The sequence below is a fragment of the Camellia sinensis genome, chromosome 1 (assembly GCF_055761805.1).
Source record: "Camellia sinensis isolate YWXY chromosome 1, ASM5576180v1, whole genome shotgun sequence".
Taxonomy (NCBI): Eukaryota; Viridiplantae; Streptophyta; class Magnoliopsida; order Ericales; family Theaceae; genus Camellia; species Camellia sinensis.
Genome location: NC_138961.1, coordinates 177,176,140 through 177,248,228, shown reverse-complemented (window position 1 = coordinate 177,248,228; position 72,089 = coordinate 177,176,140). Strand labels below are relative to the sequence as shown.

Sequence of the window (72,089 nt, the reverse complement as noted above, 5' to 3'; positions counted from 1 at the left end):
AGTATGATGCGCCGAGCCCGGTGCATGCAAGACAGATGAATGAATGTAAACATGCGAGCAAAGTATGCTAATTGAAATATGCCCTAATCTAACCATCGTAAGCTGATAAATAAAAGGGAGAAAGATGTGGGGTTGGAAGACATACATCACACACACGCACACTTATTACAACATTGTCCCCCTCGAGGGGTCCGAATAAATAATACAGTCCGAATAAATAACAATTACAACTAATTATTACACAACATTAACTAAATAACAAACTAGCTAAGTAAGCATGTAAACTACATGAATGTGACTACCTCGACTTTGTTTTGGGTGACGATGGATGCATGCATGCTCGAGTCGCCTCGTCGGGAAATTCCATCGCGATGTCTCGTCTCGCCTTTGTTTGCAACTGATTTTAGAAATTTGCACAAGGCTCCAAGAGGCTGAAACTCCACCCTGGGAAGGCTGCCGACCAGATATTGGCTTGGGAGACACCTGCCGACCACCCTTTGTGGTGGGAACCAAAAAAGGTGGTCGGCCTGCTATAAAACCTGGTCGGCCGACCACTTTTTGCCCTTGGATTCTGGTTTTTCTGCAACAAAGGCAAGAGAGAGAGAAGGCAATGTATTTTCAACATATGTGTGCAAGATCACTCTCCTCGTCCTTGCACAAGCTCAAGAAAATGTAATCCTCGATCCTCGTGCCACCAATCACGCATCTCGATGCATGATGGCCGAGGAGTCGAATTGCACGACTCGATATGAAATGAATGCACATATAAGCAAGTAAAGCCAACAACTCTATCATGGACAGTCAAGAGTGTCGGCGACCGAGAATCGAGGCACATTTCGTCACTTGGAGTACGAAACGTCCCTTGTTTCTCGTGTTTGGACTAAACCCTACTCCAAACACAATGCAACAAATAAGGATGGCATGACATGCACAAATGCAACTAGCATGCAATCCTAATGCAATGCGACCTAATCATGCAAACATGCAAGGATGAGATGCAAACATGCTACTAGCATACACAATGCTATGAACCATATGGCATACACAATGCGACTAACAACCAAGCATACGCAATGCAAGGAAATGAGATGGCATACACAATGCACGATGGACTTATACCAAAATGGAGGGGCCTCAACCGCGCCCAAATCAGTGGCCATATGATGGAAATGAGACAACCGAAATACATGCACGGATGCAAAGGACCGATCCTAAGGGACAACATGCAACTCTAACTAAGCATGGCAAAGGATGAAGTATGGCATGCAAACACACATTACATAGCTCTGAAATGGCATGGAAGATGATCCCGAAACATGCGAATATGTCACACAATGTATGCTAGATGGCCCGGGTACCGAAACTAGTGAAGCGGGTTACACTAGAGGTACACAAAGCAATGCACCAATGGAAAAACCAATCCCAAACAAACCCTAGGCAGGTCTAAAACAGTGGGAAAATGGTCTAAAATGATGGCTCGGAATGCAAAGAAATGGAGCTCATTCAATGGTCCGAAAACAAGGCATTCATGGACAACTCTCAAGCACACTTAAGGAGTAGAAAACATGGCAATATGGCATTCATACAAGCTCTAAAATATGATGTATAATGGACCCAAAACATGAACACACCCCAGTATATACATGGAATGAGCCTCAAAACTCAAAGTTAAGCACGGGTATTGAACTACAAGCATGCAAAACAAACATCATTCATTCATGAGACCCAAAAACAGAGTTAGAGCAGTCCAAAATACGCACAATATCAGTTTAAGACATGGCCAAAAAGCGCTAACATGATGGGTCAACAAAGCATGCGAAGTAAGCTAGTAAACCATGATTTACACTACACGTATATGAAGCACATGAGGGCTCACCAAACCAACCAAAAAAAGAAGTATGCCATGCCAAAATATGCCCAAATAACCGCTGAAACTCAGTCAACACATGCAAGAATGAAGTGCTCCTTTGAAAGACCATGCAAGAGGTTATTCTACACATGTATGATGGACACACAAAATGGCAAAACCACCTTTGGAAAGAGGTTATGAGGGTCCTAAAACCCACCAAAAAGGCCCTGAAATTAGTCTAGGAAGCATGCAAGTGAAAACCCCTTTGAAAGTCCTTGAATAGGATTGTTCTACACATGCATAATAGACATTCAAAATGGCCAAAAGGGCTCTGGACAGAGCTTATGCAGACCTTAAAACTCACCAAATAGGGCCTGAAACATGACTTCAAAACATGCAAATAAGGGGCCCTTTGGAAGGCCAACAAAGCTAGTAAAGAGAATAAAGGGTGAGAGGGTCACCCCTCTATGATTTTGAAGTTCAAAGACACATGTTAGCCACTAAAAATCCACTAGATTTCAGTGGCTAAAAGGCCAAACCAAGGCCAATGCAAATGCTCAAATGCATAGCTCAAAACATGAGGAAATGAAGCATGGAAGGGGGTAGATGACCCCCAACAGAAAAATGACCTTAAGAAAACATGTTTATAAGCTCAAAATTTTTTTTTTCAGTTTATGTCGAAACCCAAAAATGCTTGCAAATAGGGCTAAGATATGAAGCAAAATAATGCAAAAAAGGAGGAAATAGAGGCTTACCCTTGTAGAGCCGACCCTCAGCAACTTCTGGACCAAGGTAATGAGCCTTCAACCTCTGAAAATCAATTCCAAGGTGCTTGGATGGATGGTGGAGGTGTTGTGCTAGGAGGTGTAGTGTAATGGGTGCAAGAATAATGGGCTTTGGAGCTTGAAGAAGAGAGCTATAGAGAGAAGTGGATGTATGCTCCAGCCAAAAGTGTTCAACCTTTGCAAATGGAGAGGAGAGCCTCTCTTATAGAAGACAAATGGCCAAGGCTTCTTGGAGAAGCCTCAAGTAAAGGGTGCAAGCTTCTAAAAGAAACTAAACCAAAAGGGTCAAGCTTCTTGAGAAAGCTAGACCAAAAGGGTCAAGCTTCCTCAAGAAGCTTGACAAAAGGTCAAGCTTCCCTTAGAAGCTAAGCAAAAGGGGCTAAATCTTCCTTAAGAAGACAAACAAAAGGGTCAAATCTCGGAGGATGGGGCAAATGCCTTCTAGTTGGCACAGCTGTAATATACTCAAAAAGACCAAAAAGCAGAAGGATGGCCGACCAGCCAAGGTGGTCGGCCGACCACTTGCCCTGGTCGGCCAACCAGGGTTCAAAAAGGTCAAGAAGAAAAGCTGGTCGGCCTACCCAGAAAGGTGGCCTCCCAGGTGAATGCAACACAGTGGTATGGTGGGAGACTAGAAATTATAGCTCAAAAGTGAGAGAAACCAAGGGGTCAAAAGGGTCAAGCACCAAAGGTGGTTGGCCATACCAAATAGGTGGCGTCCCAGGTGAATGCAACACAATGGTGGTATGGGAGACCAGAAATTATGACCCAAAAGTGAGGGAGACCAGTTTCCTGACAAGAAAACTGGCTGGAGGAGAGAGAAAAATGGTCTCCAAGGAGAAAGCTGGTTTCCAAGGGGAAAAGGTGGTCTCCCACCCTTGTACCACCTTCCTAACAATGAAAATAGGGTCCATGCCAAAATTGAACCCTAACCGATGCAAAACGAGGGTTCGGGGGTCAAAACGCACAACCGAGGGCCCTGAAAACTGACTGTTAAGTGCCAGAAGTGGCGCGCGACCCCGAAGGTGGTCTCCCGGGCCACAGTCTCCCTCTAAGGAGAGGAAACAAGGTGTGTGCCAAAAATCGGAGCAAATGGAGGTAGTTAAGCGGTCCCGAACCGAGGTAGACGGTCGACGGCTTCGAAAACTGAAAACTGGTCTCCAAATGGGAAAAATGGCCTACAACCACGAAACGTAACCTACGACCACTGAGAGATGGTTTACGAGACATCTCCCTCCCTTCAGGAAGAGAAGACAGAGAAAACAGGACCTAGTTCGCAAATCGAGGCAAAGCACGAAAGGGTTCCGAAGCCCGGAGGCAAGGCTCTTAGCTGAGACTTTGCAACCTCAGAACGAGTACAATATGCAACATCACCGAGCGCTCAGTTGGTGATGTCTGAGTCTTAAGGTCGGTCAAAAATGGGGTGTCTACACATCCTCGCTTACATCATGATCATCATTGTAATTAATTTGTTCAATATTATTTATTATAATTAGTCTCATGAATTATTAATGTTGTAATTATTATTATTGTTCCTTTGTAATTATTGTAGTTAATTAGTTTAAATAGCGAGTTTATTTATCGTGGTTACTCTTGTTGTAATAGCATAGTTAGTTAGTTAATTAACCTCGCTTAATTTATTCATTCGGTTTTGTAATAATTAGTTTAATTCGGATTTTTGGACTTTGATTCGCACTTTCTTGCACGAGGGCAATGTTGTAATAAGTTGTATGTCTCCTAACCCCACGTCTTTCTCCCTGTTATTTACTTGCTTATGATGGTTAGTTTAGAAACATCACGTTTATTTAGCATACTTCATGTTTCGCATCCATTTGTCTTGTATACATGTAAGGCTCGGCTCATCATACTAACCCAATATCGATGATCAAAACTCATTACTTGAATACGTGCTCTCTCACATGTCTTGAATGCAATCATATGCCATGCTCATAGCCGAGCCTATAAAATGCATAATGTGTGCATTGCATTAGTCCTATTGCATAAGTTAGGAACATGCATATATATATATATATATATATATTTTAACTATTTCACTTGTTTTTGCTCGGAGCACTAGGTGAGCTTTTATCGCTTTAGCATGTTACATCGAATGTTTGTGTTGCCATGACAAAGCATGAATACCAAGAGGCTAATTACTTGAATGATATAATTGTTTGAATACCTATGGATGAAGGCTAGTTGCTTGAATTAGGATGGCTTGATTAATGTCCATTTTAGCCCACTTTTTCAAGTAGCAAATCCACAAAACAATTTCGAAACAAAACATGAAATCGAGTGTTCCAAATCTTGCAAACTAGTCTATACCTTGTGTGCACATCACATAGTAAAAATAGATAATAAACCAGAACAAGAGCATATAATGTAAGTAAAAAACATATCATGATTAATAGAGGCTGATCTTTGATCGGGCGAGTGGGGTGCTCAATTCATGACCCTCCCCTCTCGTATCTAAGTTCCTAAGCTGAGACACTTTAGTGATGACGGACTAATGACCTTTGGCACGAGTCTCGGATTTCTTAAATTTCTCAAAAATATTTAGGTGGCGACTCTGTAATTTGGCAAAGCAGTCTATTTTTGGCATTTGGTTCAAACATTGATTTTCCAAAAAGAATTGTTAGATTTGGACTCTTTTTGTGTTTTCACTATTTCACATTGCACTTATGAAATCAGATTCAGAACCACAAGTGGAGTCCGAACTGTAGGACTATTCACCTTCCGAAAGAAACACGGAAAGTCGGGCTACAGGTGCCAAATTGTAAGTGTTGATTTTCGACCTCACAACTAAACAGGAAACTTAGCTGAAGAGCACGCAACAGAATAGATTAAACCAAGCTCCTGCCAACAAGAAAACAAGAATACCACGGTGACTCATCCATCTGAGGGCACTTTGACAATCAAGTCAGTCAATCTTATCTATCAGAGATATCAAACAAGTACTTAATGCACAAGTAAAAGCATACCTTAGACACACATTGGTACCTTACTTTTATAATAATCAGTGTTCAACTTCCCCTAAAAGTCTTACTTCATGGGTCTATCCTTTAGAAGGATAACATCTATCACAACTCATACTATTTAGATTAAGATAAACATCTTCAAGAGTCACATCTTTATCCAAATAGGTAGGTTAATGTCATCTAGGACTCTTATCTTCTATCCGAATATCTCGGATTCAAATATGATCACATCATATCTCGATGACTTGGTCCATCCACGTGGCACCTAGGCTAACAACCTCAGTCACATGGACAACCCCAAAAATATTTCCCCACATTAAACATTAGACCCCAAAAAATAAAACTAAACATTAGACTTACCCATGCAGACTTTTACAGTCCAAGTTTATGGGCAAGGTCGGAGTACACACCTTTGTCCAAAATTCTAAATAATCTGTTTATGGATTGGGATGGGTTGGTCACTCAAACGAGTTGGGACAGGTCATGGAATGGATTGGTTAGATTGGGTAATACGGGTTTTTTGTTTACTGGCCATTTGGGAATACCTGGTCAAGACAATGTTAGAAAGTGGCCAAATATAAAAGGAAAAAATGTAATTTACCCCAATTTAAAATTGGCAAATACTAACAAGTGCCCCTATACATTATTTAATGTTAGAAACTATATATAAAGTTACTTGAAAATATGTAAAACTATTAAAAAGGGTATTAATTTCAATAAAAGTATATCAAATTTAATAAAAAGTATTTTATACTCTTCAAATTTTTTGTCTTTTATTTATGCACTAGGATAAGACTTTTAAAATTTTTTAGGAGAATTATATTATGCACACCCTATACCATACATACATTTAGTTACGTTATTTTTTTAAAATTTAATTATGATATTATTTTGAGATATTTAATTATGTCTCATTTGTGTGTTTGGTTATAATTTTTTTTTAATAATTATAACTCATTATACTATTTTTTTTATTCTCTAATTATACTCCACCTATGGGGCCTCTCTCTAACTTTGAGAGCTTCTCTCTCTATACTTTTCTCTCCTTAGGGTTTAGGCGTGAGCAGTGACTGGAGTGGAGGAAGGGGTTTTCTAGCAGCCTTCGGCCTCCCCTCTTCTCTCCTACCCCTTTCTCTCTTTCTTTTTCATGCTTTTTACACAATAACTTGGAAGCTTTGGGCTTTGCATCCTCTCCCTCCTTTGTGAGGTGTTTATCTCCCATTGCTTCTACTTCGGTATGGCCTTCACGAATCCGCCGCCTCTATTCTCCACCGATTCACTCTGGCGTCGCATCCATATTCTGCATCTCTTGTTTCGGCCATCATCACCACCTATTCGCCTTCTCTTTCCACCGGATCTACTGCTCTTCTCCTAGATTTGCCGCCATCATCCTGCTCCACCGTTTTACACCGGCGGATCCGTCGCCGCCACTGCCTGGAGTTATGGGTTTTTAGGGTTTGTGTTTTGTGTTTTGTTTTTTGTTTTGGTGCGTTCTTAGCTTACCCACACAGTATAGATATAATTTATGTATTTATCTTAGACTTATTCTAATGTCAAGCTTTTATGATCGATCTCTACTTTGCAGTATGAATGTTATGTCTAAACTTATCTATAGCTTATCTTTAGTGCTTTATTTGGGAATTTTCCTTTGTTTTACACAAGATTTTTTCTTAATTTGATGCAAACTTGTTGATGATTTCCTTGTAAGTGCCGAGTGTTCGCAGTTTGGTTACGGCCAGAAAACCTCTAATCCATCATCTGTCTACCGAATTGGCGGATTAGAAAAAATCAATCAGTATCCATTCACCGAATTGAGTAGATTGGCGGATGGATGTGAATTAGTTTGGCGGTTTGAACATAATACAACAACTTATAAACATTTTTTCGGGATAATAATCCAACTCAACATAACTAAAAGATTATTAAGTATATTGTCAAATACCAATAATAACTACACATAAGAATATCATGCATTATCAAAATTATTTCATTACTTTTTTTATTCAAAAATTATTTAATTTGATTTTTTAAAAAATGAAAAATTATGCCTTATATTTTTCACACAAAAATATCAAATATTAGCATTTGTCATTTGATAAAAGAATTTTCAAATTGAAAACAAAACAGAATATTTAAACTTTTTTTAATTGAAAATATAAACAGAATATCTAAAAAAATTAAAAATACAAAATCTTACAAATTATTAGGGTTACTCGCGGTTTAGCGGTTTAGTTGTTAGTTGTGGCCAAAGGAATTTCAAATTCGTCATTCGTTCAAAACTAGGCAGATTGAAAAAAATCAATCTGTAATCGTCCGCTCATTATCACGTATACAATAAATTAATTCAATTCGGTCAATTTGAACGAATCAAAATATCCGCTTGTTAACCTTATATTTAACAATCTTTACTTTAATGAAAATTTCTATTGAAAAAAAAATAAAATTATTACACACCACCACCTGAATGAGGCATTTGTTTTGGCCAACAAACGGCTACGCATTTACTCAGCTTCTTTGGAATCACCGTCAATTCAATTCAATACACAAAAGCAATCAAATACAACTACTAGCTCACCCATGCATCCACCACAACAAACATCTCTCTCTCTATATATATAATATAATGTAATATAAGAATAATAATCAGTAATTTCATTATTCTCTATCATTCTATTATTCTCGATCATGGAGTCGTCATACAACAAACAGGTGGTCCTCATCACAGGCTGTACCACTGGCGGCATAGGCCACGCGCTCGCACGAGCCTTCGCCGCCGAGAAATGCGTGGTGGTGGCGACGAGTCGGTCTCGGTCGTCCATGGCGGACCTGGAAGAGGACTCAAGGTTCTTCCTTCAAGAGCTCGACGTGTTGTCCGATGAGAGCGTCCAAAACGTTCTCTCCAATGTTCTTCACGAGTTTGGACGCATCGATGTCCTCGTCAACAATGCTGGGGTCCAATTCGTAGGACCTCTTGCTGAGATCCCTCTTTCTGCAATTCAAGCTACTTTCAATACCAATGTTTATGGTAAGCTTTGTGTTCTTCTTGCTGCTTTATTGGATTGGATTGGATTGGATTGCCCTCTAAGTGTTTGTTGTTTTGCTTTACCCAAAATTATGCTTGTTTTGTTAGCTTGATTGCGTCTCTTTGTTTTTCCTGCTACTGCGACTAGTGCTGAAGATTTATCAATGCCCAGATCTTGATTTTTATCTTAGTTTTGCTGATTGTTTGGTTGGAGTGGCATAGTTTAGTGAGGAGATTGTCCCTCATGTCATTTTGGTCTCTCTATAATTTCAATTAGTTTGATTTCGATGCTTAATTTTAGATTTTGTGTCAATTTAGTCCAATTGATAATGTCAACTCGGGTTTTGTTCTAGGCGAATGGATACTGAACTGAATGAGATTAATTCACTGAGTTGAACTAGTTTATAATTTTGTCTATAAAAACATAACACGCGTCGCTCATGTACGCATTTTTTATCAAAAAAATAGTAATGACTTAGACCAAGTCATAAATTCAGTGTCAAAATCGATTCCACCGAAATTACAAGAACCAAAATCACACAAGGACTAAAATATAGGGACTTTCCCCCTTTTTAAATTAGTGCAAACTCCATGGTTTGCTCCTTGTGGTTTACTGGATGTGTAGTTTATCATGTTCTTGTGTGGGTTGTGGACTAAAAGTACACCGTCAAACATTTCATTAAAGTTAATAGCAAATGTGAAACATGCTCCTAAGCTGTGAATGGATTTGTCAACCCTTATATGCGATTTTAAGTTGTTATCTATGTCATTGAAATTTAAATATAGAAACCATTCTATATCAATCAAATATATAACGTTTTCTCAAAAATTAAATTGGTGATGACACATTGTTGTACAAATGTCATTGTTACATGTCCAATTTGTATACATGTTATTGTTACACATATCTCATCTCTACACTTTTGTGTCAAGTCAGCACAACATTGTAACCTTCTAATCAGCTGACTAGAAACAGATCATATTTATTATTATTTTCTGTGTGCATATAGGTACCATGAGATTGATACAAGCTGTGGTGCCTCACATGGCCTCTAGAAAGAAGGGAAAGATTGTAAATGTGGGAAGTGTTTCTGTTTTGGCCCCTCCACCATGGGCAGGTGCTTACACTGCATCTAAGGCTGCTCTACATGCACTAACTGATTCCTTGAGGTTTGTAGAATATAGTTGCTCTTGCTCATATTAGTCTTCATTGATTTTGTCAGTTTCTTATTTGCAAATTGCATCCATAAAATCCTGAAATTGTTTCTATAAATATTATGGTCTAGACTGCTTATGCTCCATTTCTGCATCTAAATCTGCACTAGATTCAGCAACTGATACGTTGGGGCAGAATATAGCTGCTCATCTATGAAGCACGGGTGCCGGTACGGGTACGGATACGGGTACGCTAATACGGCAAATTCTTTAAAAAGTAGGGTACAGGCACGGCTGGGGTACGTCAATTTTTTATTTATTTATTTAATTTATAGCTAAACATCCAACATACAAATCAAAGTTTTAATATCAAAACTAAAAAGAGAACAACTTGTCTAAAAGTTATATAATTCTTTCTTCTTCTTTTTTGATTAGGATGTAAAAGAGAGCAAAACCATGATTTATGGGTAAAGGGTGTTGGAAATAAATTACTTGATATTTTTAAAATTGAAAGAAGAATAATAAAAGCTGCAATAAATTCTAGCAGCTGCAACTAAAAAAAAAAAAAAATCACCTCGCCGTACCCGTGTCGTACCCACACTGTACCCAAATGTATTTTCCGTACTCGACATGTATTCGGCATACCCGGTATGCGTATCGCTGTACCAGTACGCGTACCCGCACCCGGTAAGTATCCGGTACTCATACGGCACCATTTTTGGAGTACCCGTGCTTCATAGCTGCCCATGTTACTTCTAGTCTTTTCTTATGTGGCCTTTGCCTTGTACAGAGCTGCCAAGCTCTCCTGTTTTCACTGGATGACTCTCCTTCCAAGTTATATGGTTTTCTGATATGTGCATTCTTGCCTCAAGAAAGCCTAGATAGCATTTTTCTATGAAAACAGGAATATGGATTTGGTCTAGGGTGCTGCTAATAGCCCGACACAAATTCTTTTGACTTCCCTCCACCTAATTTCAAATTTGTAAAATTTCTTTGGACACCCCACTTAATACCAAGATTAATCCCACTCTCTCAAACCCTAACCACCGCCACCCCCCCAGCTACAGCCACCTTGCCCCTCCCTATCCTCCAGTGCCACCCCCTAGGCATTCCTCACCTTCCGGCAGAGAGAGAGAGACAGAGAGAGAGAGGAGGCTGGGGTGGGGATCACTTGGGTGAGGGGAGACTGTGGAGGGGCAACAGGAGGTTGGAGAGGGGTTGGGGGTGACAGCCGAATCTAGGGAGGGGCGGGGAAGGGTGGTTGGAACTGGGGGTGGCAGCTTTTGATAGTGGTTGGTGGTGGGGATAGGGTTAGAGATGAGCGCAAGATTGAAATTTTATTATAGGGTAAAATTGTAATAAAAAAATTTTGAGTAGTGGGGGATGCAAAGAAATTCTTGAGGTGCTATTAGCAGCAGCTTTATCACAGGAGTAGGCCACCATTTATTAGTGGGATTTTGACATCTTTGCTTTCTGTGGTGTATTTTTGTGCCAAAAGTTACATTTAGGTTTTAATCATTTTGCGTCTATCACGTTATGCAGATTGGAACTTAGGCCATTTGGGATCGATGTTATCAATGTTGTCCCAGGAGCCATTAGATCAAACCTAGGAAATTCTGCTGCAGCTAGCTACAGTCGAATGCCTGAATGGAAATTATACAAGCAATTCAATGAAGCAATCCGAGCAAGAGCCTACTTCTCACAGGGCGCAAAGTCAACCCCTTCTGAAGAGTTTGCGAAGAAGACAGTAGCAGCAGTGCTGAAAAAGAATCCACCATCTTGGTTCTCTTATGGCCATTACTCAACCATAATGGCAATCATGTACCATCTTCCACTATTTGTTAAAGATTTCATTCTTAGGAAGGCAATGAAATGTTAGAATTTGTAATTGAACATACAATAATGCTGTGTTGTCAGATTTCATTATTAGTAAGGCAATGAAATGTGCTGCACTCTCAAGTCCTAACCGAACTGAGGTTCAAGTCCCCTTCCAGGTGCTTTATATATGCATATAATGCATAATGTACACAACAGAGTGTATTATATTCTGATTGATGGTATAGTGCTGATATACAAACAGAAAAGCCGTACATAAATTTCATACAGAATGAGATGACAAATGTGTGTCCATTCATTTCAAACCAAAAGGCCCATTAAAGTCATTTACAATTTTGTCATTGCTATATCATTCTTGTAAAAAAATTTACACGAATTTTTTGATACCATTAAAGAAAATGATTTGTAATCATAGTGATAGAGTTGAGCAATTGAGGAATTCTGTAACTTTTGTGGGCTGAGGGAGTTTGTTTTTATTTTCAATGGAAGATTGTCACCATCTAGGCCATAAGCAGCACAAGTTAGATGGCCATATTTTATTTTATTTATTTATTTGTGTTGTTTTTGCAAGAATGTTAGTAGGTTAGTAGAATTAGATTGCTACAGCAAGCCAACACCACTCAGATCTGAAACATGACCTCACTAGCATTAAACAACCCCTTATGACCACTTGGACTACAACTCTAATCAGATGGCCATATTATTTTTGCCGAAAGTATAGAGAGATGGCCATGTGTTCAGCCGATTTACGAATCAGGAAAAAAAATTTAGAACAAATTTTACATTTGCAATTTACTTTCCTTCTATTTAAAAATAATTACATAACCTCCTCATGATTTGTGGATTAAAACGTATTAATCTTTTATCCAAACTAACAGGAAGTGTAATACACATGCATTATAGGAGAATGAACAAATTTGTTATAACAAAAGTGCCCTAAATTTTTTTTTTTTATAAACTGCATTTTCCTTTTCTTTTTCCTCTATGTCAGCTAGTTCTCTCCTACCTTATCAGCCTCTTAAGGTTTGTTGCCATGATAGACAAAAAGAATGCGAATGTGGTGCAGCAATATAGTTTAATTCAAAAGGAAGAAGAAGATGAGAATATAAATGTCAATTTATATGTTTTTATTAACGGAAGTTAGTGTGCATTTTAATGAAGTTTTAATGGAGCTATTATTGGCTCCCACATTTTTTTTTAGGACCTTCACGCCCTTTTTAATTTATTATTACCATTTTATCCTAACACAAATTTCTTATTTTATCTTATCCCTAATCTCTCAATCCTAACCCTAACTCCGGCTATGTCTCCCACCAGCTTCAGCCACCTCTGTCCGCCCCTCTCCAATGCCAATGCCCCCTCTCCAACGTCGGCTACCACCCCCACCCCTTTTCTAGCACCTCCTATCCACCATTGTGATCCTTCCCTTTTCCAATCCAACCTTGCCATCTCCATTCCTTCATTGCCCTTTGTCTGCCACCACAAACCCACCACATCCTTCCTCTTTCTTTTCTTTCTTTCTCTTCTTCTTCTTTTTCCTTACGTGCGATCTATAAACCCTACATCTAGGGTTTTCAGATCGCAGCATAAAAAAAAAAAGAAGATGAAAAAGAAGCCGACAGTAACAGTAAGGGAAGATGAAGATAGGAAAGGAGGTTGTCAGAAAGAAAGAGCGGGCAAGAAAAGGTCCTCGGAAAGGGAGAAAGACTAAGGAAGGTCGTGGGAAGTAGGGGTGAGCAACGGATATACCGATCCGCCAAAACCGACCGAACTGAACCGATCCGCCACATTTTGGACGGATGCGTGATGACGAGCGGATGGTTGCGGATTGATTTTCTCCAATCCGCCAATTTGACGGACGGATGGCGGATTTGAGATTTATTTGGCCGTAACCGAACCGCCAAACCGCCAAACCACGAACACCCCTAGTAATTTATAAGATTTTGTGTTTTCAATTTGTTTAAATATTATGTTTGTGTTTTCAATTGAAAAAGAGTTTAAATATTCTGTTGAAAAAAAGTTTTCAACTTGAATAATTTTTTGAATTGAAAAAAATAAACGTAATATTTATCTATATTTTTTGGTTTTTAAATCTAAATCTAAAAATAATAAATAGAAAATATGATATATGCTGGTTGGTTTTTGTTTTCAAAAACATATATAGATGTAACAATACAGAGACATACAATCTCTACTACTGTTCTGTTCATGGTTTTGGTGGTTTGAATTGTTATTATATTTTAAGAACCACAGATTGTAATACTTTATGTGGATGAATCATGCTGTGATTATAATATGTGGATGAGACATGCAGTGATCGTGATATTTTAAAGTTTTAAACTTTCTTTCTTTAGATAAGGCATACAGTGATTGTAATACTTTTTTAAGTAACTGTAATACTTTATTTCTCTTTTTTTTTTTTTTTGAGAAAGTGCACAAGCTGAATTATGTTGAAAATTTATAAAATTTTAAACCGCCAAACCGATTCGCATCCATCCGCCAAACCGCCAATCCGCTCAATCCACATCCGTCGGATTGGCGGACGGATGCGGATTGATTTTCTCCAATCCGCCAATCTGGCGGACGGATAGCGGATTGGAGGTTCCATGGCCGCAACCGACCCGCGCCCACCCCTAGTGGGAAGCTATCAAAGTTAAGTGCAATGTGTTGGCAAAATGGTTTAAATATAGGAATATTTTTTAGACCAAAATTGAGTGGGCTCCAAACGTCTTTTGGGGTGAGTCCGAAGAACGTCAAAACCATTTATGAGTGAATGGAAAGTTGACGTCGTTTTCAGGTCTAACTTAGATAAAATTCATATGAATTTTTTCAATAAAAATTATTGTGAGAATTTAATTTAATTCTGAATTCAAATTTTGGGTTCCTAAGTGGTTACCTAAAGTTTGTAATTATGAGAATTTAATTTAATTCTAATTTCAAATTTTGGATTCCTAAATAGTTTTCTAAAGTTTATACCTCTTCATTTATTTATTAAACTATTTCAATAGTTTAATATATATATATATATATATTCCATATAGTTTATATAATAAACGGTCCATCAGTTTGAAATTGTTCTCCAACGATTCTATTTTCAAATTGGTTGAAATTTGTTCTAACATTTTTCAAACTTTTTTGAAAATGAATTCAAGCAACAGTTATATTCATTATGCACCTTTTCACTATTTTTTGGGACCTGTTCGGGGCAGAGTTGGTTGCCTATATATACAGCCATTAATCCAGCATTCTAGACCCCCGGGAAATTGAGTCTTTGTAATCCAATTTCAAATCCGAAAATCAGTCTGAATTTGGTCTCTTTGCTGTCCATTTGCTCTACTGCATTTATTCTTCATTTATTAGTTTTAGAATAATTTTAAGAGAGTATAGACCACAAGGTTTGGTTCGCCGTAAAAATTTGTGTGGAGTGCTACTACAAGTTTTTGGAAGATCATTGTATCCTGGAAGATAAACGCCACTCAACCGTAAGCACCGTAGCGGGGCGAATCTGTCTTAAGGACAGAGTGTCACACACTCGACTTGGTCTTGTAATTTTTATTTGGTTCGACAAAATAAATCTGGTATGATATTTATTTATTTTGTTTGAATTTATTTCTAGTTATTTTATTTACACAGAAGATTGTTCCAACAATCTTAAGACAGATTTGAATTATTCTGTTTACAGAATTTTTCGTTTGTTTCCCTTTTTCCATTCTTCGTAAATAATTTCAGAAGAAAATTATTTTCTGTGGATTTACAAAATAATATTCTGGTTGGAAAAACAAATAGTGATTATATGCTATTTGGCAGATAGTAGTAATATACTGTCTCTTTTCTTTGACAACAACTAGTAGTACGATACTGGTATCATTAACAATTCAGAATATATTTTTGTGAAATTTTTTCAGAAATTAATTTTGGGTTTTAGAAATTATTTTCTGAGTTTTCATTACTTAAAATTCTGTTTTAGTATTTTAATTATTGAAGTGCTACAGAAATTAATTTTCTGTGTGGAATTAATTTGGTTGAATAAAATTTTATTTTATTTCCAAATTAATTGAAAAAATAAAAGTTATATTCTTATTTCTTTTATTTTACAGAATTTAATTTCCTGTGTGGAATTAATTTGGTTGAATAAAATTTTATTTTATTTCCAAATTAATTGCAAAATAAAAGTTACATTCTTGTTTCTTTTATTTTTTACAGAATTTAATTCTGTGAATTTGGTTTAATTTTCTGTATAGTGTAAATTCTAATTATAATTTTGTTTTATAAATTAGAATTGATGGCTACTGAAACAAATGCGCAAACAAGTACTACTGTGGTGGCTGCAATTGCACCAACCCCCTCTCCTGTGGTGACAGTACCAATAAATCATGGAGAGAAGCCAGAGAAGTTCTCAGGAACTGACTTTAAAAGATGGCAACAGAAAATGTTGTTCTATCTTACAACTCTGAACCTGGCTTGTTTCCTCCGTGAAGATGCTCCTATCTTGAAAGAGGATGAAACCGACCGGTAAGTGGTTGCTGCGGTTGATGCTTGGAAACATGCCGATTTCCTTTGCCGGAATTACATCTTGAACGGACTTGACAACACATTATACAACGTCTACAGTCCAATCAAGACAGCAAAGGAACTTTGGGAATCGTTGGAGAAAAAGTACAAAACGGAAGATGCCGGCTCAAAGAAATTTGTGGTTGGCAGATTCCTGGATTTGGTAATGGTTGATTCAAAAACTATGATCAGCCAAGCTCAAGATTTCCAACTCATTTTGCATGACATTCACGCAGAAGGCATGTCTCTCAGTGAATCCTTCCAAGTTGCAGCCTTAATTGAAAAATTACCAAAAGACTGGAAGGAATTTAAGAACTACCTCAAACACAAGTGCAAAGAAATTTTTATGGACGAGTTAATTGTGCGTTTAAGGATTGAGGAGGACAACCGCAATTCTGAAAAGCGTGCTGGTAAGAATCCTATGGAGTCTAAGGCAAATGTGGTGGAACATGCTTCAAAAACCAAGAAACGAAAGTCTTATGGAGAAAGTTCATCACAAGGCTCTAAAGGGGGGGAAAATAAAAAGTAAAAGTTTAATGGCAAATGTTATATCTGTGACAAAAAGGGACATCGGGTCAAAGATTGCCGTAGCAAAGGCAAAAGCAAAAGGAAAACAAGCAAGAAGCCTGCTCAAACCCATATAACCGAAGTGGACAATATTTCCAATGGTGTCGATGACATCAATCTTTCTGCAATTGTTTCCGAGGCAAATCTTGTCGGAAATCCTAAAGAATGGTGGGTGGACACTGGTGCTACTCGCCATATTTATGCCGACAAAAGATGTTCACATCTTACTCTACAGTGGACAATGGTGAACAACTTTTTATGGGCAACTCCTCAACTTCCAAAGTTGAAGGACAAGGAAAGATTGTACTTAAGATGACATCTGGAAAGGAACTCACTCTCAACAATGTGCTGCATGTACCGGACATTGGCAAGAATTTAGTTTCCGGATCTTTGTTGAGTAAGAATGGGTTTAGGCTAGTTTTTGAAAGTGACAACTTTGTACTTACCAAAAACGGGATATATGTAGGAAAATGTTACATGTCTGATGACCTTTTCAAATTAAATGTAATGACCGTTGTACCCTCAGTTATTAATAATACATCTTCTTCTTACTTGCTTAAATCTTCAAATTTATGGCATGGTAGATTAGGACATGTTAATTATGGATCTTTGAGTACATTAATTAATATGGAATGTTTACCTAAATTTGACATTAATTCAAATCATAAATATGAAATTTGCGTTGAGACAAAATTATCTAAAACTCCTTTTCATTCAATTGAAAAAAGTACAGAACCACTTGAATTAATTCATAATGACATTTGTGATTGAGAGGGTAATTTTTGGGAAAAATTGGGCCGAGCTGCAAGTTGGGCTTTGAGGCCCAAAATGCGAAGGACTAAGTAAAAAGGCCGTAAAGGATACTCCGGCCCAGGAGAGCAAGGTTACTCCGGCCTTGGGGAGACAAAGTTACTCCGGCCCAAAGAGGTGAAATTACTTCGGCTCACAACAATGATTAAGTTACTTCGGTTAGAAGTTTGTAAATGTACTTCGGTCTGGGAGCAACTTGAAGTTAAACCGGCCTTGAAGTTATATCGACCTTAGAGGTATACCGGCTTGGGACTTATACCGGTCGAGAGTCGTTGGTTCGGTCCAAACACACCGCAGTTCGTGTATGAGAGAACCAAGATATGGTGTAGCATAAAGAAAAACCGAACTATCGTTAGTACGGCCTACTTCGTGGCTCGGCATAGCCAGTTTTACTTCGGTCACATGGAAGTTCGGCCATGGAGGAAACCATCCCACTTGGTTTAAGCAGTGGGGGAGGGTGTAAAAGGATAAGCATTATCCTTAGGAGTATGAATCCTAGGAGGACACTGCATGGAGAAATACAAGTCCTACTAGGATTGTGTCACGGGAAACTTATAAAAGCTCACAAGCACCACCTTGGAGGAGGTAATTGAACATAATTCTTTCTGAGAGCATAAAACTTTGTCTATTTGTCAAGCTTACTGACTTAGGCATCGGAGAGGTTTCCGGCACACACCCGCCGGCTAGCTCACGTTTGTGTTTTCAGGTGATAAAGCGACGTCGTACGAAGGAGCGTGGACTTGGTCAACAGGATTATACGAGGAGAATTATTTCCTCCCCGTACAATTGGCGCCGTCTGTGGGAACAAACAAACAAGAACAAAAACCTCTTGACTAAGCTTCTCCTTTTCTCAATCAATGGCACACATTGAAGAACTACCGCAGTCCGCCGTCGACGGGCTAACTCCAGACGGGGGCGCAAGGCGAGAAGGATTACCCTCTGTCCCTCCTATGGCAGATCTGGAGCCCCAACAACATAACTCCAGGAGGAGTGGCAGGGGAAGGCGGAATAGCAGCCCTCGTCACTCTCAAAGTCCTGACAGGCAAAGGAGGAGGATTGATCCTCAAGCCCTGGAAGATCGCGTGAAGGAACAAGATGAACTAATTCGGAAGATGGCGGCGGACATGGAGGCTTTGAAACGCCAGATGAAGACTAAAGATGTGGCGACAGGAGAGGGGCGCAAGCACAAGACGCCCCCTCGCCACTCAGAGAATCGTAGTAGGAATACTACACCCTCCCAAGGAGAGAGCAGAAGCCTCAGGACAGGCGACACTCACTCCTTATCTTCAAGGACTCATCACTCCAGGTCTGAGAGGACGAGATCCGAAAGATCATACACTGAAGGAAGCACGTATTGGCCTTCACATTCACACCAAACCAGATCTAGACAAACGGAGCTGCCCAGGTCATCCGACTTACGAACCGTGCTCGAAGAAAAAGCACGATGCAAGGAGGATGCCAGGGCAAGGGATCCACACCGAGTTTCGGCCTTACAACGGTTGGCTCCTCGGACGCATAGAAGCGTCGAGGTTGGAATGCCAATACCGCGACCGGCCTACGAACCAACGGACAAGGCATTGGCAAGACTACAAACTTCGCCGTTTGTCCCAGCGATCGAAAACGCGCCCCTGCCATCAGGCTTCCTTCAGCCGAAATTCAATACATATGAAGGGAAGACGGACCCATATTCACACCTGAGCCACTTTCGCCAAGTCATGGCTGTGTACAGGCGAAACGAGGCCTTAATGTGCATACTCTTCCCGTCAAGTCTGGGCGACCTAGGCTTGACTTGGTTCGAAAAGCTCCCAGAGGGCAGCATAGCCTCCTGGGCCCAATTGGCAGAGGCGTTCGTAACGAGGTTCCGAACAAACACTAAAACACCGGTGGAGATAGACCAGTTACTCTCCATCGACATGGGTGAAAAAGAGACCCTCAGATCTTACAACAGTCGCTACTGGGAGACATTCAACCAAATTGGAGACTGCCCCACCAATCTAGCCATTGCGCAATATAAAAGAGGCCTACCAGTAGGAAACCGACTAAGGGATTCAATTACCATGACGCCACCCCTCACCATGGAGGCCCTGATGGAGAGAGTGCATCAGCACATCAGGGTAGAAGAGGATGGCGCACGTGCAAAAGCGAAATCTAGTGCAACCGTAGTACCAGAAAAGAAGACCTCAGCAAAGGTCAATACAGTAGATCGACAGAATAAAAACGGGCGTGGCAGACGAGATAACGGAGAAGACCCAGACAAAAGATGGTTGAGAATCCGCACTGCCATAACAACGGTGTTCAAAAAACCAATATATCGGATTCTGAGCGAAATAAAAGACGAGCCATTCGTCAAGTGGCCAACCAAGCTAGGGGAAGCTCAGAAGAATTACGACGACAAATCTCGGTGCACCTTCCACAAAGAAAAGGGGCACCGAACTGAGAATTACACGCCACTGAGGCAGCACTTGGAAGAATTGGTGGCAGCAGGCCACTTGGACAAATACATTGAAGGAGGAGCGCAACCGGCCCCCCAAGATCATAATGACCATCCCAATAGAATGCCAATTGATGCACCACCTCAAGGCACTATAAATGTAATTCATGGAGTTTTTGAACCTGAGCGCGTATGCGAGCTTAGAGGTTCAATCAAGAAGGCTGAACACTTTAGGGAAGTATTAAGTGCCCAACCTACCATCAAGAAGGGGAGGACAGAGGCAACAAACGTCATGTCCTTTTCGGATAAGGACTTGGAATGAATTTACTGCCACCATAATGATGCCCTGGTTGTTACTCTCCGAGTCAAGGATTTTGACGTCAAGCGGATTCTGATTGACCAGAGTAGTTCATGTGAGATCATGTATTACGACACATTCAAGCAACTAAAACTGCAAGACAAAGACTTGGCACCTGCAGTTTCTCCCCTGATTGGATTCAACTCCATGCCAGAGTGGCCTGTCGGCAAAATAATCCTTCCAGTCAGAGCAGGAAGTGTAACAAAACAAGTGGAGTTCTGGGTATTGAAGGTCCCCTCCACCTACAACATCATCCTGGGCAGAACATGGCTGCATGCCATGCGTTCGGTAACGTCGTCATACCATCAGGTAATGCGGTTCCCCAATGACACCGGTATAATTGAAGAAGTCTATGGCGATCAGATCATGTCAAAACAATGCTTCGCCACAGCAAATAGAAGCCGAGCTGCCAAAGGATACGTTCATTCGGTGGAAGAACCAGAGAGTAATGAACTATTCGCGGACGTCGGCAAAGAGGCTGATCAGAAAGCAGTGGAGGACTTGGTGGAGGTAAAAATAGATGAGAAGGACCCGGATAAGTTCTTCTTGCTTGGCTCATCATTGTCCAACACTGAGAGATTAGAGGTCTTGGAATTCTTGACCTCTAATATCGAAGTGTTTGCCTGGACACCTTACGACATGCCAGGCATTGATCCAAACTTCATCAGTCACCAACTCAATGTCCACCCATCCGCCAGACCAGTCATCCAACGCACACGCAGATCGGCACTCCACCACGCCGAAATAGTGGCAGAAGAGGTAGGCAACCTGCTGGAGGCAGGAGCAATAAGGGAAGTGCACTACCCAAGATGGATCTCCAACACAGTCGTAGTGCCAAAAAAGAATGGTAAATGGCGTGTCTGCGTCGACTACAAAACAGTCAACAAGGCGTGCCCAAAAGATAGCTTTCCTCTACCAAGGATAGATCAACTGGTGGACCTAACGGCAGGGCATAACCGACTTAGCTTTCTGGATGCATACAGAGGCTACCACCAGATCGCCATGCATGAACCAGACCAGGAGGTCACATCCTTCACAACACCAAGGGGGTTATATTGCTACAAGGTCATGCCCTTTGGCCTAAAGAACGCAGGGGCGACATTCCAAATGATGGTCACCAAGATGTTCGAACCATTGTTAGGCAGAACAATGGAGGCTTACATCGACGACATGGTGGTCAAAAGCAAGGATGAGAATGACCATCTTAAAGATCTAGGCGAGATGTTCCAGATCCTTAAGAAACACAAACTGTGCCTCAATGCGTCCAAATGTGCATTCGGAGTTGGATCTGGCAAATTCTTGGGCTTCCTGGTGACCAACCGATGTATAGAAGCAGACCCCACTCAGATCAAAGCAATCCAGGAGTTGGAGAGACCAAACTCAGTCAAAGAAGTGCAGCATCTCACTGGTATGGCGGCTGCACTCAACCGGTTCATAAGCAGGTCATCAGACAGACTACGACCGTTCTTCCAAGCTTTAAAAGCCAAATTTGAGTGGGACGAAGAATGCGACCGAGCTCTGGAAAGCTTGAAGGAGTACATGTCCTCACCACCACTACTTGTTACTCCAGTACCTGGTGAAGAACTCTTTTTGTACCTGGCAGTCTCTCAGCACGCAGTCAGCGCAGTGTTGGTTCGTGCAGAAGGAATACAACACTTGCCCATCTTCTATGTCAGCAAGACATTGTTAGGAGCCGAAACAAGGTACTTGCCCTTGGAGAAACTAGCATTAGCATTAATGATGGCATCCAGAAAGTTGGCGCACTACTTTCACGCCCACACCATAGTCGTCCTCACAGCCTTTCCATTAAAAGCTTTGTTTGAAAGGGCGAACTTTAGTGGACGAATTTTGAAGTGGGCAGTAGAGTTGGGACAATTCGACATCAAGTTCCAGCCCAAGACCGCAATAAAAGCCCAATCTTTGGCAGACTTCGTCGCAGAATTTACTCCTGGAAGTCATTATATCTGCCCAGTCGACCTAACTGACACAACCGAACTAGGGACGGAAGTTGACGCCGGAATAGCGCAACCCCTAGTGGAAGGTAGTCAATCAAGCACCAAGGCAGACCATACTAAGGACAACAAGGAAGAAGCAAACAAAGGCTCACCAACAGTTCAAACAGAAGACGAAAGGCAGACAGCCAACTTGAACCTTGAAGAAAACACCATTCTTGACCTCACGACATCATCTGATCCTTCCACTTGCTGGAAACTATTCGTTGGAGAGATGTGGAAGCTCTTCGTGGATGGAGCATCCAACCGACATGGAGCAGGGCTTGGCATAGTCCTCATCTCTCCAGACGGCCTGGTTATAGAGCAAGCAATCAACCTTGGCTTCCCAGCATCCAACAATGAAGCGGAGTATGAGGCGCTTCTCGCAGGACTCAAGTCGGCACACTACATGAAAGCAACCGAACTAATGGTATACAGTGACTCTCTGTTGGTGGTAAACCAAATTTCTGGCGAATACGAAGCAAAGGACGACAGAATGGCCAAGTACCAAGAGTTAGTCAGAACAGAGATCAAGAAGTTTGATGTGGTAAGGATAGAACAAATTGGCAGGGAGGAAAACAGCCGAGCGGACGAGCTAGCAGGCCTTGCCTCAATGACAGATACATCAATCCCTCATCCATTACTCATCGACTTCTTACCAAGGCCAAGCATAGAAGACCCCGAAGCAGAAGAAATATGTTGCGCAGAATTAGGCCCTTCTTGGATGGATCCCATCATCCTGTTCCTGAAAGACGGCATCCTACCAGAAGAGAAAAAAGAAGCCAACAGAATAAGAGCAAAGTCGCAGTGATTTTGGCTATCTCCATCTTTGGCACTTTACAAGAAGTCATTCTCTGGGCCTTACCTAAAATGTGTTCATCCCCGCAAAGTAGAAGCATTCTTGTTCGAAATACATGAAGGGGTGTGTGGAAGTCATCAAGGGGGAAGGTCGCTCGCTTACAGGGCTATTTCGCAAGGATATTGATGGCCATATATGCAAGCAGACTCAGAGAAATATGTGAGGAAGTGTGAAAAATGCCAAAAATTCGCACACCAAATACATCAACCAGCAAGAGAACTCCTACCCTTAACTAGCCCATGGCCGTTCGCAATGTGGGGCTTAGACATAATGGGACCACTTCCAATAGCACCCGGCGGCAGAAAATTCTTTCTCGCAGTAACAGACTACTTCACAAAGTGGGTGGAAGCAGAAGCACTGGCGTCAATCAAAGAAAAAGATGTGAAGAAGTTTGTTTGGTAGAATATCATCACTCGGTTTGGCATACCAAAAGCACTAATCTCAGACAATGGTACTCAGTTCGATGGCAGAATCTTCAGAAGCTTTTGTGCAGAGTACAAGATAGAGTTCTACAATTCCACACCGGCATATCCTCAAGCAAATGGGCAAGCTGAAGCATCAAATAAAGTCGTCTTGGATGGACTAAAGAAAAGGCTAGAGAGAGCAAAAGGCAAGTGGGCGGATGAACTTCCTCACGTCTTATGGGCTTACCGCACCACTCCTCGGCGATCAACTGGAGAAACACCATTCTCCTTAGCCTATGGAATGGAAGCAGTAATCCCACTAGAAGTTGGCCTCCCCACAATTCGAAGCAAAAATTTTGATCCAGACTTAAATGGAGAAGCCATAGCCTTAGAACTCGACCTTGCAGAAGAAAGAAGAGAAAGAGCACTAGTCCACATCGCCTCATACCAACAAGAGTTAATCCGGAAATATAGCAAAAAGGTTCATCCAAGACAATTCAAGATTGGGGATTGGGTACTACGCAAAGTAATGGGAAACACCTTGATCCCAGGAGACGGCAAGTTAGGCCCAAATTGGGAAGGTCCTTATAAGGTGGTTGGGTTAGCAGGCAAAGGGGCATACCACCTAGAAGACAAGGATGGCAAGGCAATCCCTAGGCCATGGAATACGGCCAATCTCAAGTTATTTTACTTTTAGCTTTTCTTTTTCAAACATATGTAATTTTCTCTTCCTTCAATAAAATGAGAAATTCTTTTTAGCACAAGTTGTTCCTTGTAAAAGTTAGCTTTAGTAAAGATTAGGCGCATTGTAAGCATTTTTATTCTAAGTTAGCCGGAAAAACTAACTTAGAGGTTGGCTGGAATAAACCAACACCCTTCCTAAGCCCAGGATAAGGATCCAGGCTGCAGGACATTTGGTCGGAATAACCAAATACTATAAGTTAGCTGGAAAAACTAACTTCGATGGTTGGCTGGAATAAACCAACTCTTGTTACTCTTCAGCCGAAGTAAGTGCAAGACTGAAGAATGGTTGGCTGGAATAAACCAACACTTGTTACTCTTCAGCCGAAGTAAGTGTATGACTGAAGAGTGGTTGGCTGGAATAAACCAACTCTTGTTACTCTTCAGCCGAAGTAAGTGCATGGCTGAAGAGTGGTTGGCTGGAATAAACCAACACTTGTTACTCTTCAGCCGAAGTAAGTGTATGACTGAAGAGTGGTTGGCTGGAATAAACCAACTCTTGTTACTCTTGAGCCAAAGTAAGTGCATGGCTGAAGAGTGGTTGGCTGGAATAAACCAACACTTGTTACTCTTCAGCCGAAGTAAGTGCATGGCTGAAGAGTGGTTGGCTGGAATAAACCAACACTTGTTACTCTTCAGCCGAAGTAAGTGTATGGCTGAAGAGTGGTTGGCTGGAATAAACCAACAATTTGTACTCCTTAACCGAAGTTAGTATATCGGCTAAAGAGTGGTTGGCTGGTAAGCGTAGTTTAAAAAGCCAAAACTGAAATAGAAGTTGGAGTAATAAAAGGCATTACAAAGTACAGACATACATATCAAAACCGAAGTTAGAGTCTTGTAGGCAAATTTCTATTTCATTAAAGATCAAAATAAGTACAAAGCAAGGATCGAAGCCCGGTTACAAAGACGAAATAAGAAAAGAAAAAGTACAAAGTCAAGAAAAGAGTTCTTGTATTTCAGCGTCAAAGGCCGCATCACCATCAACTTGAAAACCGGTTTCAAGGGGAAGATCACGCTCGGTCGCCGTGTTGGTTTCAGTTGGAACCACGGTGTCACTTGGTTGTTCAATAGGTGGTTCCTCTACCATGGGCTCCAACCGAAGTGACGGGCTTGCACCAACAACCGGAATGTCTTCAGGAGCAGAGGAGTCATCAGTGTCTGAGTCCTCCAGAAACTCTTGTTGCAAGGCGTCTGCATACACCGCAAGGGATTTCGGTATAAAGTATGCTGGAGGGTCGAAGACCTCGGTCTGTTGATCATGACCGAGCTTCTCCACAGCCGCCCTCCAGCCGCACTTGAAGAAAAGCTCCTTGGCGGCGTTGCATTGTTTGACATAGGCATCTTCTGCCTCCTTGTAACCTCGCTGGTACCCCTCCTTTTCGGCCGCCTCCACGCTCTCTTTTAGTTCGCTTATTTCGGCGTCTTTTCTCTTCTCAAGCTTCAACAACTCCCGCAGATACTTGTCCTTCATAACGATGGCTGCTTTCTGCTTCTCCGCTTCAGCCGAGCTAACCAGATCAGCAAGTCGACCGTTCTCTGCTTGAAGCTCGGTCATTTTCCTTTCGGCCTCCTCTAGTTCGGCCGCTTTTGCTTCGGCTTCCGCCATCGCCTGCCTCGTGGTTTTGCGGAGTTCTTGGACTTTCTTATAAGTGATGTTGTTCTTCTGCAAGGCCTGACAAAACGAAGACTTCTCTTAAGCCGAAGTAAAAGTTGGAAACTTCAAACAAGAAAAAATGGACAGAGATACTTACCAAAATCATGGACTTGGAAGCAGACCGAATTGACTTCATTTCGGTGTTCAGTTGCTTCAAGTGGTGCTCCATGTCCTTGGGGAGGCACACACTTTTGGCCAGATTAAAGGCCAATTGGTGGTCTTTTTCAGCCACGACCGAGTCAGTAGCTTTGATATCTCGGTCGTTAAAGGTCAGCGGTGGAGCCCACTTCGGGGATTCGACTCGGTCAGTTTGCTCTGGTTGGGGGGACGGTTGAGGACTTTGGGGGATGGATTCGACCTCATCGACAAGTAGCTGTTCGGTCGATGTAGATCGGGCGCGCTTGGAAGGGCGAGATGAAGAAGGCCGTTGAGAGGGAAGGGCCACAATGGCAGGCTGCGCCTCAATGGTTGGTGGTACTTCGGCTCTGGTTGTTGCGGTCAGAAGGGCCCTAACTCTGCTTTTCTTTGCCATCTCCTCGCCATCTCCTCTTCAGCAGATAATGGGACAAGTCGGATTTCGGGCAAGGTTGGGTCCGGCTCTGGTGCTTCCTCAAGAAGGAAATCGGTTACCCTTGCTTTCCGGCGACCGCTGTATCGGTAGGTCGGCTCAAAGTTCAGAAGCTTAGCCCAACTTCGTTCTTTAATCCGTAGCGCGGCTCGCAAAATTGCAAGGTTTGGATAACTATATAAGGAATGAAGATGGGCGAAATCTGCGAAAAAAAAAGAGGGTGTTAGTTCGGTCAATAGACTAAAAAACCGAGATAACATACAAGAAAGAAGACCGAAGTTAAATTACCAGGCTCTCCCTTTTTCCAATTTATAGGTCGGCCAGGAATTTGAGCTTGGAAGTCCTCAAAATTCCCAGAGACCCAGAAGAAGTCATCATCATTAAGGTCTTTGTCCGGTGTGTGCTTAACTATCTTCTCTCGGCGGCGGCGGATCCTAAGGTAATAGACCCACCCAGCATCTTTCGAGCCGATGGAATATTGATGGAATATTTTGGCAAGACCGAGGTTTAAACCGGTTTGGTGGTTTAGTGCGGCTATTCCCATAATAATACGGTATGTATTGGTGGACAGTTGGGTGGGGCATAGCCTAGTTTGCCTAAGGAACTCACAGATCAATGGTTGGACAGGAAACCGTAGTCCGGTTTCTATTATGGATTGTAGGGTAAAGGGGACGAAACCTTCGTTGTCCCATGGAATAACGTTCTTTTTTGCCAAAGTCAAATGGACGTCATCCGGTATGTTATAGTCCTTCCTGAATTCGGCCATCCCGCCAGGGGTCTCAGCTAGATACCTATACTTACCCATCTGATGTATAGTTTACTTATAAGTTATATCGGTGCAAAAATCGTGCTCAGTAGATCGGTTGAGCGCACACAGGAGTGTCTGGGTGACCTAAGTCTGCAGAGTAAAAAAACAGAGGGGGGTTAAAGCACTGATCAACAGACCGTGCTACAATTTAAAAAGCAAGGTATAAACGCCCTACTTCGGCCTCAAAAGACTAGTTCTATCTCGGTTCATCAAAAAGGTTGGGTAGCTCGGTTTGAGCAGTTTGCTCGTTAGACTGGTTTGACGTCTAGGGGCAGCTTTCTGAGTTCGGTCTAAAAAACTAAGAAAGCTGGTTTAGCCCCAAGGCCTAAATCGGTTGCAGTATGAATAGAGTTACTTCGGTTAAGCCTCTAGGGGCGGCTTTCAGAGATCGGTTTAGGAACCAAGAAAGCCGGCTTGGCCCAAAAGCTTAGTTCGGTTGAAAATCGAGGTTCCTAGTTTGATATGTTCTAAACTCGGTGATCTTATTTCGGCTAGAGTGAAGTGAGACGTTAATGACTCTTTGAGCCGTTCAAGTTCTAGTTCGGTTATTGACTATAGTGATTTACCTATTTGGGGCAAACAGGATTCTAGTTCGGGTGCTATGTGATTTTGGATCTAAAACTGGTTTTCTTCATAATAGTTCATACACGAACAAGTTCTATAGTTTTTTCATGAAAATACAGAAGCAAACCAGAAATGGACAATGTTTGCAAAAAACATACAAAACAAAATAGACAGATGCGAAAGCAAAACAGAGTAGGAGGGAAAGAAGATTTGCTTACTAGATTGGTGAAGCAGGGACTGGAGAGGAAAACTGTTGCAGAGCACGAACGGCAAGAACACGGAGAGAGGAAATGAAGAATGGAAGGTGAAATGATTCGAGAAAGAGTAGAAAAGTTATTTTGTGAAAAGGGACTGAAAAGAGGCGGCAAAAAGAGGCGGGACTGTTCAAAATTCACGAAGTACGAAAGACGGCGTGACAGCCGTCCTCAGCCTATCAGAATCTGCTACGTGTCATTGGAAGGGGAAGCGTTACAGTCGCTGTGATTGAAGAGACGTTTTGACCGGACATAGTGAAGCCCGAGGTAAAATTAGCTCGGTTGAAGAGCCCGAGGGTTTTTTCGCTCGGCTGGAGAGGCTAAAGGGTTTTTAGCTCGGCTGGAGAGGCCTAATAAACTCTAGCTCGGCCAGTAGACTGATAATCCCAATCATGTTGCGCAGATGGAATTAAGGGGCAATTGAGAGGGTAATTTTTGGAAAAAATTGGGCCGAGCTGCAAGTTGGGCTTTGAGGCCCAAAACGCAAAGGACTAAGTAAAAAGGCCGTAAAGGATACTCCGGCCCAGGAGAGCAAGGTTACTCCGGCCTTGGGGAGACAAAGTTACTCCGGCCCAAAGAGATGAAATTACTTCGGCTCACAACAATGATTAAGTTACTTCGGTTAGAAGTTTGTAAATGTACTTCGGTCTGGGAGCAACTTGAAGTTAGACCGGCCTTGAAGTTATATCGACCTTAGAGGTATACCGGTTTGGGACTTATACCGGTCGAGAGTCATTGGTTCGGTCCAAACACACCGCAGTTCGTGTATGAGAGAACCAAGATATGGTGTAGCATAAAGAAGAACCGAACTATTGTTAGTACGGCCTACTTCGTGGCTCGGCATAGCCAGTTTTACTTCGGTCACATGGAAGTTCGGCCATGGAGGAAACCATCCCACTTGGTTTAAGCAGTGGGGGAGGGTGTAAAAGGATAAGCATTATCCTTAGGAGTATGAATCCTAGGAGGACACTGCATGGAGAAATACAAGTCCTACTAGTATTGTGTCACGGGAAACTTATAAAAGCTCACAAGCACCACCTTGGAGGAGGTAATTGAACACAATTCTTTCTGAGAGCATAAAACTTTGTCTATTTGTCAAGCTTACTGACTTAGGCATCGGAGAGGTTTCCGGCACACACCCGCCGGCTAGCTCACGTTTGTGTTTTCAGGTGATAAAGCGACGTCGTACGGAGGAGCGTGGACTTGGTCAACAGGATTATACGAGGAGAATTATTTCCTCCCCGTACAGTGATTTTAAATCAATTCAAACAAGAGGTGGAAAAAAGTATTCTGTCACTTTTATAGATGACTATACTAGATATAGTTATTTTTATTTAATTCAAACTAAGGATGAAGCTTTGGAAACTTTCATTCAATATAAGAATGAAGTTGAAAATCAACTTGGTAAGAAAATCAAGAAAATAAGAAGTGATAGAGGTGGAGAATATGAATCACCTTTTGGTGAGTTTTGTAAAGAACATGGAATAATTCATCAAACCACTGCTCCTTACTCGCCTCAGCAAAATGGAATTGCTGAAAGGAAAAATAGGACTTTAAAAGAAATGATGAATGCCATGTTAATCAGTTCTAGATTACCTCAGAACTTGTGGGGGGAAGCAATACTTTCTGCTAATTATGTACTTAATAAAGTATCCCGAAAGAAAGTGAATCAAACACCTTATGAATTGTGGCATGGAAGAGTACCATCCTACAAATACTTAAAAATGTGGGAGTGTTTGGCTAAAGTGGCTATTCCTAGTCCTAAAAAGACTAAGATAGGTCCTAAGACCATTGATTGCATTTTCATTGGTTATGCTAAGAATAGCAGTGCATATCGGTTTTTGATTCATAAATCAGAACATACCGAAATACATGTAAATACTATTATTGAGTCTCGGAATGCATTATTTTTTGAACATGTATTTCCAAAGAATATTGGACAAGAGATTAGTAACAATAAAAGATCTCATGATGCCATTACTAGTCAAGATCAAGAACATGATCAAGAACAAGAGTTAGTCCAAAATGAGGAAGAAGAACCTAGGCGTAGTAAACGTGCTAGAACCTCAAAATCATTTGGTCTAGATTTTCTAACATATTTGTTAGAAAAATGAGCCTTTAACTTTTAAAGAGGCTATGTCCAGTCCTGAAGCTCCTTTATGGAAAGAAGCTGTTAACAGTAAAGTTGAATCCGTCTTGCAAAATCACACTTGGAAATTAGTGGGCTTGCCACCAGGTTGTAAACCTCTTGGGTACAAGTGGATTTTCAAAAGAAAATTGAAAGCGGATGGATTAATTGACAAATACAAGGCAAGACTTGTGGTCAAAGGTTTTAGACAAAAAGAAGGTCTTGATTACTTTGACACATACTCACCGGTTACTAAAATAGCATCCATTAGAATGCTAATTGCCATTGCATCTCTATACAATCTTGAAATTCATCAAATGGATGTTAAAACCACTTTCTTAAATGGTGAGTTAGAGGAAGAAATTTATATGGAACAACCAGAAGGGTTTTCTGTTCTAGGGAAAAAAAAGAAAGTGTGTAAATTGGTTAAATCATTATATGGTTTAAAACAAGCACCAAAGCAATGGCATGAGAAATTTGACAAGGCAATGATGTCAAATGGATTTAAAATTAATGAGTGTGACAAATGTGTTTATATTAAAAACACAGACAAAGGTTATGTCATTGTATGTCTTTATGTGGATGATATGCTCATCATAGGTAGTAATAATGATATGATTACAACTACCAAGAAAATGTTGAATAAACATTTTGACATGAAAGACATGGGCATTGCTGATGTAATTTTTGGTATGAAAATTACCAAAACATCAGAAGGATATGCTTTGTCACAATCTCATTACATTGAGAAAATACTTGACAAATTCAGCAAAGATGATGATCATCTTGCTAGAACACCTGTAGATGTTAATTTGTATCTTTCTAAGAATGTACAGGAAAGTATTTCTCAATTAGAGTATGCCCAAATTATTGGAAGCTTAATGTACTTGATGAACTGCACTCGCTCAGATATAGCTTATGCAGTCAGTAAATTAAGTAGATATACGAGTAATTCGGGAGTACAACCCTGGAAAGCAATTATAAGGGTTCTAAGATATCTCCGATTTACTCGTAATATTGGGTTTAATTATACTAGATATCCGGCAGTACTTGAAGGATACTATGATGCAAATTGGATATCGGATACAAGAGACTGAAAGTCCAGCAGTGGGTATCTCTTTACTCTTAGTGGGGCGGCTGTATCCTGGAAATCTTCCAAATAAACTTACATTGCTAGGTCTACTATGGAATCAGAATTTATAGCTTTAGACAAAGCAGGGGAAGAGGAAGAATGGCTTTGCCACTTCCTTGAAGATATTCCGATATGGCCAAAACCAGTGCCTGCTATATGCATACATTGTGATAGTCAATTAGCTATAGGTAGAGCACAAAGTCATATGTATAACGGTAAGGCACGACACATTCGTCGTCGACATAACACCATAAGACAACTACTCTCTAATGGAATTATTTCCATAGAATATGTTAAGTCTAAAGACAACATAGCGGATCCACTAACCAAAGGGTTAGCAAGAGAGTTAGTTGAGAATTCATCGACGGGAATGTGACTTAAGCCTATTAAATAAGAGTTACCACAACGGCAACCCAACCTAGTTGACTGAAGATCCCAAGATCTAGGTTCAAAGGGACAACCGAGTTGTGAATGACTCAGAAGGATCACTGGGGAGTCTAACTCCTACCCATTTCTTTGATGAAATAGTGATGTCTGTAGCATTTGAGGTTAAGTAAAATTTTAATGATTCTTATATCTAGATAAACCTAGTGGAGTATGGCAGGATACTCTTCATAAGAATCACCTATGTGAGTGTGAACTGGGCCGGTTCTATGAGATTTGTGAAGGGCTACAATTCTCTAGAGTATTCATGAAAGACCAAGTTGTTCAGGGCCAAAATGAACACAATAATGAGAATTAAACTGTGTCTGGGAATATACTGTGTGAGTTCTATTGTCTTGGTTTACACAAACGGCTGAACAGTTCAAGACATCATGTTCACTAGTTAGCTAGTAAATCCGATAGTGTCTCACATAGGAAGGATCACTGGGGAGTCTAACTCCTACCCATTTCTTTGATGAAATAGTGATGTCTGTAGCATTTGAGGTTAAGTAAAATTTTAATGATTCTTATATCTAGATAAACCTAGTGGAGTATGGCAGGATACTTTTCATAAGAATCACCTATGTGAGTGTGAACTGGGCCGGTTCTATGAGATTTGTGAAGGGCTACAATTCTCTAGAGTATTCATGAAAGACCAAGTTGTTCAGGGCCAAAATGAACACAATAATGAGAATTAAACTGTGTCTGGGAATATACTGTGTGAGTTCTATTGTCTTGGTTTACACAAACGGCTGAACAGTTCAAGACATCATGTTCACTAGTTAGCTAGTAAATCCGATAGTGTCTCACATAGGAAGGTTCAAAGCCAAAAGCTACATATCCTTTGCAGAATATTTCCAATTTTTGTACTCTCTGTAGTTAGATCATGTTATTACATTTTCTCTCCATCAAATTCCATTCATATGGGGGATTGTTGGCAAAATGGTTTAAATATAGGCATATTTTTTAGCCCAAAATTGAGTGGGCCCCTAGCGTCTTTTGGGGTGGGTCCGAAGAGGTGACGTGTTCCTTGCCGCGTGGCAAGTCACACGGTGAAGACGGAACGTCAAAACCATTTATGAGTGAATGGGAAGTTGACGTCGTTTTCGGGTCTAAACATTAATTTACTTAGATAAAATTCATATGAATTTTTTCAATAAAAATTATTGTGAGAATTTAATTTAATTCTAAATTCAAATTTTGGGTTCCTAAGTGGTTACCTAAAGTTTGTAATTATGAGAATTTAATTTGATTCTAAATTCAAATTTTGGATTCCTAAGTGATTTTCTAAAGTTTGTACATCTTCCTTTATTTATTAAACTATTTCAATAGTTTAATATATATATATATATATATATTCCATATAGTTTATATAATAAAGGTCCATCAGTTTGAAACTGTTCTCCAACGGTTCTATTTTCAAATTGGTTGAAATTTGTTCTAACATTTTTCAAACTTTTTTGAAAACGAATTCAAGCAACAGTTATATTCATTATGCACCTTTTCACTATTTTTTGGGACCTGTTCAGGACAGAGTTGGTTGCCTATATATACAGCCATTAATCCAGCATTCTAGACCCCCGAGAAATTGAGTCTTTGTAATCCAATTTCAAATCCGAAAATTAATCTGAATTTGGTCTCTTTGCTGTCCATTTGCTCTACTGCATTTATTCTTCATTTATTAGTTTTAGAATAATTTTAAGAGAGTATAGACCACAAGGTTTGGTTCGCCATAAAAATTTGTGTAGAGTGCTACTACAAGTTTGTGAAGATCATTGTATCCTGAGAGATAGACACCACTCAACCGTAAGCATCGTAACGGGACGAATCTGTCTTAAGGACAGAATGCCACACACTCGACTTGGTCTTGTAATTTTTATTTGGTTCGACAAAATAAATCCGACATATTATTTATTTATTTTGTTTGAATTTATTTCTACTTATTTTATTTGCACAGAAGATTGTTCCAAGACAATGGTGGGGTCCAAGGATAGAAATGGAATTATCACGAGTGCTCAAAGAAAAAAGGAGGGGCAATTTTGGGGCTGGGGGTCCTAAGAAAAAATGTGGAGGCTAATAGTAGCTCCCTTAATCCACAAATCAGATGAGAATCATATGATTTTTTTCTAATCACAAGGAAGTGATCCGCACATATATCAAATGTTAAGTGGCAAAATTTCAAAATTCTATATTTAAGAACTGTCAATTTAAACATTGGTAGACATGGCTTACGTAGAGCTGCAAATGAAGTAAAAGCGAGCTAAATTTTAACGTGTTGAAGCATGACTTGGCTCGGCTCACCTTGCCAAAAATTAATCAAGCTTGACCTCATCTCATCTAGTGTTTGAGAAACTCAATTACATTAATCTTTTAGTTTCCAAAAATGCAATTAAAAGGTAATCAACAATTCCAAAGACTTCCCTCAAAAAAAGAAAATAAATAAAATAAAAAATAAAAAATTTCCAGAGACATTTGAAAAGTATCCAATAAAAAAGACATTTGAGAACTATCCAAAGAGAGGTTGCTTTATCTGGTTTAATTAGCAAATACAAAATTGCTCTCTCTCACTCTCTATCTATATATATCTCTCTCTCTCTCTAAACCATCATCATTTTATGCAGACAATAACTATGACCACAAAAGATGCAGGGCGGCAATAAGGTCATCCATTGGTCCTAAACTCTAAATCCGCCTAAAGTTTAAAAAAGAAATGGCTAATCCTCCCCTTCCCCTGCACAATCAATTGTTTTCAGATGCACAACTGTATGATTATTGCCATAACTCTTCATATCTAATTCATCTAAACAAGAGCAATTTGCACAAACAAAATTTCCAAATTCCCAGGAAAAAGATTCAGATTCCCCCAAAACAGACCATTTAACTGGACTGCCCTGAAACCAATCACTGAGAATGGTGGGGGAGCCCATAGTAAACCATTCCAGAAGGCTGAATAAAGCCGAGAGGACGGAAACTCGGCGGAGCCGGCGGTTGCTGAGGTACTGGCACCGAATGCTGTTGACTCATCTGCATTGCTTGCTGAGCCAAAGGCACCACCGGACTAACCATGTGGGCTTGTTGTGGTGGTGGCGGTGGCGGCGGTGGCGGTGGTGGCAGAGGAGGAATGCTTCCATAAGCATACGAATTCATGAACCCACCTGAAAGTTGCAGATATTGCTGAGGAGAGAGAGTCGGAAGCATACGGTATTGAGTGGTCTGAGAGGTTGGTGTTTGGCTCTGCAAGGTCATTTGCGGCATCAAAATTGACTGATATGTGTTGGACGGTGGAGCGGTTGGCGGCTGTGGTGGCATATTAGTGACCGAGTTGTTAGGCAGAGGCAGAAAAGAAGATGCTGAAGATGACTTTGTCAGCCCGGCATTTTTGGCTTCTTCAGCTGCAAATGTCGACAGAACTGATGTCATGATATACTGAGAAGAGCTGGAAGCTGCAAGCTTGTCGGCAACCTCAGCTGCAATGTCTGCAGCGGTCTTCTTGGTAGGTTTTCCAGCTTTTGTGATCGCATCTATGGATGGTGGGATTGTGGTTGATTGTTTTGAAACTGAAACATAATTTTCGTCATCGAGCCGCTTCCGCATGTTGCTGGCTTCCTCTGCCTGAGCCTGTGCTACCTGAAAATCAATCGAATGTTGTGATATATTAGCATCATGCTGGGATGCGATTATTTGATCATAAAAGTCCCAATGGTATACCGCATACCTACAAGGACTGTTGAGCCAGATGGGAAATACGACATAACTACTTTTTTTTCATCTTACAAATGACTCAAATCCAAATCTCCAAATAGGGATTGTTCGCCCAAAAAAAAAGACAAAAAAAGAATTTGTGGTCATAATAAGATCTTTGAATTTAGAAGGAAAAAAAAAACACAAAAACACAAAAAAAAAAAAAACAAAGGTTCATTGAAATGATATAGACCTCTAGGAAAGTTCAGTTAAGCCAATCTTTTATTTTATTTTATTTTTCCTCCAAGAAAGAATTGATACTCTGCTTCAGACCAATAAGTGATAGTAACAGGTTGTCCAAGTATAGGAACTCTTGCTGGCAAATTTTTTACAGTTGGTCGAGTGATGATAATTTTGATAATTATATGCAATTTTCAAGTGTTCCAAAACTAGCATGCATGTTGACCAATTCTGATAACATCATTCAGAAAATGCAGGTTTGATTGTTATCTGACAACTATTTGCATGCATGATATTTATATACACATTCCATAGTAACAGGTTTGATTTCTGTTGAAATCTATGGCCATCTATCCATATTTATTTGCATAGACAAATCAAAAACAAATCCTAGAGTGATTTGATTTTTAAAGGTTGGAATTGCATTTTTAGCGTTTCATGTTAAAATTGTTTAATGGATAAATTCTGTCTTAATGCTCTACCAAAATTATACTAGAAATCATATTTTTTGCAACCTTGATAATGCTTGTAAGTTGCTACTGCTTTTAGCAGCTTAGCAAGCATTATTAAGAAAAAAAAAAATTTTATCAGAGTACTATTAAGTACTAAAAGAAGGAATAAAGTATAACAAAACCTATAAATCCAAACAAAGAACAAACAAGAATCCAATACTTTTCTTACGCGGTATTGCACATTCTCCGTCTTTATTTAATCAGTAGAAGAAACAAGTGACCTTGAAAAAAACAACTGTCGAAGAATATAGTAGTCAGAAAACATACCTGCATCTGTGTGCGAACATTCTCCAGTTCGGATTCCTGAAAATTTTCAGAACATAAGCACAAAGAATGCATATACTTGCTATTTGAAAATTACATTATTGAACACATAATCACTTTTTCCCATATCAATGCAACAGAACTTAGTGCTAGTTAGTTTTAAAAATGGCAATATAGCCAAATACCTGTTCATGCAGCGCTTCTCGTAACTGAGATACCAGGGCTACCCTATTTGCTTCGACTAGTTTAAGCTTCTCAATAGACTGTTTCAAAGCATTTTCTTCATCCTCCAGTTCCTTGGACAAAGTATTTCGCTTTGGGTCCTTTGCTGCACAACAAAGAAACTCAACAAAGAAACACACCATCACATTATGGGCATAGAATATTCTTAGAACAAAATTAAGAACACCAAGAAAAGTAATTTATGCAACCACATTGGGCATACATGGTAGAGCCTGTTTGGTGCATTTTTTGTATGCTGAAAGCTAATAATCAAAAAATAGAAACCAAAAGCAGCTCTCTCCCAACTTCCACATAATCAGCCTTTTCAACTTATTTAAGCTATTTCTGCCTAATAAATTGTAAGCAAAAACTGCACCAAACAGTCTAGCATAGACTCCCAAAATAAAAATTAAAAAGCTATAATTGATGCACCAAACAAGCCCCGTAATGTTGATTACAAGCTATTGTCAGCCTACCTTTGCTACAGGCCAAATCAACTTCTTCATCCATCTTCCTGACACGTTGAATTGCGGATTTGCATTTACTCATCTCCCCATCCTCACTTGAATGTTCACTCTGTACCAAGTGAAATGCTGAAACTATTTTTTCTGCTGAACCTCCAATGGTCAATTTCTGGTTGCACAAGGAATTACATGATGAGCCATGACTCAAACATGAGTATGAAAATTGAAACAATATAATTTGGACTTAATTAGAAAATCTACACTCATAAATGCCTGAAATCATATAGAATGAAGAAAAAATAGGTTGCAAGAAGCATGAGCCTCTCGTTCTGACCGTTCTAATGGAGCGTGAATCCCTTTTTACAATTTTGACAGGACGGGAACGCTTTCTGCTGAACTCCAAGGGTGGAGGTACTTGTTCTCCAAGCATTAAATCTTTAAGACTCCGTGCACGGGATCCAAAAACTCTCCTTTGTTCCCATATATCAACCTATCAATTATTTAAGCACAAGTTTATTAGATCTAACAAATTTGATTAATATGTCAAGAAAGTAATGGCATCTTATAATCTGCAGTGCAGCTGACATCTCGGCATTTGCTTAACAAATTAGCTTCTTCTTCTTTTTTTGTTTTTTCTTTTTTTTTTTATTTTTTTTATATCAAAAATAGAAACTTGAATTAAAAAGGAAAAGGAGATATACAAGGATAGAGCATCCATCTGAAACAAAACTGAAGGACTAAACCCCGAAGAAACATAATAGTGGAGTCCACTAACTTGACACATGTCAAGAGTCCAAGCAGACATCATTTTTACTAGATTTAAAATACAAATCTAATGACAAAACAGGCAGGGAACTAGAATAGTATAACTAAAACAGGAAATTAGTGCTTTGAATTCAATAATATCATAGCAATTGATCTTTTCAAAATCTTAAAAAGGTAGCAGAAAACTGCAAAACAATCGGTAAGTCAATTTGTCCAAATTCCCAAGCAAATATAAAAGGGCATACCAATCTAGAAACCACATTCTTTCCATGATCACCATTGTTTCCATTGACATCTTTGAGTGCTGCAGGAAGAACCTTCCAAAATTCAGAAACAAATTCATTTCCTTTACGCTTGCTATTTTGTAGTATGTCATTCGCAAGATTCAGAAGGGGAATTTTTTGAACCATCTGTGAACTATGGAACTGCTTATCCCAGGTTGCCACAACCAGCTCTGCTTTGCTCCGATGAAAAATACACCAATGTGACAATGCTAAAAGTGAAAGTCAAGATAACAAACTATCAAACAAAAATTGTAAAAAATGCCATTATTCATGAAGCTAAGGAGTAAAGTTGAAAACTCAGCACTCTAAACCGATCTTATTTATGGAAAAACAAACATACACACATGCATAGAAAAATGTCATCAATATCAGTAGATACAGCAAGAGCTTTCCAGCTATTCTTGAACATTGAAGTGACAAATAACAAAATCAACCAAATTGGCTTTGGTAAACAACGCAATATAGTTTAAAATAGAGTAAAATAAATATAATATTAGGCTGATTTTTGCAGGCATTTTTGTTTCAAGATAGAATGTAGTATGTACATAATGTCCATAAACAACTTGAACTGTCAACATGGTAGGTTGGTAATCTCACAATCAATTCAGGCAAGTCAACTAATTGCGACATCACAATCCAACAAAAATTAAAGAAAACTTTCATTAGAAGCTAAATGGAAAAAAATAATATAAAAAACTGAAAATGAACATATCCTCGAGATTGCAAAAGCAGCCCTATAATGGAATAAAGTTTGAGAAATTCTAAATGAAATGGTTTGCACCAGCTGGAAAATAATCAAATTTAGCTTTCCTAAGGTGTGATTGCAAATCAATGGAAGGGAAAAGTGAAAGATTACAAGGGCTGAATCATAAGCAAGAAACTTAAACCTCGTCATCATATTTAACAAATATTTGTTACTAGTGAGTTGCGACAACAAGGTTTTAATGATTCAATAAATGTATTTAATTAGACTAGAAAGCAAAAAATGTGATTAGATTAAAATAATGCTCCTGTCAAACCAACTAGTTACCATATCATCAAAAAACACATACAACAACAGCATAAACACAGCATAAACGATAGTGCCCTAGATATCAGAGTCTGATCCTTGCAACATAAAAATCAAATGCCTCCATCAGAGATTGCATAAACACAAAAATGAACGCATAGTAGACATGCAAACATAGCACGCACATGTAAACATATTAACATAATAATAACAATTACCTCCCCCTTGGTTCCTCTCATCACTATCACTTTCCTCCTTGATTGAAAAACACATCATGTCGTACATATCTATTTCTTAGAAGTGGTTTGAGTTTTGGGATTATTACATTGAAAGAAATAAATAATTAAAATACAAACAAATCAATTAGAATTTCAAATTTTTTATTGAGTCAAAAAGTATTAATATTTTACTGGAGTCATAAAATGCAGTGAAAAAGACTTTTTTGCCCAAATCCCTTTCTACAATCTCAAAATGAAGCCATTCCAGAGCTCCATTGAGTTACCAATTACAACACAAATGGAAGCTCCGCTACTTCTCGGTGGGATCCAACTTCTGCACCTCCCACTCCAACAACATCACAGACTCACCATCAGTGTCTTGACGTGTTGACCATGGTGCACTGCTGCTGAGTCAACTTGGTCGAACAAGGACATTTCCTGAGTGAGCCAGAGCACAGAGGTCTTGAGCATCAAAGATCTGCTTCTGAATACTCACTCATTAGTATACACCCCTTCTGATCCAAGCCCCTCTCTGTCGTGCCACCCACCCCATCCTTTTCTGCCTCCCACCCCTTGGTCAGGGCAACTTTGAAACTATCTATCACAAAACCCTCAACAAACCTCAAAGTACGATTTGCATAAAAAGAACCTTTACTTGTAATGGTGGTGCAAGAAAATGCTGAAAGGAGCTCCTATGATTATTGACCACAAATCTATGAAGCATGGACACGCCAGATTTCATGCCGTGGCGGTGTCTAACACGGGAACACGCCGGGGACACGTACGGGACACGCCATCCGGCGTGTCCCTTTAATTTAATTATTTTTTTTGCAGGGACACGGCGGAGACGCGGTGGGGACACACGTGTCCACCAAATCTGGACACGCGTGTCCAAATCTAGACACGGAGAGCAAAAGAGAAGAGTAAAGGAGAAGAGCAAAGATCAATAGACAAACCTGATCTTCGATCCAGTCGACTCGCTTGTCAACCTCCATCCAGTCAACCACCGTAAGTCTCTCTCTCTCTCTCTCCAGTCAACCTCCATCCATGACCTCGACTTTGACTCGCCTGTCGACCTCTATCCGTAAGTCTCTCTCTCTCTCTCTCGTCCCTCTCTCTCGCCTTCCTTCTCACTCGCATCGATCGCGTCGATCGCTCTCTCTTGCTCTCGCGTCGATCGCTCTCTCAGCTCTGATCTGATCTGATTCATATAATATATATATATATATATTTATTAGGTATAAATATATATATATGTATTTATTTAATATTAATAAAAAAACATGTCTTATATCTTATATTTTATATAATATATATATATATATATATTAATCAAAAAAAAAGTAGATAAAATAAAATAAAAAATTAATAGAATCATATTTATTTAAAAATATAATAATTAAATAAAATAATTAACTTGTATTAAAATAAAAATATTTATATAAAAAAAAATTTGCCGTGTCCCCAGCCGTGTCCGTGTCCCCATTTTTTTAAAATTGCCGTGTCCCGTGTCCGTGTCCGTGTCCATGTTTCATAGCCACAAATTTCACCGTTTTGATTTTTTCCTTTTTATGAGCCAGTGTTAATCAAAATAAAAAATAAAAATTGATTTTTGGGTTTGACACTGGTTCTCATTGTGGTTGTTATTGATTATAATATATATATATACGTAAAAGCACAGGAACTTGATATAGTTATATATATTATATAAAAAACATAGAGAGACAATGGAGGATTGGAGGTGGGAGCATTCAGAGCCTCTAGCTTTTCCATCAAAGAGAAAATGTAGACAAACCTTAATTTTTTTTGATGGGTAAAAAGAGATGGCTTGACGATGGCGCCACTGCACAGGGTGAATGGGGATGAGAAGGGAGAAGTGGCAGTGACATTGTCGGCAAATGAGGTGGCGATGCTGGTTTTAAGTTTGTAAAAATGAACATGGATAAAATTGGCCTTTTCATTGCACTTTTACCTCAACTGTTAAAAAAAGTTTATAACATGAGGATTCTATAAAATATATATATATATATATTTAAACTTTTAACCTACTTGGTTGTCAATAATTGACCATTTATTTCCTTTACAATAACATCCCTCGACTTGTTTATGATACTTACCAATAAAAAACTTACATGTTTTCTTCCAATTGCTATATTAACAAAAACTACATATATATTAAGAAATGCTACATTGCAGCATCCAAGGTGTGTCAGATGTGCACCAACGGCAAAGCAACAAGCTATTTCACAGTATTGGAGACATCTGAGAAACATCTAGGAGTGTCCTTGAAGTGTGGGCATGAAACATATCTAACATAGATATGACTCCTAACCTGAAGTAACCCTGCTGCATAAATTCTATTTCAAGAACATTAAACATCACGGTCAAAAATTATTTTTTCTCTCTTTTCATTATATTACTGCTATAGTTGGAAACACTAACAATAATTTGTATGCGAACAATTTGAAACTGCGAGCTTTTCTTTCCCTCGCATGCTCACTCTTTTACTATGTTCAATTAAAGTTTAACAGCAACACAAGAGCTCCTCCTAGTCCTTTTACCGCCACAAAATTTCAATGAAAGCATTGAGCACTAGGTTAAACTTGAGGAAATTACAGATAAAATAACAAATATTTATCTACAATATCTACTTCATTGAGATATACTTTCCATCATCCAAGTTTAAAGGAAAACAGCTCATTCATTTAAAACAAGATTACTACCCTCCAACCTTATAACCTGAATGAGCTCCCTCGTAAATGTGACACTCTAATGTTAGTATTGCGCATATCCTTTTGCCTTCCATCTAACAGGCCTTAGTGTAATTCAAATTCAATCCCAGTCAACACTGTCAAAGGGATAAAGGGCATTTCAAGAGTATAATCTTGCAAGACACAATTTACTGTTGTTTTTTATTATCTGTAAAGAAACCTTAAGGCTCAGTTTGGTTAGATAGATAATACAGGAAAGTGAAACAAAAAGAAAAAGAAAAATAATTTTTTATGTGTTTGTTTAGATATAGTCCCAGAAAGTAATGGAAACTAAAGTTTCATGTACAACTCAAGTTAGCTTGTTAGTTAGGCTAACAATTTCTTACAAAATATACAGGGTAATTTATTTTTTCCCACAAATCTTTCCTTTTTGCCCATGTTTCTCCCCACAACTCCCTCTTATGCAGTGATTATATTTTTTTCCCATCATTTTCTTACAAAATTTTTATTTATTCAAATGCATGCAAGAAAATAAATTTTCATTTCTTTTTCCTTTCTTTCACTTCACTTTCTACCATTTTCATTTTCTATCATATGTTTCTTTCTAAACAAACGGAGCCCAAAAGGAAAGATTGATATGAGCATGGAAACAAAAAGAATCGAACAGAAAAACATCCTAATTATATTTTGACCCAAGAACTAAAAGCGTGGACATGGAGTGGTTAAGAGAACTGGTTGTGTCTGTTAATTATTAACTGACAGGGCAACCAGAACTGAATACTTTTCTATTTTAGGCCTTCGTGTGTCTCGTCAAAATGATTTTACTATATCTTATTCCCATGCAATCAATGTAAAGTCATAAAAAATCTTAACCACATCAGGAGAAGTACCAATTACTACAAATAAAAGAAAAGTTCCAATTTGGATGGAATCTCATCAAAGAGTACAAACACAATCAAGCAAAAAGTAACAAACACTATCATATAACTGCAACCCTCCATTTAACTGGAATGAATTATCAACACAGCAACTCCAAACCAGCAGATATTCAGAAGATGAAAAACCCTAGAAAAACAATTCAATTCAAAGGCTGCAACATCAACAAACAACAAAATATAAGGAACTTTTTCAATTTTAAGCCATTGCATTAGCACCAGCAGGAAACCCAGAAAGAATCTTGACCACATCATCTCGATTGAAGCAATCGATACAAAAACAGAAAGAATTCACCATTAAAAAACACACAAAACTAGGAATCATGATCCATAAGTACAATTCTGACATTGAAATTTAAAAGATCAAGAAGATAGCATTTTACCAACTACAAAAGGTATGAAATTTAACTACTTTCCTCAATCCCACCAGATAAAGAATTCGAAAGCATGCTTTCCATACATATTGTTCAAGAATTAAAAGACATGCAAAATAAATTAACTTTAAAAATAAAAATAAAAACCCAATTCAAGAAAACAAAGGAGGATACTTTCGATACATTGTTGACTGTTGTTGAGCTTCGACAGCTTGTCTGCGAGTATCTGCTCACTGAAAACACTATTCATCCCAGCTGAACAAGCACGCACACACACAAACCCAAAATCAAACGACACGCAAGAAACCCAAATATCCAATCGAACTGATCAAAATTTTGATTTTTAAACCCTACCCGTTAGCGAAGGAGGAGAAGGGCGCGTATCGAATTGAGCAATTTGAGAGAACACAGCGAGGCGTGAAATGTAGAGAGAGAATTGGGGAATTGCATTGATATATAGAACCCTCGAGAAGGAATGGCGAATAAAATCGGTACAGGTGGCGAAGCAGAGGGAGGGAGTTACAGATAGCGAACGAGAGACAGAGAGGATTTGAATGACCCAAGGGCTCAATCAGTTATATCACGCGAATGAGACAAAAGAAAAGGTTGGGGAGATTGTGTAAACCCTAGGTAGAGAGGGTTTTTCTTGGGGTCTTTGGGAGAAAAGAAACTACTGAGGTATGTATGTATGTAGCTTTTCAAAAATGGAAGACCATTTCAGGAAGAGGAGACAGAGTTGCAGACTGATATGAGAGGGAGTTTTTAGTAGCTTTCTTTCCATATGTGTGTGTGTGAAGTTGGGGCATGTGTTTGGATTTTGTGTTCATGTCTAAACGGTACGTTTGCACCGGTTGGTACCTGTTTGTTGCAATTTTCATAATCCATATTTGGATCAGTTTATTTGTATTCAAAAATTAATAGTTAATCTAAAATCACTTACTTGATTGATTGATTGAGATAGTTTTTATAGCTGCTTTATTTGTCTAAAGTGTAAATAAAAAACAAATTAGCAAATATAAAGCAAAATCTACTCTCCCTTTGCAGTAAAATATGTACATGAAAACATATTAATATATAAAACCATAAATGGGTTAACAAATATAAAGCAACATCTACTCTCTCTTCGCACTTAAGCATTTATATGAAATACATTAATATATAATTATAGCTGAACGTAGGTGCGATCACCATTCCCTACTAATATAATAGAAGTAGAAGAGAAAGTTTCGGGTGATATATTTCAAGACAGATTAAGATCAACGAGTGAAGTCGTTAAATGTAACGAATCTAAGGCCTAGTTATGTGATGGTATGAGCGAGACAAGGTTCGAAGACATGAAAACACATTATTGAAAGCATATATCCATAATAGGAGGAAGCCAAAGTTACTTCTGCTTCATTCTTTTTGATCTCAAGTTTAGTTTTTTATTCATATAAATAAGGCTAATTCAAGACTTAGATAAAACGCCCCCTCTACGTGCATCGAGCAATCTGTGGTGTGTGGCATCAAAGAGTTGATAGCCTCTAGTAAGAGTTAAATCCTAGGATCTCGAAGAAGTACACCCTCAAATATTAAACTACACCCACTAAACCAATCTCTTAAGGTTTATTAAACATTTTTAGGTGGCATTGACAACATTATGATTCTTATTTTCTATTTTTTTATTTAAATAAATAAATATTTTTTAAAAAAAATGATAAATGGAGTGACTAATTATGAAAGGCAACCAATAGTGAAGTAAGTGTGGTCAAAAGTAACCACCAAAATTGGTGGTGCTTATAGTATTGTCAAAGTTTACAGAGTAGTCATAAACCACTAAAATATGATAGAAAAGGTCATGTGTGATGATCATCTGATCACCGGAGATCGGTAAAAAGGGGACTAGAGCCTACCAAAGGATATCTATTGGTCGATGGTAATGGTGATTAGGGATGGCCATTCATCTGATCACCGGAGCTCGATAGAAAAGTGATTAGAGCTTACCAAACAATATCTATTGGTCAATGGTAGTGGTGATTAGGGGTGGCCATGGCTCGATGGCCCGTTCAACCCACCCAACTCAATTCAATATTTTTAAGATTTGAAAAAATTATTTAGTTCATAAGATCGGATTAAGCTGAAGTTTTAACCCTATTTAATTTTTGGATTGGGTTTTATAATAAGGAGTTTTTATCCAGTCTAACCAAATATGTCCATTTATAAAAAAATTTTAAAAAAAAACACATATATATATACTTCTTTCTTGGGGACTTAAATTAAAATATTTGTTAAAAAAGGCCATTTATTTTACAAATGAATTTTATTAATATTTCAAATTTAAATAATTATTAAAAATATCTAAATAAAAATAACCCATAATTTAATAACTCAAGTTTTATCTCTCAAAATTCTCGCATAATTCAACAAATTCACACATAATTTAATAATTGCGTACTTTCATTGAAAGAGAGATTATTTTAGCCAAACAATGAACTTTTGTTGCGTGTAAGCACCGAGGACCTCTCGAGTTAATTGTATCACTCTTCTAAAATTTAACCCTTCCGATGACAACAGCATCCAAGTTTAACGTTGCATTTTGATTCCAAAAAAGATGATATTGCATTTTGATCCACAATTTTGAAATTAAGGATTTCAATTTCAAATTTAAAAAGACAATGCTTTTAAGTTGTGTTGGAAGATTTGATAGGAATAATAATGCACAAAAATGCATCCATAAGAATACTTGCGCAATTATTGTAAGTATTATTTATTTTGTTGTGGGTTAAAAATTTCAAATATAAATGTACGCCATTTTATTTTCACTGTTTCTGTGATATGAATGCGCTTGTAACACTTCATTGTGAATCAACTCTCTCCCTCCCTCTCCACCATGACACGCCACGGCATTTTTCTTTTCTTAAGAATTAAAGTTATATATCTAACCCACTCCCAACGTGACAATAAGTAGAAAGTTCCTCCAAAAAAGGAAAGCTGCTGATCAACTGGCTTTGAAGATGAAAACTACTAAAAATACAGAAATTTAGCTGATCTATATCCTCTCTCTTTTCTTCTTTCTTCATCAAAAGCCACAAAGAAACCCTGGAAACCCAGGGAATAGATAACATGGAAGGGTCTACCAATCTCTTACCAGTACCAAGCATACATGTAACTCAGTCCTGCAATTTGGTTTTTCTAACTAGAAGATGCTATTCTCTGATAAAAACAATAATGGAGATTTTACATGACATAGCTCCTCATCATACTAAGAACCATCATCTAAGCTACAGCACTGCCCAATAATAATTCCCAACATCATCCATAATGATCCATATGCCAAGACTCATCAGTTAAAAAGTAACAATTTAAGTTCCAATAAAGTAGGACCTCTAGGAAAAGATGAAAACAGAGACCATTGTTGAGTTCCAATCCACTCACAAAGAGAGAAATAACGATTTGTGGGGTTCATTTCTAAACCTAAATTAAACTCAGTCTCAACCCTAAGCACTCTTGGAGAAAAAACCCAAAATCCATCACCGAACTTGAACCTGCTCCTCCGTACCATCTTTGCCGGGAACAGTTCTTCCCTACAAGCAACACCACCAGCAGACCTGCAAAGACGCAATTTATATGATACTTTCTTACCATTTAATATTACGTACTGACGAAACCATTTAGAAAATCCGAATAGCAGAGGCTGAGTTTAAGTTACAGCCTAATCCCTACTGCTTGATGCCTTTTTCCTGCGACTTTAACTTTGCCGCAACTTGTTCGTCAGACAACGGTAAGTAGTAGATACGTGGGATCGCTTTGGTCTTCCTAAAGAGATCATCCAGAGTGACGATTGGAGGATCAACTTTCTCGGGCAGCGGAGGTGGGGGTGGAAGTTGAAGTCGTTCCCTTGCCGGAGGAGGGTTAGACAGAGGTGGCGGAGGTGGAAGAGGAGGTGGAGGTGGGAGCTGCTGCCGCTGAACCTGCTGCCGGGAAGGAGGTTGGGGCTGCAAGGTGGGTGGAGCAGCTGGAGGAATGGTGGGCCCGGTACTGACAGGTGTTGCTGGTGACTGAGGAGGAGGAGCCTCCACTCTCACTTTCACTTCCTGGGGGTCGACAAACTCAGCCACAAGAAGGCGTCCTCCATTAGAAGGCCATTGTACGTTGTATACAGCATTTCGAGTTTCTATGGCTTCTTCCACAGAAGCATACTGCATCAAGAAAGTAATTGCCAAAAAAACAAAAAAGAAGTTAGTGACTATTCACACCTGAATTTTCGTGATTCCAATGGATTCAAAGATATGGAAAGTGCAAAAACAATGCACTTCACCATGTGCCCAGAGATCTACCAATTTACATCAAACATAGGAATAATGGTAAACATACACGAATTCTTGTGCATAAACACATAAATGGTGTGTGTGTGTGCTTGTGTGTGAGAGAGAGAGAGAGAGAGTAATCACTCACAGTGACATAGCAGTGGGTTTTGATGTGGTCCATCCAGAAACTGGTAACAGAACCAGTCTTTCCTAGAAGTTCTTGCACAGCTTTTAGGGTGAATGGACGCAGAAAACGATCAATTCTTAGAGAATTGGTAGGAGGCTTTGGCGAAGGTGGAACTGTCAAATGAAGAACAAAGTGAGGATATTCTGATGCCAAAGCAATCATTACTGTTTATGACAACATTAGGTTGCAAAAAACATGACAACTCACCAACACGTTCCTTAGGTGCATCGTCACTAGCTGTAGAGTCCGATCTAGAGAAGTTGCGCTTCAATGGGAACATATCCTTAGGTGTAGTAGAAGATGTAAGGTTGCTTTGAGGTTCAGGAACTTTAAGGTTTTCAGAATTCCACCTCCTTTGCCTCTTGGAAGTCTCATTGTTCCCAACAACTTCTTGATCTGTGAAAGGCAGCTTATTAAACAAAGGTGACAAAAAGAAACCCAGTTGATAAACACGAAGAAAGTCACTGCTCACTAGTAAACATATAAAATGTAAGACTAATTTCATGTTTAATAAAGTAGAAGGAAAGCAATCTAGTGTCTTTGCATGCATAAGCCACAAAAGGTAGGAAACCAGGCATTTAAGCCATTTAGTTATTTGGCACCTAAAACACTTGGGTTTCTAATCAGGCATGTAAGCCTTTAGTTATTTGGCACGTAAACCAGGTATGTAAGCCACAAAAGGTAGGAAACCGTCAAATATTCCTACAAAATAGAAATCACATAGATATGAACTTCCAAAGCAAACAGAGTGACGAGTCATCAGTTATTTGGCAAAATGAATGCCAAAACTATCTATACCAAATAATATTACTAGTGTCCTTCATCGTGAACACAAATTGGTGAGTCACACAACTATCCCAGCCCATCTGTCTAATAAGCAGAAACAATCAAGGTTAATCCAAGATCAACTTGATATAATTCCTTCAGATCTTTATTCTCATCCATTTATCATCCACTGAGATCTTCAAAAATGCAAGTTACCAATATATGGGTTTCTTCCCATGTTATTTTAAGTTGTTCTTTTTCAACCTCAACTGAAATGAGCCTAGTTGGTTTATATTTCAAAAACATGTATTTACATGTGGATTTCACACATTTAACACTAAGAAATGACAATTACAGAAGCTTGAGAACACATGTCGTTCCATAATTATAGAGGAGCTCCTAAATCACTTTTATGCTTTTTGTGGTGGAGCAAGGTTATTATGATGAAATGATATGGATGGGAATCAAATCTGTCAGGTTTGAAGTGAAGCACTTTTATGATGTGATGCTAGGCAACACCGGTTGGCACTAACCATGGAGGAGTGTTTTGGCGTCGGAAGCTCAAACAAAAGTGGCATTTTTTGCTTGGATGGCAGCGCACGGGATGATTCTTCTATTGATGATTTGAGAAGTCATGTCCAAGTGAATTGGTGTTGTATGTAAAGACGGAGAATCTATTAACCACCTCCTTATCCATTGTGAGGTGGCTTATGATTTGTAGTCTGTAATTCTTGGCTTGGTTGGTGTGAGTTGGGTTTTCCCGAAGAACATGGCAGGTCTCCTTTTCTCTTGGGGATATACTATGGCAGATAAGAGTACATTGCCACTCATGTGGACAATTTGGAAGGAACAGAATGATCGAACCTTTGAAGGGGTGGAGCCTGTTTTCCGGATTCAGTTTTCTTTTTCATCTTGGGTGGCTTAAACCCATCCTTGAGCCAATTTTTTTAGTTTTGTAGTTCTGTTCAGTATCAGTTTTAAACTATTAAAAAAATATTCAGTAGTTCCAGATATATAGTTGGTTGGTTTTTGCTTCCTTGCAAGATTTTGAAAGATGTATTCTTTTCATTTTTTTTGTACACGGACAACACACCCGCTTGATGCTTTTTTTAATTAATCACAGTTCCACAATTTAAAGGAAAATAAAGAGAATTTGTAAATTGTTGTTTGCATTCCAAACCAAGGCATTATTTGCCCAAAGTGACAACTCTCATACTCAAACCTACAATCTCACATTTGGCAGCCTGAGTTTTTAACCCTAACTACTCTCATACTCAAGCCTATTCTCACATTTGACAACCTCGCCCATTAGAACACATAAATCTGTATAATTGTTGGACATAAAGCAAGTATTTTCTGACCCATCTAATTCTCCCCTTTCACAACAAAACAAAATAAAAATGACACATAATGGGCTTGGTGGACCACATTAGAAAAGTAAGCCTGAAAGAAATTCCAGAAAATGGCCCATTTTCAGGAAATTACCAAAAGCAGTTTAATGCATTTTCAAAAGGAAAAAGATATTGACAATTTGACAACTAATTTAAACACTAAACTACTCCCCACTCACATGAAGAGTGGTGAGAGTGGGGAGCAGTTTATTTTTAAATTAAGAGGTATCCCAAGAGCTGCTTTCAAAAACACCAAGCCATCAGAAAATACAAGCAACTGAAGAAAGAAAGAAAAAATGCATCCCAATTTGGTTGTTTTTTCAAGTTTTTAAAACAGAAAATCACATATGAAAGATTTTTAAAAACAGAAACAAAGGAGCAAAGATTCTAGAGAAGTGACTTTTTCCAAGTGAAAATCTTGTTAAAATAATCACAAGGACAAAACATTTTTGACAAAACTGAACAAGTCAAACCTAATAAACCTAAGCTCTCTCAAGCTTACTTCAGTTATCTCCGGTTCTACAAAATTCCAATTTCAAGACAATCTAGTTCTTGCATTCATTCAATCAACTTAGAATCAAACTTAACTGGACTTACAAACCAGATGTGCATTTTAGGATTCCCTTAACCAAAAAGAATCAACTACACAAAACCCAAACTCTGCTTATTCATCCAGCATTAAAATAATCTAAAATCAACAAGAAGCAGCTTGGCATAGATGATATACATATAAACAAATCAGAGTTCACAAAGAGTCAAATTAAAGCATCAACAGTTCATCAGTTTATTCCTGCAGATCAATTTTGATGGGACCTGAATAGTTGGATGGAAAAAGTAGAAGGCAGCAAAACTAGACTGGATGTAACAAATTTGCTTATCTACTCAACTTAAACACCTACCAATACATCCAATGGTCAAAATGCTTGTCAAAGAATATGACCCACTTTTTTTTTTTGTTGATAAGTAAAGAATATGACCCAACTTTATAAGTATTTCCATTACGAATGTGGATGAAGCTATAATAGCAGGGTCAATTGTAGCCTACCATGAGGGTATACCTTCGACCATACTATGACCTTATTAATGGCACAGCTAGGCTCTTGCCGCTAGTAACCGGGATTTATCTTGCATCCTTGGCAAACTACTTGCCTAATCAACACTAATCTTGTTGCCCCATACCAGCATTTCACAAGGCATGCCTTTCACTTAAGTTATAACATACAGCATAAATTTCCCTATAATATCTCTCCAACATTGAAGCCAACAAAGCAGCAAAAATAACGCTCAGCAACATAAGTTAAAAAATATAAATACCAAGCTAATTATTAAAGAAAAAAGAAAGCTAATATTTTAGGACAAAAGAGGAGCACAAACTAATATTATAGGACAAAAGAGAACACAAGCTATTTATTATGCCATTTTGTAAAATAATAATAATAATCACAACAAAAATATTTTAAAATAAAATTAATTGCTTCATAGACAGCACATGAGAGCTTTGTGTTCGAGAACCCATACTTGCATAATAGTTTGAGCACTTCAGACTTTAGCCTTATCTAGGTTTAAATTGTATGAAGCCTGGTGGAAAACCCATAGGTCCAGAGTTCCCGAGAGGTAAGGCAAAACACTACCAAGCTAGTAATTTGTATAAATCTATACGGTTTTTCTTTTATTATTGTATCTTAAGTTGTTTTGTTCAAACTTATGATTAATTTCACCCGTGTCTAATCGATAGACACGTGTTTAAGCGGTAGACGTGTGTCAAAGTGTCCGAAAAACATCTGAGTCTTTAAAAAAAAATTAAAAAATTGGACACGTTTTGACGAGTTTCGGACTCGCGTCGGGAAGTGTCCAAAAAGAATGTCAGTGCCCGACACAGATATGTCACCTTCTTAGAAGTGTCTGTGCTTCTTAGCTACCAAGTACCAAGCAAGCAAATCACACATGCCACATTACCCAAATCTTGTTCATCTCTGTGCCTTCTCTAATGTTACTACTGCTTTTACAGCCACATAAGGGATAAAAAAAATTGACAGAAGGGTAATGGAAGCTATGGGCATAAAGCATCTGTTATAAATCAAGACAAAATGACTGCAGTTTTATACAAGAGCCTCAAAGTAGATGAAGATGCTAAAACTGCTGTCAACAATGATAAAAAGACTGCAATCAACAACGATGCAATTTACATAAAACCAGTTTAGCTAGCAAAGGACAACACCAAAATGTACAAGAACAAGTGAATGAAAATACAGAAAACATGTAGATGGTGGACAAAATGTGATAGATGGGGAAATACTACAGGAAAAAGCTTACCATGAATCTTTCTTTTCACAGTGGTTGCAGCAGAGACATTCTTGTTTTCATCATGAATGTTTTTCTTCTCCACATGAATATCATCTTGCATAACATCTACAGGAGCTTCCTCCTTTGCCATAGTCACTTCAATTTTCTCACTCCTATCACCCACTTCATCCAAATTATACTTGGAATCTATTTGTTTACTCTCCAATGCATCATCCTCCATGGAATCATCACCAGAACTTCGGTCCAAATTTAACTTTTCGGAAGAAATCACATCTGCAATATCATTTTTCTTGCTCATCTCTGCATTATCAGCCTTGTCATCTCTCTCCTCAACTTGTACCTTGTTAAAATGTGGCTCTTCAACATCCATTGGATGTAGTTTGCCACCATCTGGGACTGGCTCTTCAACATCCACTGGATGCAGTTTGCCACCATCTGGAACTGGGAGAACATTGCTTGATGATGGCAGGACCATCTCAGGCTTAACATCTAGTTCTAATTTGACATTATCAGCAATTATATTATCCTTTAGTTCATTTTTTTCATTAATTGAGACACAATCACTAGAAATAGAATCAGATTTTACTTGAAACCCTAAAACAGTGCTGACCTCAGATACCTGGTTGTTAGGCTCAGAAGAGTTGAGTCCGACATCCTCATGAGGCTTTATGTCCTCATTCTCCATCTGGGATTTCGAATCTCCCCTCTCATTCTGGGAGTCATTGTTCTGTGACTCTTGCACATTCACTGCTATTTCAGAAGCCACACTCTGTGACTCTTGCACATCCACTGCTATTTCAGATACCACACTCTGTGACTCTTGCACATCCACTGCTATTGCAGATACCACACTCTGTGACTCTTGCACATCCACTGCTATTTCAGATACCACACTCTGTGACTCTTGCATATTCACTGCTGCTTCAGATACCACACTCTGCGACTCCTGCATATTCACTGCGACTTCAGGTACCACACTCTCTGACTCCTGTGCATTCACTGCTACTTCAGATACCACACTCTCTGACTCTTGTACATTCACAGCTATTTCAGATACCACATTCTCATTCACTGTCATGCTAGTTTCCTTAGAAGTCGCATGAACTACCACCTCCTCGTTCGTAGCAGAATCAATACCACCTGTTTCTTCCTCTTGAACTTTCCCTTCACTCAAAGTCACTGCAGTATCATCAACATGAGCCTGATCCATTGCACAATCCACCTCATTTCTGTTATTACCGTGATCAATCATGTCCACAGTTGTTTCAGAAACAACCTGTACTGTCCCTGCATCTCCAGTCTCCATCACAGGTGGGGGAGTACCATCAAGACCATTATCTATATCTTCCTTAGCAGAATCATTTTCATTTCGCAATGCTTCATCCAAGCGTCTTATCAAATCATCTTTCAACCCCTTTGTCACCAATTTCCGTCTCTTAAGCTCTTCTTTTAGTTCTGTCACCTTCCACTGATCAATCGGTCGATTGTCAAGGACCGGATACGATGATTGCGTCTTCATAATTCCTGTTCCTTTTCTAGCAAAAACTCAACCTGATTAAAATGTTAAAAACATCAATCGTTACAAATTGCACCACTCAAAATGATTCCATAGATGAACAAAGATTAGTAAAACAAAAACGAGTGCATGTATGCATCATGTCTTTTCAACCCTAGTGACCTACCACAATCAATGCATAAGGTAAAAACAGGTAAAATGTTACCTATTAAAACAATTAAGTAAATTAATATTATTCAAATATTAACTATAAATAAAAAATAATATTATTTATAAATCAATATTAAACACAATAGGAAAACCAAATAACATAAAAAAAATAAAAATAAAAATAATAAATAATAAATAAAAATTGGGGAAAGAGAGAGCTAAGCTCAAAAAACTTTTTTCCTTGTAACCAATCTGTTAAGAGCAACTTTTCCTTTATTAACTACTAACTGTTTACTCTGCAGATAATTTTGTAAGTACCTAGCAATACATTTACAATCATTCCACAATCATTCCCACAACCCTAATATCATCACAACACTGTTAGCCCCACCACCGCAAATGCTAATCAAACATTTTTCCCCAGGAAATGTGTGCCATAAAAAAGTCCTCCATAATAACAAACCTTTAAGCAAACACAACCTAGTAGCTAGATCATTCCACTAACAATTCTAATTAAATACATTCATACTCAAAAAGAAGGGGAAAAAAAAAAGTCCCCCTAACACCAACACCACTTCGAACATCAATAAACTACTCAGCATTCCAACTGCCGCTGCCGCCGCCGCCACTACATGTACAAAGGCACAAACCACACAACTATCTAACATAAACTAGCAACTACCATTACTCATCCTCTATAAACTCGCAATTGCAACCACAACCTCATAAAAGGAAATTTGTAAGAGACAAACAAAACCTCCTAAATGTCTGAACCCGTGAACACAAACAGAAAACCACAGAGGGTACTTCGCAGCACAAAACGAATCATCAATCCCTAAAGTTTGCTTGCTTTGACAGCACAATCGAACCCCACCTCCCGCCTCTTGCACAGGAGGTCACCCAATCAGAGAAAAACATAAATTTCAGTTGCATATATTAGGACTCCATGCATTCAGATGGATATTTTCCATAACGCCCAGAAAAACTCACATTAAAATTTTCTCGGGAAAAAAAAAAAAAAAAAAATTTCCTAAAACTAAACCAGGTTTCTCAGGAAAGTACACCTTTTTTTTTTCCACTTCGTTTTGCTATAGAAAAGAAACAGATCTCAAGAACGTACAGAAATTATAAATCAAATCTAATTCACAGAAACAATTGTAAGCATATAAAGCCAACACCGCATAGATAGACAGTGAAGCCAAGAACAACAGTAGATAAATATAAATATAAATAAAATCTCAAAAAAGAAGGAAACAGATTGAGTTGGTACTCACAGAGATGTTCGAGTCTGCGAAAAATCCCACACTTACTTAGGACGAAACCCTAATTTCATGAGAACACAGAAACAACCACCATTAGAGAAAACAAAACCAAAAAAAAACAAGAAACACACAATCGAAGCAAAACCCACAACGCCAACAAATCAAAAACAAACAAAGCCTTCTTTAATTTCTATCTAAACCTGCAGTACGAAAAACAAAAACATGAAAAAAGAGAAAGAGAAAGAGAAAGAGAGAGATTTTTTGTTGTGGAAATGCGAAAAATGGGTTGTATTGTTTGATGATTTTGGGTGAATTGAGAGAGAGAGAGAGAGAGAGAGAGAGAGAATGGGCCTATTCTAGGGTTTTGCTTTCGCAGTGCCGTGTGTCCATTTAAAGATAGACGAGAGAAGAGAAGAAAGAGGGTTGGGATGGGCGTAGTATTGTATCAAATTATCGTGATTCCGAAAATGCCCCTTATGAAGCTTGAGGGTGTAGGGTACGTGGCAATCAGTGATTGATCCAACGGTGCTTTGGATTTGGGCTTCCTAGGGATTGTATGGGAATTTGATTGGATTCAATGGGCAGGGGCAGATGTGGTCCATAGATTTTTATGGGCTGTGTGATGTAATGAGATACATGTGATTTGAGTCCAAAGGCCAAGCCTACACGTGCTTTAGGGTCTGTTTGCTTGATAATAATTTTTTGTGTTTGTTTTCCCTAATGCTGTGAAGCCTGTGATTCATATCATCATCATCTCTAAGTCCATTTCCAACGCTTCATCAAACTTGATATCAAATTCAAATTTTGATGAAAAAGCTACTGTTCACTACTCCAACGGTTGCACCAAATCCATATCAGATTGAGATTTCATCAACCAATTCATCAAACTGACGACAAGATACTGATTTCACCAAAACACTGTTGGTGACCGTTGGAGGGAGGTCCTGGTCGACCAACCGGTTGCCTGGCCGGTTGACCAACCGGTCGACCGGTGCACTATTTCAGCCCCTGGTTCGTTTGAATCCTCAGCTGGTTGGTTTGAACTGTTGGTTTGAACTGCTAACCGTTCGAGACCGTTCGAGAGCAACCGGTCAACCACCCGGTTGGCCAGCCGGTTGACCACCCAGTCGACCGGGTTGGGCAATTCCGCACAGCGCACAACTTGGAAGAACAGGTTTGCAAGAACAGGTTTGAACTGGTTGTTTCAACTTGTTTGAGCTGATTTTTTTGGACATATGTTCATTTGTGGATTACCAATAATTTGAAGGGTGATATAAATTTAAATTTGCTATATATTTGACATACATATTTCATAACTAGCCGTTATAATAATTTACCGTTAGATGGACAGTAGATGGACAGAGTATTTTGAAAATTTACCGTTGATGATATGCTCTATAAAATAGATCTCATTTCTATATCAAGCCGATATAGTGTTTCATTTTCAGGATAGCATTTATATGTTGTGAATTTTTTTTCTTTTCAGTCATTAGATATTTGTTTTCCTTGAAATTTTAATTAATATTATCTGCTTCTGAATTTGAGCTTCATATCATTACAATATTTTTCAGTAAGTGTATTGTATTTTTTCTAAACTATGGAAGATTTCGAAATGTTTGAGGAATTACAAATGTTTGAGCACAGCACTCATATTAATTTTATGTCGGAATCTTCACGAGAACAGAACACGCTGAACAGTGATAATCATTTTATTTCAGAACCTTCTCGTGTTTCTCGTGGTAAAGAATTCACAATTATAGAAGATGAAACTTTATGTAGATCTTGGTTAGCAGTCTCTCAAGATCCCATTACTGGTAATTGTCAGAGTATGGCTATATTTTGGGAACGAGTACTTGTTTATTTCAATTCACAATTGAGCAGTGAATCAAATCGAAATCGTATTTCTTTGACTCACCGTTGGTCTGCCATACAGAAAGCAATTAATAAATTTTATGGTTTTCTTGAACAAATTCAACTGAGGCAACAAAGTGGAACAACTGAGGCAGATATGGTAAATTTTATTTGTGTTATTAAATATCAAATTTATTTTTTAAATGTATACTTGTTATTGAAATCTTTGTAATTTTTTTTTGTAGGTCACTGAAGCAAAGCGGATGTATCATGCAATACAGAAAAAACACTTCATATTTGATACATGTTGGGAGATTTTGTGCCAAAGTTGTAAGTGGGATGAATTTCGATCAAAAAGAAGCACGCAACATACTGATCCATGTTCGAATCCACCAAGTGAATATGAGGCTTCTCAATCAAACCAGAATAATGCGGTGCACGAACAACCATCTAATACATCAACACGACCAATTGGTACTAAGGTCGCGAAAGAGAAGTTGAAGAATCAAACAACGCACGATAGTAGATTTGATGAAATGGCTACTAACCAATCCAAAATTGTTGAAGTGTCATCAACTATCTCTGCTAGAACTATTCAGCGAGATGAACAAAAGGCGATAGACCGTGCGCAGAAGGCTGCAGAGCGTCGAAGAAGGGCCAAAGATAGGGAAGAACAACTAAAACTCCTATCTATGATGAATGAAAGAGAACAACGAAATGAAGATCATAAAATTATGTCAATAGACATGACAAATTTAAATCCTATGCAAAAGGCGTACTACGAAGATCTTCACCGACAGATTTTATTTCGAACAACTAATAGATTGCCTTGAAAGGTTCCGTATTTGTGGGTTTTATGTATTGGTTTTATTATTTAAAAATATTACGTCTAACGTGTATTGGTTAGTTTTTTTGGTTTTATGAATTTTCCCTGATATGTATTTTTGCCATATTTCAAGTTCAATACCTAATTCTTGCCATGTTTTTTGCATAGACAGATCTTTGGCCTGTAGTTCAATGTGTTTTTTTTTTTTTAATTAACCTCCTCTTCTATAAAATGATATTTAAAGTGAAGTCATTGACTACTATAACATGATTTGTACAAGATGAATCATAACTGGATAATGACCTTGTTGTCGAATTTTCAGGATGTACATAATCATGTCCTTTGTCAACTAGGCATTAAAATGAAAACTACAATATAAAGTGATAACAACTGCATAGGCCAATGTCATAACAAATTGACCCAACAAAAGGTTTTTAAAATAACAAAATACAAACCAATACAAATACATAATGTGAAACACATCAAAAGTCATTATCTAGTGGTGGTGGTGGAGAAGGGTAGTAGTGCTGGTATATATCATTTACGCGATGCTCAATCGTATCTACGCAATGCTCAATGTCCACACGGAAATCACCAAATTGTTGAATTAATGAGTTCTGTGTAGTGGCAAATGTATCAAATTGACAACCCAACGAATTGACCTGATTAGTCATTTGTTGTTCCCATTGAACGCGTTGTTTATAACGTTGTTCTTCCATGGCCAAAAACTCAGTCCAATATTGAGGTTGTTTAGTTTATGGCATCAAATTGGCATGAGGATCTTGTGGAGCATGATCTTCTGGGACTTCATTTTCTGAATCTTCTAAAGCATTGTCACTTCCCATTAAATTGGAGGCTGCACCAGCACGGGTCACTGTACACTGATTAATAGGTGAACGGATTTTGATATCCATTTCATCTGCAAGGTGAACCTTAAAATGTTTGAAAATTTTTGTTAAGAGTGCCCTAAACAGTAATGACTGACCTGTGAATTGACCTTGATTTGCCAGTACCATTTCTTTCATAATTATGTAACACAAATCTACCTTTTGACCAATTTCAAAACAGTATAACAAATAGGCATTAAAATATGGGACTGCATCATGGTGTTCTTTTCTTGGAGTGACATTTTCTACAATCCACCGGTGGAGAATCCGAAGATGAGGTTTTAAATGTCTTGCTTGTAAACTAGTCCCAGTAAATCTATTCCGACAAATAGTAGTAAAGACATCAGTAGCATTATCAACAATATTAGCTAACTCACCCTCAGTCTGAAAATGAATATTTTCATCACCTAACTCAACTCCAACAATGCTTGCCAAAGTAAGAATATCAAACTGTATACCTTTTCCTTTCACATACAACAAAAGAGTAAAATTTCCATCTTCTTCCTGAGTAGCTCTTAGGTGAACATAAAATAGATCTACCAACCGTGGATATACTTTTTGGGGCAAATTAATTAAGTTTTTCCATCCCATTGCTTCAAGTTTACTAATTAATAGTGCATCATATTGAGATGGAAGATTTACCCTTCTCCCTGTTACAATCGGTCGGGCAGAAAAGTTTGGAAAGGCTAGTGCATGACTTTCAGTGAGAAAATCATCAGTAGGATATGACTGCATTTGAGGCTGTCGTTCTTCGCGTCGTGAAGGGTTGGAACTTTCACCAACTCGTGGTCTCGCTCTTTTAGTTCTAGGCATGATGTCAAAATCTGTTGAATTTCAAATGAATATACTTTTAATATTACCATGCATATTAAAATGGAAAAATAGTACCATATTTCAGTATGCATACTAATCTAAAAAACATCAGTAATCCTGAAAACATCCTATGCCAATATGCATATAATCAGGAATATAACATCATAGGAAAATGCTGAATAAAATGGATGTAACTTAGAGCAGTGTAGAAGTGAGACTCAAATTCAGAAATCAGTCATGGTTGACAGAAATCACTAGGAGTTAAGGAAATGAAATAAAATAGCAGAAGGGAGACTGAAATTCAAAACTTGGGACAATATCAATCCCACATACACCAAAATTTATTTAAAATGTAACTTAGAGCAGTGTAAAAATGCATCTAGTTGACAGACATTTTCCTCACTAGAATTTTATCCATGTTTCCCTTTTACACCTTCAGTTAAAATATTAAACATGAAGTGCATCTAGTTGAACAGTTTTATGTTTTAAAATATTAAACATGAAGTTTGATTCAAAAATGAATTTCATGCTCTTGAGAAAGTTAAAGTTAAACAAACTAAACATAAAATTAAACAAATACAGCATACAAACTTCAAATATACAGCATACACACTGAAAGAAAGAAAGAGAAAAAAAATAAAATAAACAGGGCCGGTTGACCAACCGATTGACCCGTGCCTTTCAATCCTCTTTGGATGCTGCCCTGCCTTCTTGTTCTGGTCCTGCCTTTCCTGATTCAGATGTTTCCCTTGCTCAGTCTGTGGAATCACACTTATTCAGAGTTTGGGATTAGATTTTGGTTAAGCCGAATTTGAAGATAGTGGATGGAGGAATACACTGACTGTGTTGTTAGAGGCAATCTGTGGACAGACAAGCAATGGTATTCAGTGAAGGTTGGCCATATTTTTTGAGCTGATATAGAGGCTCCATTCTTCAAGTAGGTGGTGAGGATATTACTACTCAACAACCATATGCCGTATGAAAAATGAGGCATGGTAGATGGCATGCATTCAATGAATGGTAGGTGGTGTCTGTAAATTGAATGGTAGGTGTCATTGATAGGTGGTGTCTGTAAATTGAATGGTAGGTGTTGAGGAAATTACGTATGCAATGTGTGCATAAATAATTGAAGACATTATGATTTGTAGGTGGAATGAATTTATCTACTGACTAAATGAATGGATTATTATGTATTTTTTAACTATGTATGTTGAATGCATTTTAAGTGAGGTAATAAATGAATGGGAAGATCAATATCAGTAAATCAATGCCACATCAATAAATTTGAATAAATTTGTGGTATTATTAAATTACTTGTTGCTCAGTAATTGAAGATCAATAAATTTGTATACAACAATGCAGTAATTTAAGAATTGACCTTGAGTGAAGAATACATAAATGAGACATTATTAATAAACTATGATTATGCAGATCAACATCAGTAAAAGAAGACATTATGATTATGCAAGTCAACATCAATAATTGAACACATTATGATTATACACATTTCCATCAGTAATTTAATATATTATTATTAAAGTACCATTTAAGACATGATTATGAAATGTGCATAAATGGACGTGGTATTATCATTTGTGGCACATCAACACAGAATTTAGGAAAATCATTTTTATTTTACTTAGTTCATACACTGCTAGGGGTGCAACTCGGGCGGGCTCAACCCGAGCAACCCGAGCCCAGCCCAAGTTTTTTTAGGGCTTGGGCAACTATATCTTGTAATCTGGACGGGCTTGGGCAGATTTTTGATGCCCGAATTGCAATTCGGGCCGGGCTTGGGCAGAACCAATGGCCAACCTGAGCAACCCGAACCCGAATTCAATTTAATATATTATATAAATTATATAATATATAATATATATATAATTTAATAAATTATGTAATATATATAAATTAAGTAAAAGAGTTAGTCTTAATTTTTATTTTTATTTTTATTTTTGGTTAGTCTTCTATTAAGTAAAAGAGTTAGTCTTAATTTTTATTTTTTATTTTTTTTTGGTTAGTTTTCTACCATTAGATTAGCATCTTTTATGTCTACCCTTAGATCTACTTACAGGTTTCTGAACTCGGGCAATTCGGGCAACCCGAGTTCAAAATACAAAGCTTGGGCCGGGCTTGGGCAACAATGTTCGGGTTCATGGTCGGGCTTGGGCGGGCTTGGGCAGTGCCAAATACAATTCGGGTCGGGCTTGGGCAGACCTCCAACCCGACCGAACCCGCCCGAGTTGCACCCCTATACACTGCACAATTTTGAATATTAAAGATTGAATATGATAACAGGACATCATCGCATAACTTCTGAATTACTTAGTTCATATACTGCATCATAATAAATATTACAAACAAGAGAACCTTCAATTCCAAACTATAAACCAAAATTACATGTATTGATGTGGTTAATTTAGTGTTCACCACGAAAATACCACATATGTTCTACTAAATCATTACGGAGGGCATGATACGCATCCTTATCTCTAATACCTAAATGACGAGACAGAAATGATTGGAAGTCATTGGTAGGAGTAGAGGAAAGTTGCACTGGTGTGTTGGTTGATGCAATATCATAATTGAAATCAAGGTGCTCCTCCCTCTCATCTTCGACAATCATATTATGTAATATGATGCAACTCTTCATTATGTTGGCAAGCATTTTCGAATCCCAATAACGTACAACACCACGTATAATTGCGAATCGAGATTGAAGGACTCCGAATGCCCGCTCTACATCTTTCCTGGCAGACTCTTGCATCATTACAAAATGTTGTCTCTTTGCTCATTGGGGAGAATAAATTGTTTGAACCAATGTTGCCCATTGAGGGTATATACCATCAGCAAGGTAATAACCCATATCGTAATTATGTCCATTAATTGTGTAATGGACAGGGGGAGCTTTACCTTGCGCAAGATCAGAAAATAAAGGTGATCGGTCCAACACATTCAAGTCATTTTGTGAGCTAGGCATTCCAAAAAATGCATGCCAAATCCATAAGTCATAAGATGCTACTGCTTCAAGAATAATGGTTGGCTTTTTTTGATGGCCTACGTACAGACCTTGCCATGCCTTTGGACAATTTTTTCACTCCCAATGCATGCAATCTAAACTTCCCAACATGCCGGGAAACCCCCGAACCTCCCTAATAGCAAGTAATCTAGCAATGTCAGTTGGCGTCGGGGATCTCAGATATTCTTCTCCAAATATTTCAATCACTGAATTACAAAATTGTTGCAAACTTTGAATTGCAGTGCTTTCCCCAATACGAATGTAATCATCAACTGCATCTGCTGCGACACCATATGATAATATTCTCATCGCTGCAGTCATTTTTTGTAGGGGAGATAACCCAAGTACATAAGCTGCATCTTGTTTTTTAACAAAATATGAATTGTGTATTTGAATTGCATTCAAAATGCGTAGATACAAAGGATGACGCATTCGAAAACGTCTCCGAAATATTGTAGGTGAATACACTGGATTTGCAGCAAAATAATCTGCAAACAATCTGTCATGACCCTGCCTTCTATCTCTGTGTATATATCTATGACCTACAACAGAACCACCTATCTTCTTTGACCTATCACTTGACTTAAGAATCTGAAACATACTAGTATTATTCTGCCCATAAGCTCCTACAAGTGTGACGATATATTCATCATCAGACTCATCATCAGAGGAAGAGGAAAAAGAGGAGGATGAAAATGAAGTAAATATCATGGATTTCAAGGTGTTCATGGTGCTCTGTTTTGTTTAAGGTATGATCGTATTTGTCTGGCATATGGATAATAGGTTTATATGAGAGCATAATCCATATAGCAGACATATATGTAATGGAGGGAAAAAGAAATAGGAAAAACGATTGGGAACAGAAATGGAAGAAAACAAAGAAAGAAAGAAAAAAAAAATATAGGCTGACCGGTCGACCCGCCGGTCGACCAACCGGTCGTCCCCTTCCCCGGTTCAGAAAGCTGGGTTCAAACCGTTCAAAAGGGTAAAACAAAAATAATAGCATTTTACGCATACAGGTCGACCCACCGATCAACCCACCGGTTGACCAACCGGTCGCCCCATGACATTTGATGCACATTTGATGCACCGTTGGAGTGGGTGATATCAGATTTGGTGAAATGGATCATTTTTTACTCAGATTTGATGAAAAAAGAAGTAAACCGTTGGAGATGCTCTAATAAAATCCTTAAACTTCTTTTTTATTTTTTTGATTCAATGGAAATAGTTTAAAACAATGCAACAGAAACAAAATAAACCAAAAGATGGCTAAACAGGTTAAGCCCTTTCTAAAGAGACTCCAACTATGTCTGCACTTAGTAGACTTGCAATTTCATTTGGAGGGTTATCTAAAACTATTAGGTTCTCTGCATGATTCACGCCCATGTTGGCAAGGCCATCAGCACACTTACTCCCTTCCTGGAAAGTGTGAATAATAGCACAATTGCATCTGAGCATAAGAAATTTGATGTTTTCTAGCAAAGCTTTGTGTGGATAATTGCTGGGAGTGTTGTTGTTGACGTTCAACACCACTTGTTCTGAATTTGTTTCAATTGTAATATCCTGCATTCTTTTCTCCAAGATAATAGTGAGGCCTCTATAAATTCCCAAAGCTTAGTTTCCTCACTTGTAGCTAACTCCAATTTCCCATGGTATCCAAGAATCTGGGCTCTTCTAGCATCTCTAAACAGCCCACCATACCCAGTAGGGTCAGGGTTTCCTTTGGAGCATCCATCTGCATTAAGTTTGATTTTCCCTACATAAGGAGAACACCGGTTAGTTTTATATAATAAAGTATCACATGTGAAATGATCAGTTTGAAAGGCATGATGAATTTCTACAGCTTGTTGATGAATATATCTCACAATTTTTTGAGCATTACATTCCTCTTGTCTAAAAAACCACATTATTTCTAGCCTTGCATAATCTTCACAAAGCAATTACAAAAACAGTACCCTAAGGGACATTTGAGAACTCTTTACTTTTGCTCTTTATGCTGTGTTGGAGCCCGATATCCAAGGGCATGTTAGCATTGGATATTCTCTAGGTGTGATTACTAAGAATTTCCCAAATCTCTATAACTTTATGACATTCTCTCAGAAGATGGTTCAGATCCTCCCAATAGAGTTGGCATCTAGGGCATGTATCAATGTTGGTGATACCTATGATCATCTTTTGATGGTTAGTAAGTACTCTATTAAGCATCAGCAGCCAAGTGAACCCTTTCAATTTTTGAGGGATTTTCAGTTTCCAGATCTAGCTCCAATTGACCAAACTATTATCCTAATTAGAAGCTTGCTTGGTAATTAGATTATATGCAGCCCCAACTGAGAACCCACCACTAGATGATCCAATCCAATGGGGATTGTCTACCATTTCAACAAATTGTGGAAGATATACCTGTTGTATTTGTTATAACACGTAATGTAGTAAAATAAATATTCTCTACCTCAGATAGATGACATCATCCTTCCTCATTAAGCATATCAACAACCTTAACATCCCCATTGGTATGTGGTCCTGGAAATAGAGAAGCTAATGACCCATCCCCACACCATTAATCTTTCCAAAAAGAAATATTCTTCTTATTCCCAACAGTCTATTTAGCGCCCTTTTTCAGAATATCTCTAGTCTTCATAATGCTCTCCAGGTTTGTGAAGCATTCTTATTAGCAGGCCAGTTAGCAAAAGTGTGCTTGTGAAGGTATTTGCCTCTAAGAATTTTGGACCAAGCAGCTTCTTTGTTTAAATTTATTTTCCAGCCCAGTTTGGCTAATAGTGCAATGTTTTGGTCTTCAACCCTCTTAAGCCCCAGACATCCTCCTTCTTGCTCTCGCAGACTTGCTTTCTAATTTACCAAGTGAACCTTCTTCCTTCCCCTTTAATCACCCCATAGGAAATTTCTATTTGGCTTGTCAATTTGTTTGCATGTGCTTTGAAAGAGTTTAGCAGTTTGCATAATGTAGGAATATAGCGATTCCAGTTTGACCCGTCACTTGTTGTATTCCGGACTCGGGTTTGTATGGTTTTGAATGGTGATTCATATCTTGTTTCCCTTGTCTCCCCTCTATTTTGGTTATTGGATTGCAGTTGTGCATTTGGAATAAATTGGTTGCTTAGTTTTCAGACATTGAGTTGTCCAGAATTTTGGTCCTCCGCTCGAGCGGGATTTGTAAACTCTCAGTACTTCGTATGTCTGCAAGAGTACTGAAGGGGTGTTTTCCATGCTCGAATGACGTTTCCTACACTCGAGATGGTAAGCGCTCAAGCGGTCTTTCTTGCGCTCGAGCGGTTTGTCTATCATCTGCAAAAGTACTGGATGTGTGTATTCTGCACTCGAGCGGGTCAACGCTTGCGCTTGAGCGGAACAACTTTTTGTGTCTAACGCTCGAGCGTCAACTCTTCCACTTGAGCGGCCTTTCATGAAGACAACTTTTTCTAGATTTTCTTAATAACTCCATTGTAGATATTTCTGCTAACTCAACTATAGATGAGAGGAACTCCAAGATATCTGCCAAGGTCTTGTGTGAGGCTTATCCCACACTATAAACTAAGCTCTTTAGCTAAATTTCTATTGACATTGAGGGAAATTAAAATCTTAGATTTCTGTAGGTTGATTATCTGCCTTGATATGCAACAAAAGTCATTCATAGTTTCTGTAACACCCCAAAATAATTAACAATAATACCATCTCATAGTAATTATCAAGCAACAACACATTCTGAAATAAAGGTGTCTTTCCACTCATAAGATTCAATTGTACAAACGGCGACACATGCAATTATACATTCATAAGTCCTAACCTTGAATCTATAACATGTGCCATAAGTAAAAGATATGAATCAAAAGTTAAACAGATAATTAAATGCCCTAAAGGCTATAACTTTCCAAAGCGATGCTTGTTTACAATAAAAGTGAGTTTAAACTCAATACATATAAAGCCCTAAGTTTGTACCAAAAAAAAAAAATGCAACCATGACAAAAAGGAAGCTCGTGGCTCTAAGTCCTTCTAAGTTACTGCCTTGGCAGAGGTATATCAACAGCACCTTAAAATGATTTTTCGCATTGGGTGAGTCAAAACCCAGTAGAGATATTATAACACAATGTATAAATCTTAACAAAACTATAAGGTAAATACATATGCAATGCTTGTGCCAAAACATTTTATATCTCTTTTCGAGACCATACAATGCCAGGTTTATATTACAATTCATGAAATCATTTCTTTTACAATAGAAAACAGGGTAGTGGATACAACACTGTGAATCTTTAGGAACGTATTTGCAAGTATACAAGCATTACCAATTGTCATTTTTACCTATACTAACCGGAAGGCTTGGCACCTAACCGCGCGGGTTTTTGGACTTGCACCAAGGACATACAGGCCAACATAACACCACAACCACACCCTCTACCTAGATTCACCAAGGTATTTACCCATTTTTCTCAAAACGATATACATTTTTAATGTGTTAAATATGGAATAATGCTCAATCCAAATGAATGAGAAATAAGTTTCAATTCTCATAATTCTCATGCAATTTCTATAACAATCATAGCTATCCTCCACCAATAGCCCAAAATAGATTTCTCTAAACAGATAGATAATTTCCAATAAAGATAAACTTTCCAAATTTTCAAGATGGGAGTGATAATGCATATTCAACTTCACTATCATCGTCATCATCATTTCAATTTCATAAAATCCAACATCATTTTCATTTCCTCTTTATAAAATCAAATATTCACATTTCAGGGCAAAAACCCTATTTTCTTTATAAATCAATTCCAATGATATTATCCACCAAGGAAAAAAAAAAATCAAGGATAAAAATCCACCGTTTTACCACAACTCAACCACATTTACAATTCCACAACTATTTTCAAGAATTCATTTAAAGAGCCCTCTTTTGATTTCAAAACCAAAACCTTAGATTTTATCCAAAAATTCCCAAATCACAATATTGTTTAAAAAAACAAATAACTAAGTTAAAAACTATACAAAAGTGCGGAGAAATCCCAACCTCAAAACTAGAAGGCAAGAAAGAGAGTGAAGAAACTTTGACGAAGTCAAAACTTAACTTTGCTCAGATCAAATAGAAGCTCTAGACAAGCTCTACCTTTTTTCCCAAAGGACAATGGTTGAGAGATCAATGAATCAAGGCGCATTTAAAGGTTTTAAGATGGGTTTTAGAGAGAGAGAGAGAAAGAGTAGATCTAAGTTTTCTGATGTTTAGAGAGAGCGAGGTAAGAAAATGACTCAAAAAGTGGCTTTCTTGAAATGATATATGCGTAGACTGTTCGAGCGTAGGAATGGTTACTTGAACGACCGACACAAAACGAAGACACCGCTCGAGTGCACAATGCACCCTTCCCAATAGTTCAGACCTGTAAAAGTTCACTTGAGCACAAAAAGCGTTGCTCAAGCAAGGATATCAAACTCTAAATAGTTTTGTAGACTGTAAAAAATCGCTTGGGTGAACAAACAAAATTCCAAGCAAAGAATCCTTTGAAAAACGAACTCTCAACCTATTTCAAACGCAACCACTATACTCACACAACCCAATTCAACAAGGGATAAGATGAACAAGGATATAAACAACCATCAAGACAAAGAATCTTGGATTCAAAAAAATAAACGAGTCAGGTCTAAACCATAATCGCTATAGTTTCTGTAATGACCCCAAAACATGTGTCATATTTATTAGTAATTAATTATGTGTTTATGCGAATTAATTGAAGAATATCCGTTTGAATTAGAAGAATATCTGTTAAGATGAGAACTTTGGGACTGAAATTGATGACCGTAATGGGTTCAGAAAACGAAGTTGAGCACGCCTATGTGATACCGGGAATTTTTAGAACCATTTGGGAAAATAAATTGAGGACTGAATTTTGTCTGAATCGCTAAGCCTTGTTTGGCTTATGTTTATGGCACAATTCTATATTTATGATATATAGATAAGGATAAGGACTATGTTAACCATGTATTGACTCAACAAAAGAGGGAAAGAAAATATCTAAGAGAGAGAGAGAGAGGGAGTTCGTGAGAAAGGGAAGAAAATGGGAAATCAAGCTTAAATCTTCCTCAATTAAAGAATCAAGGTAAGGATCTTCTCTAAATTCTTGAAGTAAGGTTGATGCATCAATGATCTCATGTTAAATAAGAGGATTGAAAGGGGAAATATGTTTAATTTGAGCATGCATGGCATGAATAGATGATTTATGGTTATATTTGTCATATTTTGAGGAAAAACCACCATGGATTTAAGAATGAAGCTTTTATGAACATGTTTTATGATTTTTCATCTTCAATCAAGGTTGGATTTTGTATATGATGCATTTGGGTTTGTTTAGAAGCTATAATGTTTAATTCAAGTTGTGTTTCAAGTGTTTTGAGACTTGGATTTCATAAATGTTGAAGTGGTTTTGCAAAAAGGAAAGATCCAAGCTTTGGAAGATTTCAGAATTTCAGATTTTGCGTGGTCCGCTCGAGCGGAGGGATTCCCGCTCGAGTGTGAAAATCGGCCTCCCAGCAGTTTTGGAAAATTGTGCAGTCCGCTCGAGCAGACAAAGTGGTGCTCGAGCGGGGGACTTATTTCAAGAAATTTTGAGAAGTTGAATTACATGATTTTCACATGTCATTTGCATCATTTAGCATCTCATAATCATGAAATAGAGTAAAGAAAGGATAGTATGGCACGAACACTTGCTTCTATGATAATGTGTTCTAATGTTAATAATTGCAGGTCAGGAGGCGAAGACCGTGCAATCGGTTTTGGAAACCCACTATGAGTAACATTTCTGTAAAGATATGTTAGTATGATCTATGTTTAAAAGTGCTACGTTATGCTATGGTTTTGGAAATGATAAATGTTTTCTGTGAACGAATGTCCAGTTTGCGAATCTAGTATGGCATCCATAGATAGTCCTAAGTGGACCAGTTTATGAGATCTCGGTATGTGTTTAATCGGTGTCCAGGACCGGTTACTCTAGTCGTTGGACGACAAATGTTATGTTCTATGGAGTATGCCATTATGTATGTTCTGATATGAGATGATTATGTTTATGAATGATTTATTTTATGGATATATGAAATGTGGAATTCGTTCACTACCCCTTTACTTTAATGTTACTTGCTGAGCTTTAGCTCATTGTTTGTATATATGTATTTATAGGTGAGCACTCTGGGAGTCAAGCCTAGGCGGAGTCCGAGCCGAGTCGCCGTTTTGAAGCCTACCCGGTGTTTTGGTGCCTCCGAGTTGGGGCTAGGCCTAGGAGGCCGTTAGGAAGCTTGGTTTTCGTTGTACATATGGCGTGAGCCTATGTGATGTAATGTAGTGGGTAAATTAACATTTTTGGCATGTAATGTATGTTCATATAAATGCACAGCTCTTTGGACTATTAGTGTTTTGTTTTCGCTTCCGCAAGCCCCGGTTATGTATGTTTCGTACAGAAAGGCCTGTGGTAATCTAGGATTACTGGCCGGTTACGATGCCAACCTTCTCGGGGCGAGTTTGGGTCGTGACAGTTTCCATGATTGTATCACAATTAGATTGGTCAGCTGTAGCAAAGAGAAAGAGGTCATCTACAAAGAACAAGCGTGAGACTGGTCGGCTGTTATTTGAAGTTTTAAGTCCCTTTCGCTTTCCTTTCTCTATGTGCACTCTAATCATGTTAGACAACCTCTCCATGCATAACACAAACAAATATAGTGAAAGCGGGTCTCCTTACCTCAAACCTCTTCCTGGACTGAAATTATTCATGGTTTCTCCATTCCATAAAAAAAAAAACTAACAGAAGACACACAAGACACTATAAGATCTATCCAATGTTGGTTAAGATTGAACTTTTAAAGAGTTTCTCTAAAAAAAACCCCAGGATGGTGTGTCATAAGCCCTTTCAAGGTCAATTTTAATAATAAGAGCACCATTTTTTTTTTGGTACAACGAAAAGATCAACAAACAGAGGCTAAGCCCTCTCTCTTAATATTACTATCATGTCTGACATTAAGAGACTCCGAAGTTCAACTAGCGGATCATTCATCACCAACATGTCTTGTGGTTGGGTAGCTCTCATTTTAGCCAAAGCATTCGCGCATAAGTTTCCTTCCTTCTAAACATGTTGCACAGTGTATTCACACCATTTTAAACAGAATTTGAATATCTTCTACAAGACTTTTAAAGAGGCAGTTGTGTCACGACCCAAACCCGCCACTATATGTTTAGCGTCGTAACCGGCCAGTAATCCTTGGATTACCAAAAGCCTCTTAACAGAATAATATGTAATTAGGGGCTGCGGAAGCAAATAACAATTAAACAACTTCCATTGAGCTGCGCAGACTTATATGAGACAGGAAATTTTTAAACTTTATATACATATATAGACATCATCCTTACATCATTATATATACACAGATTAGACAAAGACGGACTTAGCCCTATTTACAAAATACACAAGACTTGTCTAACCAATCAAGAAAACAAAACTTAAACTTTAAATCACATAGCCATAGTCACTTGACATATCCGGAACCTCCACAGGAGGCACATAGGTTGGCTGACAAAAACATATTCCAGGCATATGCCTCTAAGCCTAGTCACACGCCTACTCACCTACATACATAAATAATACAGTGAGCTAGAGCCCAATGAATAAAAACAAAGTAAAGGATTTTAATGAATGATGTCCATATCGAATTCAGAAATCAGATTTCAAATCTCTTATCAAATCAAAAATGTAGTCATGTTCATGTTTATATTCGTATCAGAAATAGAGTCATATTCATACTCATATTCAAATCATGTGTGGTACTTCCTTTAGCGTAACATATCATGTTGGTCAAGCATATCAAGTTCCATAATGGAACCTCCGGTACTGGGTAACATATCTCATACGTGGGCCACGGTATTGTTTCCCCTAGGCGAGGGCCTGTGCCACGGTATTATTTCCCCCGGGCGAGGGCCTGGGCTGCAGTATTAACCCCCGAGCTAGAGCCTTATGACCATAAGCCACAATATTATGTCCCCAGGACAAGGGCCTCTACTAAGGATACCACAATTACGTTTCAAAGAAAATTGGACAATCATTCATCCATAAAAAACATAGCATTTCAGAAACTTATCATCTCATATCATCAGAAAATAATCAAATTTAAACATAACTTTACAGAGTTATTACTCACAGACAATTGCAAAAGCAGATCAGACAGATCACAAATCAGGCAGACAATAGCGCGTGACCTACATAAACACATAACATATACACATCGAAACACAATATCAAT

General features: G+C 38.4%; 4 protein-coding genes and 1 pseudogene across 5 annotated transcripts; 2 read left to right on the top strand and 3 right to left on the bottom strand.

Moving 5' to 3' along the window:
• The first annotated feature begins 8,029 nt into the window (after positions 1–8,029).
• LOC114294203 (NAD(P)-binding Rossmann-fold superfamily protein) lies at positions 8,030–11,873 on the top strand. Its single transcript, XM_028238328.2, has 3 exons — positions 8,030–8,637; positions 9,645–9,804; positions 11,332–11,873. Exons 1-3 carry the CDS (start codon positions 8,298–8,300, stop codon positions 11,666–11,668), a joined length of 837 nt encoding a protein of 278 aa, XP_028094129.1. The 5' UTR covers positions 8,030–8,297; the 3' UTR covers positions 11,669–11,873.
• Positions 11,874–34,348: 22,475 nt separating this feature from the next.
• LOC114294189 (ENTH/VHS family protein) lies at positions 34,349–46,564 on the bottom strand. 2 transcript variants are annotated; one of them, XM_028238318.2, is made up of 8 exons: positions 43,902–46,564; positions 43,722–43,802; positions 38,262–38,509; positions 37,586–37,741; positions 37,264–37,420; positions 36,751–36,893; positions 36,569–36,604; positions 34,349–35,495 (listed from the first exon to the last, which is right to left on the bottom strand). In XM_028238318.2, the coding sequence occupies exons 2-8, from the start codon at positions 43,795–43,797 to the stop codon at positions 34,770–34,772; spliced, it is 1,542 nt and encodes a 513-aa protein (XP_028094119.2). In that variant the 5' UTR covers positions 43,798–43,802; positions 43,902–46,564; the 3' UTR covers positions 34,349–34,769. The 2 variants fall into 2 exon arrangements, with proteins under 2 accessions (XP_028094119.2, XP_082745564.1); XM_082889438.1 differs by having other exon boundaries at positions 43,731–43,802; positions 43,902–44,336.
• A 149-nt stretch (positions 46,565–46,713) lies between these two features.
• Positions 46,714–55,999, bottom strand: LOC114294196 (SAP domain-containing protein). Its single transcript, XM_028238324.2, has 5 exons — positions 55,421–55,999; positions 52,490–54,031; positions 48,228–48,416; positions 47,982–48,133; positions 46,714–47,725 (listed from the first exon to the last, which is right to left on the bottom strand). Exons 2-5 carry the CDS (start codon positions 53,997–53,999, stop codon positions 47,246–47,248), a joined length of 2,331 nt encoding a protein of 776 aa, XP_028094125.2. The 5' UTR covers positions 54,000–54,031; positions 55,421–55,999; the 3' UTR covers positions 46,714–47,245.
• A 1,006-nt stretch (positions 56,000–57,005) lies between these two features.
• On the top strand, positions 57,006–58,092 carry LOC145820974 (uncharacterized). The gene is made up of 2 exons (XM_082917620.1): positions 57,006–57,419; positions 57,505–58,092. Exons 1-2 carry the CDS (start codon positions 57,006–57,008, stop codon positions 58,090–58,092), a joined length of 1,002 nt encoding a protein of 333 aa, XP_082773746.1.
• Positions 58,093–62,204: 4,112 nt separating this feature from the next.
• On the bottom strand, positions 62,205–63,515 carry LOC145820964 (uncharacterized; annotated as a pseudogene).
• Between the last annotated feature and the right edge of the window lie 8,574 nt (positions 63,516–72,089).

Excerpts from the sequence above, each read along its gene's own strand:
- LOC114294203 (XM_028238328.2), top strand. The coding sequence starts at position 8,298 with ATGGAGTCGTCATACAACAAACAGGTGGTCCTCATCACAGGCTGTACC. Across the intron at positions 8,638-9,644 it reads TTTCAATACCAATGTTTATG|GTACCATGAGATTGATACAA; the intron begins GTAAGCTTTGTG and ends GTGTGCATATAG. Across the intron at positions 9,805-11,331 it reads GCACTAACTGATTCCTTGAG|ATTGGAACTTAGGCCATTTG; the intron begins GTTTGTAGAATA and ends CACGTTATGCAG.
- LOC114294189 (XM_028238318.2), bottom strand. The coding sequence starts at position 43,797 with ATGAATAGTGTTTTCAGTGAGCAGATACTCGCAGACAAGCTGTCGAAG. Across the intron at positions 36,894-37,263 it reads TGATTTGGCCTGTAGCAAAG|CAAAGGACCCAAAGCGAAAT; the intron begins GTAGGCTGACAA and ends TTTGTTGTGCAG. Across the intron at positions 35,496-36,568 it reads ATGTTCGCACACAGATGCAG|GTAGCACAGGCTCAGGCAGA; the intron begins GTATGTTTTCTG and ends ATTGATTTTCAG.
- LOC114294196 (XM_028238324.2), bottom strand. The coding sequence starts at position 53,999 with ATGAAGACGCAATCATCGTATCCGGTCCTTGACAATCGACCGATTGAT. Across the intron at positions 48,134-48,227 it reads TGCACCTAAGGAACGTGTTG|TTCCACCTTCGCCAAAGCCT; the intron begins GTGAGTTGTCAT and ends TTCATTTGACAG. Across the intron at positions 47,726-47,981 it reads AAACCCACTGCTATGTCACT|TATGCTTCTGTGGAAGAAGC; the intron begins GTGAGTGATTAC and ends TTCTTGATGCAG.
- LOC145820974 (XM_082917620.1), top strand. The coding sequence starts at position 57,006 with ATGGAAGATTTCGAAATGTTTGAGGAATTACAAATGTTTGAGCACAGC. Across the intron at positions 57,420-57,504 it reads GAACAACTGAGGCAGATATG|GTCACTGAAGCAAAGCGGAT; the intron begins GTAAATTTTATT and ends TTTTTTTTGTAG.